We start from the raw sequence: 72,089 nt of genomic DNA on the forward strand, positions 1-72,089 counted from the left end.
ACATATAGATTTCTCCTTAAGAATTGTTGTTGTTGTTATTATTATTATTATTATTATTATTATTATTATTATTATTATTATTATTATTATTATTATTCTTAATCTTATTATTATTAGTATTATTATTTTTATGATACAAAAATAATAATATACATAAAATACTACGACGGGGTTATGCTCGGGTGATTTTCAAAACAAGTTTCAAACCGGTTAAAACTAAGGAAACAAGGGTATTGTTCGTGAATCAAAGGCCAACCTTGCATTTATCATTTCCATTGCATCTGCACATTTTTCCTACAATATTGAACCACAATATTGATATGTGAGTTTATAGATCCCTTTTAAATGCTTTAAATATTTTTGAGCTGAGAATACATGCACTTTATTTTATACGCAATGGACACAAGTACATACTTAATTCTACACTGAGTTTGAACTGAAAATCCCTTAGCTTTGGTAACTAGTAACTGCCGGTTTTTAAGAACTGGTGGGCGCGAGTAGTTGTATATGGATCCATAGGGCTTGACATCCCTGTCCATTCCAGGTATAGAGACCCTAGCCTGAACTATAAAGCGGACGTATACTATTTGAGTTTAGTACATGTTGGTTTGCGTGTATTGTACATGTTGGTTGCATGTATGTTAAAACATGGGTATTTATTATATATACGTTAAGTTTAGTTACCAGGGTGCTCAATTTCGTACAATATTTTGATAAATGGATGAAACAACTGAAATCTTGTGGTCCACCTTTATATACAGATTATGCGCAATATTAAAACTATGAACTCACCAACCTTTGTGTTGACACTTTTAGCATGTTTATTCTCAGGTTCCTAAAAGTGTTCTGCTGTTTGCTTATACGTTATACAAGCTATGTGCATGGAGTCATACATGCTTTATTCGAGAAGACTTTGCATTTACAAAATCATCACTATGTATCTTATTTTGACTGCATTGTCAACGGATGTATTATTGCAAACTATTATTTACGGTGATTGTCTATATGTAGAAATCATCAGATGTCAAAAACCTTGGAATTAGATATTCATTTATGGTGTGCCTTTTCAAAAGAATGCAATGTTTACAAAACGTATCATGTAGAGGTCAAAACCTCACTATGAAATCAATGAATAACGTACCGCGTTAATAACGATTTTGACGGGTTGTTACAGTAAGGTATATGGTTTAGGGTGTATAGGGTTTAGGGTTTACGCCGGGTTTAGGGTATAAGGTTTATAGTTTAGGGTTTAGTGTAGGGTTTATGGTTTAAGGTTTAGGGCTTAGGGTTAGGGTACGGGTTTAAGGGTTTGTATATGGTTTAGGGTTCTGGGTATAGGGTTTATGGTTTAGGGTATAAGGTAATGTTTAGCTAGGTTTTAGGGTATAGGGTATATGGTATATGGTTTAGAGTGTATATATATGGTTTAGGGTTTTGAATTTAAGGCAGGTTTAGGGTATAAGGTTTATGGTTTAGGGTTAGGGTTAGGGTTTATGGTTAATTTAATGTTTAAAGTTTAGGGTTTATATATATATGGTTTAAGGTTTTGGGTATAGGGTTTATGGTTTATAGGGTATAAGGCCATCTTAATGATGATCGAGGATAAGCTTTAATTAGGCATATCACACGAACTTAATGCATGCGTGCATGGTATCATTAGACAAGTTATTCAAGCATTAATTTAGAACTTTGATGTGCGAGCGGAGGTGTACGAAAAATACTATTATTTTTATTACAAAATACGGTACAAATTACACAAGTTATTTATTTATTTATAGAATGGATATACCTAAACCTTGCTACAACACTTATAGGCAGTGTACCTAATCGTAGAGTAGTGTAGTTTTTAGTAAGTCCGGTTCGTTCCACAGGGAGACGGCTTATTTTACACTATATTTTTATATAACTATATTTGTACAATATATATATATATATATATATATATATATATATATATATATATATATATATATATATATATATATATATATATATATATATATATATATATATATATATATATATATATATATATATATATATATATATATATATATATATATATTACAATTATTATTATTATAAAGGGGGGTTTTACCGTTTAATGACCGGTTTGTCGATTTTTAATAAAGCGTAAAGATAAATGATGATAATTAAAATGCGTAAAATAAAATTGCAATTAATTAAATGACAGTATTTAAAAGTACGATGAGAAATACAATAAAAGAATTATGCTTATTTAAACTTCCGTAATCATGATGTTTGACGTTTTGATTTTAATTTATTTCTCTGGGTTAATTGTCCTTTGTCCTGGTTTATTTGATACCTATCTGGTTTTTGTCCATAATAGTCCATCGGTCATAATTATAAAATGCTCGTCAAATTAACCTTATACCCGAAGTCAAGTATTCCAACTAATTAGGGATTTAGACTGTAACAAGGTTTTAATACTTTGTTAACAATTACACCAATTATCGTTGTATGTAATCCACCCCTGTTTTAATGAGATGTAAATATTAATTTACCCACTTGATCAGTTTGAATAATCAATTACCCAACCCGAATACTTAATTAAATGATTGTAAAGGATGTCATATAAACGCCACTAAATAGGACATTCATAATCATTTAATAATTATTAGATTAACTAATTTGAAAATAGGTTCGACAGATTCCAATGAGTTGTCGCTCAATTAGACAATACCCCCCATCTATTAATAGTTCATGGTCCAATGTCCACAAGTGTCGGTCTTTTGTCCAAACCCTAATTATGGTAAAAAAATCCAATAACCCCGTCTTAATATTTAGCAACATCACGATTATTTTAGCTCAAATAAGCATAATAATAACTTAGTTACGAGACATTAATTTAAAAAGTAAGAACATAGCTTACAGTGATTATTAATAGCGTAGCGTTACACGGACAGAGTTTCGACTTTAAAACCCGTAAAACATTTCTTACATTAACCCAATTATTATTAAACTTAAATTAAAATTATAATTATAATTATAAATATAAATATAACTGAAGAGAGAAAGAGTGTGTGAAGGTGTCTAAAACTCGGCTGAATTCGTTCCAATTTATAGCACTTGGCCACCCTTTTCTTCCCATGCGATCGTATGGGATTAACTCTTCCAGGCCATGCGATAGCATGGCCAGCTGGATCAGCAGCCATCAACTTGTTTTCTAGCTTGCCGACACTTTATTTAAATATATATATAATATATATAATTTTATATAATTATATATATAATATATATAATTTTATATAATTATATATATTATATTATATTCTTGTGCATAGTAGACTTGTAATTTTAGGTCCGTTGAGTCACTTGTTGATGCTCAGTTTATGTCCCAATTCCGAATTTTTGAACGTCTTTTCCTACGCTTTAATATCTTGTACTTTATGTTTCGCATTTTGTAATTTGCACAAAAAATTATTTTCCTTAACTCCCAAAATCCGCGCAAGTCTTTAACTCACTTTTAGTGGCACTTTTGAGTGCACTATGGCTTTAGTGGCACTTTTTCTTCAATTATTTAATCTTCGTGCTTCGTTTTCACATTTATTTATTTAAACGATTACAACTTAAAAATAGAATAATTACAACTAAAAACTTTACATATTGGAATAATATTGCGACTAAATATATGTTCATTTGGAGCACTATCAAATATCCCCACACTTGAACATTGCTTATCCTCAAGCAATACAGAATTTGAAATTAAATCACACTTCACTCAAATCACTTTTTTATTCTTACACTTTATACATCAGTGATTTTGATACGGCGGTATGAACAATGATAGTAACGATGTGGTTTACAATCCCACATGACTATGAAAATTTAGATCCTTTAAGGAAATTGGAATTTATGAAAACATTTGATCTTTTGAAAATGCATTCTAGCTTTTACCCTAGATAAGTTTTTCGGAATAACCCTTCACCGGTGTTTGCAAAATGTTTTTGTGGGTTTTGTGGGTTTCAGATTTTCAAATTTTAGCTCAAAACTTACGGTTTTGTGTCACCCACTTGCTAACCTTGTATTAGGAAAGCACACGTCCAGTATACTTGTTCCGTATATTACCTTTCGGTAAACTACCGTCCGGTTGTAAAGGAAAGCGATGAACAAGCAACTGTTAAGGCAATGTCTAATGACATGCAGATAATTGTGGTAAAAAACGTATCGGATGCAATTACTATCCTTTGTATGAGCAATAGTAAAGATCACCCTATAATTTTCTTTTGTCTGGCACAAGGTCCTGTCTTCGACCATGCTATGCAACCACCGTTCTTACGGTTGACACCCGATTTGGTTCAGGTGACCTAATGAATTCCGGTGAATTCTTAGGATTTTACGTTCAATGGTAATGAACGCATTGAAAATAGGTTTTTAGAAAACAAATCGGTTTTAATTTGATCAAAATATTTTCTCGTTCAAGCTCGAGTTTAGATATCATTGAATTCCATGAGTTTGAATTCTCAATCTTTAAGGTCAATCTCAAGGATTGAGTAATATCAGTCTTAAAAGCTGATTTTTGATCTTTAAGGAGATTATCCTTTCTGAGAGTCTGATTCATTAGTCTTATCAAGCTAATTTGTACGGCGCCCTCCCCATTTTACGAGACAGATCCTCTCATGGATAGGATAAGTCTGACCACTTGGCGACCCTGTTTGATGCTGACGTCCGTGGATTTCCAGCTGATTTTTGAGAAAACTTTTCAAGGTTTTTCGTAGACTCTACAACTGGTCTGGATGACAACTTCCTGACCTAAATCAAGAAGCGCATTTCTTTCTAGAAAGACTTTACTTCCTTTTAATGATGGAATTGATTCATCGTGTAGATCCATCTTTTCTTTTAAATATATTACAGTAAATCGGGTAAAACTGATTAGTTTAGTCCAAAGCAAAAGTACCTTCAATTATTTGTACAAAAATATGTGATATGTGATTTAAATAACTTGGTAAATTCTTCCCACACTTAGCTTTTATTTATTTATTTCTTTGCCTTTTTATTCTCCTTTATTCCATTTTAGATGAATTCTAACGTTTTGGATTGTTTCTCAATTTATGTCCTCTCCAAGGTAATAATAATTTCGGTATTATCACCTAGTTTTATCATTCATAAATATGTATAAACATGATTTTGAATTCATTTAATTGAAATTTTTTTTAAAATTTTTACTAGAAGTGGGTAGTCAGTATATAAGACTAGGGCTGTTCTTTATTATCAGAGAGCACTAGATTCTAATACAACTACTGCTTTACTAGTAAAATTTAACGGTGGCTATTAAACAAAGTGTATAAGTCAAATGTTTTAAACCCGAAAGAATTTAATCCCTTCCCCACACTTGAGATCTTGCAATGCCCTCATTTGCAATAAATCAGTAAAAAATTTAAATTCATGAGGGTGATTAGTGTAGAAAAGTGATTAAAAATACCCAGTTTGTAATTACTAAGCTCATCGAATAATAGATGGCGCGTCTCATCGGTCATTCCTTTTGTTGTAATTTCACATATGTTTTTCGTCTTATCGTCAAAATTAGTAGCTTTTGCTGAACTTAATCACAGTCTTTGAAAGTGCTCTGTTTTACCCTGTTTTACATAAGATAAACTACAAACATATATATACATATACTTTTTTTTGGCATACTTTAGATCAATAATATTAAAATAATGATAATAAAATTTTACGCCCCGCCCTCGGGTAAAGTAATTTCGATTCTATGATCTAGTCTTTAACTCATAACGAATTTTAGAAATCATTTTTTAAAATTAATGAAATAAAGCAAATTTTTGTTTTTAAATTCACATAAAACATAAATTTAAAAAGCGTATTAATTTCATACAAAACCTACAAAACAAAAAAAAATTCAGAATGGGGGGAGAAAACTATTTCTTTAGTGTCTGCTAGTGGAAAAGACCAATCGGATTCCATTCTCGGAACTACACGAGAACAGAACAACTAACTCTAGACAGCATTTTTTTTTCTTAGAACATTTGAATCTCCCCACACTTAGGTAGCTGTGGTGTCAAAATTGTGATTAACTTCATCGTCAATTTCTCTTGGACCATAATCAACTTGCATATCTGTGACTTTTGCTTTAAGCCATTGGTCGGATTCCTGTGTAATATCCACAAATTCAACTAGTTTCGCCTTTTCTTTAGGCGATAGATTGGATACTAACCGGTTACATAACTTAAAGTTCCCCTTGGTTCTAGCATCGCGAATTCGTTTAATAAGTATCTTCATTGAACTGTTAATAACTAGATCATTTAATTTTGTATCAACAACGGGGTTCTTTGTTATCAAGTCATCATTGGGTGTTACTTCATCTTCCCCACACTTAGGTGTTTTATTACTGTTAAGCACTACCGTTGGAGTTGGTAAAACAATATGCTTCTCACCGATCATTTTTATTGGTTCAACAGCTTTGGTTGGTAGAGATTTAGACTTTCGAATCATAAAGGTGACCGATTTGTCACTATCACTAAGTGTCATTCTACCATCTCTTACATCAAATAACGCCCCGGTGGACGCTAAGAATGGTCAACCTAAAATTAGAGGAACGTTTGAGTCCTCTTCTATGTCAATGACAATAAATTCGACTAGAAAGGTTAAATTACCCACTTGAACGGGTAGGCTGTCAGCAATTCCAACTGGGTGCTTAATGGTTTGATCAAGGAGTCGAACACTCATTTCTGTTGGACGTAGCTCACCTACTCCTAATCTCTTATATAATGAAAGAGGCATAACACTCACACTTGCACCTAAATCTGCCTGTGCATCATACATGACACAATCACTAAGTAGACAAGGAATAATAAATTCACCCGGATCACCCAACCTGGGTGGAGGTTTTGGTGGAACTGTCTTCACCGGGTTTATCTTTACGGTTTTTGTTTCTTGCACTTTCTTATTCTTCTTCTTCTTTCCAAATGTATCACAAACTTTAGTACCTATTACTTGCTCATATTCAACTCCTTTTCTTGGAAACGGGATGGGTGGTGTGTATGGTGCCACCATTGGCTTTACATACTCTGGTGGTGGTGGTGGTGGTGGTGTAACTTCTTCATCGTTACTCACATCTAAAACCTTCCCATCTTCTGGTGCTGGTTTTTCAGAATTTGTTGATACTATATTAACATTCTCATTCTGAGGATTTACTTCAGTATTACTCGGTAGCTTTCCTTGTTCCCTCTCACTCATCATGCTAGCAAGAGTACCTACGTTTTTTCTAGATTTAAAATGGAAGCTTGTTGAGTTCTTAATGACTGATCAAACCTCTCATTCGTTTGGGTTTGAGATGTAATAAATTGTGTTTGAGATTCCATTAGCTTTGCCATCATTTCTTCCTGATTTGGCTTTTTCTTTTTGATTTGTTGTGGTGGTTTATACAAGCTAGGTCTTTGTTGATTGAAAGTGTTGTTTTGAGTTGGTTGGTTATTCGGGCCTTGTTGGTTATACGAGTTATTGTTGGGTCCATTTGAATTGTAAAGAATGTTTTGATTTCGATTAAAGTTCGGCTTTGGCGGTTAATAATTATTTTGATAATTATTTCCTGGCCTTTGGTTCATGTAGGAAACATTCTCACGTTGTTCCATCGTTTGATCAATGTGACAATCTTTCATTAAGTGTGGTCCACCGCATTGCTTACAACTGATTCGTATTGCGTGAATATCTTTAGTCATCTTTTCCATCCGTCTCTCGAAAGCATCTATTTTTGCGGAAACGGAATCAAAGTCATGGCTAGAATCGGCTCTAGCCGCTTTAGATGAACGAAAGATATCTTTTTCTTGATGCCACTCATGCGAGTGAGAGGCTGTGTTATCAATGATTTTGTGAGCTTCGGTTGCGGTTTTCTTCATAATGGAACCACCAGATGCTGTGTCGATGTCTTTTCGTGTAGCAACATCGACACCTTGGTAGAATATTTGTACTATTTGATAAGTGTCTAAACCGTGCTGAGGACATCCTCTCAACAACTTTCCAAATCTTGTCCACGCCTCATATAATGTTTCATTTAGCTTTTGCGCGAACGTAACAATTTCTCCTTGAAGTCTCACGGCTTTAGATGCTGGAAAGAATCTTTTAAAAAAAATTTCACCTAAAACATCACATGTGTCAATCGTTCCTTCAGGTAACGATTCTAACCAATCTTTGGCTTCTCCCTTTGAAGTCCAGGGAAACAACATGAGATAGATCTGTTCATCCTTAACTTCTCTAATTTTAAATAGAGTACAGATCCTATTAAAGGTTCAAAGATGTTCGTTTGGATCTTCTTTTGGCGTACCACTATATTGGCATTGATTAGTTACCATGTGTAGGATTTGTCCTTTGATTTCATAATCTGGCACATTAATATCTGGTTGAGTAATGGCATGACCTTGGCCAGTGCGTGTGGCTCTCATTCGATCTTCCATACTTAGAGGTTCCTGATTTTCCATGATTGAATGTGTTGAATCTGAATCACTAGAGGATTCTGATTTAATGGTTTCTTCCTCGACAACCTCTGGTTGTATAATTTGTGGTTCAGGAGGAATGATTAGTGGTTCAGGATCTCTGAATTGTCCTTGAATATCCTCCGGGTTCTCAATTGTGAAGTCGGGTTCAAAAAATGGATTATCGAAAATTTGAATTGGAGTACTTGGTCGACTAGATGATGATTCTAAAGAAAAATCAATGGCGATAATATTGGCTAGATGTCTTGATCGAGTTACAGGAGGTGAACGTATGAAAGGTGGTGAACGTTTTGCTCGGTGCATTCACTGAATATCCCATTAGTTATAAATATAAAAATTATATAAGTTATCAAATTAATAGACTTTTCTGATTTTGCCCACGTTTCGAATAGCCAATAGCTGCAGCAGGTAGCCAGGGCCCTTTAAATCGAAAGCTCACAACTCGCCACTAACAAATCCAACTATTACTACGAACCAGAAAATTTGGATGTCTATCAATTTAATCGCTTAAAATAATTTTTCGTCGAGATTTAAAGAAGATAAAAATCTACGTCCTAAAAACTAGAGCGTAGAAATGAAAAAGAAAAAGCAGCGCGTCGAAAAATAAGAAGTCAAAAAACAAACAGTCTAAAAATAAAGAAAATAAAGAAAGTAAATCGTCGAAACTTAAAAATCTAAAAACTAAAAATTAAAGATTGCGTCTAAAGGTATTAAAGCTTAAAAGGAATTCTATATCCAAAACAGCAATAACTTAATTAGGCACTAAAATCTATAAACGGCGTCGTAATATTCTAACGCGCCTAAATCTTAATTCTAAAGAAAAAGCACTTAAGGGATTTTACGGCAAAACCTAAAAACTAGAAATATAAAAATAACTACGGCAAAATACTAAACTTAAAACTAATTACGAACGATAAATATACAAATTAAACGATAAAAATATAAATTATAACTAAAATGATAAAAATACAAATTTTATAAAAATATTATTTTTATATTATATTTTATAAAAGTATTAATTTTATAATTAATAACACTAGTTAAAACTAAATATTACAAATTAAATAAAACTAAAACTAATTATTATTAAATTAAACCCTAACTATAATTAATTAATAATAATAATAATTAAAACCTAACCCTAATCCGTACGGCTAAGGTACCAGACCTGTCACCTCAGCTCATGCGATCGCATGAGTTGAGGGTTTTAAAGCCATGCGGTCGTATGGTATGTGGATCCAGCCCAATTCTTGGGCTGCTACAGTGATAGGCCCGTTTTAGTTTTAATTATTTTTTTTCTGATTTATATTTATATAAAGTATTATATAATAAAACTTATATATAAAAAAATAATACTTATTAGTTTTTAAAACTTTTAACAAAAGAAATAAAAAATATAACCCTTTTAATTTAAACACTTAAAAATATAGAAATATATTTTTATTTTTTTATGTTTTTATATTTTTAATTTTAATATTTAAAACTTATATAAATATATTTTTACAAAAATACCTTAAAAACTAAACAAAAATTTTTTATAGCATTTCGCTTTTGTCCCCGGCAGCGGCGCCAAAAATACTTGATGTGCGAGCGGAGGTGTACGAAAAATACTATTATTTTTATTACAAAATATGGTACAAATTACACAAGTTATTTATTTATTTATAGAATGGATATACCTAAACTTTGCTTCAACACTTATAGGCAGTGTACCTAATCATAGAGTAGTGTAGTTTTTAGTAAGTCCGGTTCGTTCCACAGGGAGACGGCTTATTTTACACTATATTTTTATATAACTATATTTGTACAATATATATATATATATATATATATATATATATATATATATATATATATATATATATATATATATATATATATATATATATATTACAATTATTATTATTATAAAGGGGGGTTTTGCCGTTTAATGACCGGTTTGTCGATTTTTAAAAAAGCGTAAAGATAAATGATGATAATTAAAATGCGTAAAATAAAATTTCAATTAATTAAATGACAGTATTTAAAAGTATGATGAGAAATACAATAAAAGAATTATGCTTATTTAAACTTCCGTAATCATGATGTTTGACATTTTGATTTTAATTTATTTCTCTGGGTTAATTGTCCTTTGTCCTGGTTTATTTGATACCTATCTGGTTTTTGTCCATAATAGTCCATCGGTAAAACATTTCTGAAGAGAGATTTTTAATAGCGTAGCGTAGCGTTACACGGACAGAGTTCCGATTTTAAAACCCTTAAAACATTTCTTACATTAACCCAATTATTATTAAACTTAAATTAAAATTATAATTATAAATATAAATATAACTGAAGAGAGAAAGAGTGTGTGAAGGTGTCTAAAACTCGGCTGAATTTGTTCCAATTTATAGCACTTGGCCACCCTTTTCTTCCCATGCGATCACATGGGATTAACTCTTCCAGGCCATGCGATCGCATGGCCAGCTGGATCAGCAGCCATCAACTTGTTTTCTAGATTGCCGACACTTTATTTAAATATATATTGTAATGACCCAGAATTTTTCGACCAAATTATACTTATGAGATTAATATTTACATAAATTAAACCATACCAATATGATAAGCAATCCAAATTGTTGAGACTTGTGTTTTTGTAAAGAGTTTTACACAACGTTTGACCGTCCAATATGACCGATGATATCACGAACTATATAGCATACGATAATTATACGTTTGTGTATATATAAGTATTTATATATATTTAACATGATCTAAGAATGGTTTAACATCTCATTGTGTACTAATGACAATGAGTTATAAGTATATTTTGAAACTACTAACTTAAGTTTTCAAAACGATAACTATACGTAACATTCTTTGATATATATACTTATAATCTATAATGCTTATACATGTATCATATATATAATGTATTTAATCACTTTTTAAGGACTTAAATATATAAAACAATATAAGTATATTCACAAAAGATAGCTATATTTGAATTCTCGTTCCGTTTCCTCAAGATTTCTATACGTATATCTAGGGTATATGTACCCGTATCATACTCAGCTTCTATATGTATTTACTATTGGTATATACACATCAAATCAACATCCTAATCAACATTATTACTGCCCTAGATATGAGGTAACTAGGATTTGTCAAGTAGTATGAATTATTAGTAAGAAAACAAAATTAGGAATCCTTTTCTTTCTTTATAAACTAAAAACGTTTTTATAAATGAACACCATTTCTTCACTCCATTTTCTCATACCTACACCCTCATTTCTCTCTCAAAATACTCCTAACTTCATACTTGATCATCTCCAAGCATTTTCCCCATCATTTAGCTTCAATTACAAGCCTTAAACACCATAAGAAAACTCTTTCAAGAACATATCAAAATAACCACCCATTTGAAGAAGTTTACTTCCAACCTTTTGATCTAACTCCACCACTCTTTGATTCCAAGATTATTTCTTATCTTTTGCAGTAACTTTGTCCAAGTAACTTGAGGTAGTAACCTTGTTCATAATCTTATTCAATTCATATTCATATAGCTATCTTACTTTGTGGTATAAAATTTTAACAACAAGAACATAGTTTGAATGATTTCAAACTTGTTCGCAAACTAAATAGATCCTTCTAACTTGACTTTTAAAACACTTCAAGACCTTTAATATATCATAATGATATGCTAACCTAACAAGATATAACTTGGTTTTAGAAAGAACATCTTAAAAACTGAATCTACGTCGTCAGAGTGCAACCGGGGCTGTTTTGGGTTGAATAATTAAAAACCATCTTGAACTTTGAATTGGAAGTTCATGTTATGGAAAAATGATATTTCTTATGAATATGTTAACACATAAAAATTTCATGGTTTAACTCAAAGTGAAAGTATTTTTAGAAAAATGATCATTAAATGTTGTTTTTATGATGGAAAATGATCACTTTCATAAGTTTCATCAAAGTTTGACCTATAACCTATGATTTCGAATACAAACTAAGGTATTTTTAGTTCATATTCTTAAAATTTGACTCGAACCAAGGAAGTGGCAAGTTGAACCAACAAAAACGGAGTTGTAATGAAGAAACTACGACTAAAACAAGATTGGGTATCCGAAGCTAGTTTAGCTACGGAAATATTTGGAGAAAAAGTAAATTAATCATATCTTTTCTAATTAATATGATATTTTATATATAATTACTTATGATTTGATTTTATATATTTCAGGACCACCCGTAAACAACACGAGAAGATTAATCATAAGACCTCATGATTGTACGCAACACGTCATTTGACAACACGGTACTTTATGTACGCAACACGTCATTTGACAACATGGTACCATGGGTCGAGATTAATTCTGATCAATACGAATACGATGGGGTCTTTATTTATTTTATTTAAGCAACTAATTGTGGACCACTAACATCGGACTGCTAACCACGGACTAAGAAAATATTAAAAGTATATATATATATATATATATATATATGTAACGATTACTTAAAAAGAAAATATGTTGATATATTATATATATGGTTAGGTTCGTGATATCTATCGGAGACCAAGTCGAATTAAATACCTTCAAGGCAAAAGTGAGTTTCATTTGCTCCCTTTTTAATTGCTTTTGCAATATATATTTTTGGGCTGAGAATACATGCGCTGCTTTTATAAATGTTTACAAAATAGACACAAGTACTTAAAAATATATTGTACGTTGAGTTGTACCACTGGCATATTTCCCTGTAGCTTGGTAACTACTATTTACATGGGTATTGTAAACGCGAATCCTGTTGATAGATCTATCGGGCCTGACAACCCCAACCGGACTGGACGACCAGTATTCAACGGTTGCACAGTACTTCGTTTTGGTGACTACACTTGGTACGGTGTAGTGAGATTTCATAATAAAGGGAATATGCGACGTTGATTAAATGTTAAGTATGGTTACCAAGTGCTCAACCACTTAGAATGCTTTACATACACTTGCGAGTGTATTATGTTTATGATTATGAAATCTTGTGGTCTATTAACATATTGAAATGATTGTTATGATAAACCTATGAACTCACCAACCTTTTGGTTGACACTTTAAAGCATGTTTATTCTCAGGTACGAATTAAGTCTTTCGCTGTGCATTTTCTCAATATAAGGACATTACTTGGAGCCGATCATCGCAATGGGACCAAATGTTGATGACTTCGTTCAGGTGGATTAGGTCGGGTCCTTTCAGTTGGTATCAGAGCGGTGGTCGTAGCGAACCAGGTCTTGCATTAGTGTGTCTAACTAGTAGTTGTTAGGATGCATTAATGAGTCTGGACTTCGACCGTGTCTACATGTCAAAAGTTTTGCTTATCATTTCTAGTCGGAAATTATCTGCTTATCATCCTTAGGAAATTACCTGCTTATTATTCATAAGTCTAGACACGTTTAACTGCATTTACTGCATTGATAGTGTATAGACGAATTCTTATCTTAGCATATCTGTTATTGCGAACTTTGACTGATATCTTTTCAAAGATTCTCCGTAATTTATGGGATTTTGGTATTATATATACATATGTAAATTATGTATTGAAGAGTACCAAATCTAACTCCAATAATCTATTCCATACCAAAAATTCATTTTCCCCATTATACAAGATGTATTCCGCATCTAGTTCGAATTCTTCAGATTCCGACAGTTATGCCGATATGGATTTCAATTCGGGCTCCGAAAGCAGTGTCACCGGAATGGATCAACCAATTTCCCATCATCTATTCTGGATGAATTAGGGATGAGTTCGTAATATACTAAATCACTGGAGACAAGAAGAAGGTGATCCATTCCATCCACCAAATTGCCCTCTTGGCGATGAACCTGAAGCACTTACCGGCGAACCTATTTGAAACACCATTTTCTCTCTCATTTCTAGAGTATCTCGTCACGATTATATACTATCCCATATTACAAATCTTGTTCATTCGCTCGCTCCAACCGCCAATCATCCCGATGTACTAGCAGAAGTTAACGAACTTCGCGCTCGCGTGACAGCTTTGGAGAATATGGTGCGAAGGTTGCAAACACCAGCAGTAGCACCAGCAGCATAATCAGCACCACCATCAATAACATCAATAATACCATCATCACCACTAACAAACAACATCCGCATCACTCGACATCATAATCTGTCCCACAAACATCAACATCATACGCACCATAGATACCAAGGAGTACCAACAATAATGAACGATGAAGTAATCCATAACTTCATTGATATTCTGCGAAGAATATGTGGTTTCAAAAAGTTTTAGAGATTTCTTATTCTAGCTCAAACCGAAAAGCAAATGAGATTAATATCATATCAACTCATTAAATTCATGATTTCATCTGAAGAAAATATATATGTATATATGTTTTCATAAAGATTGTAATTAAAAGTTCTTTTGTACAAAAAATTAATGGTGAAATTTTTTTTTTAACGGGTAGGTAATACCCGAGGAATAATTAGATTTCATCTTAATAAGTTACATTGTACATTCGTCGAAGTTGATTCAACAGTCATTTACTATCCTACTTACAACCACTGATATACGTATCCGTTCACCGCAGAATAACCATTTTCATTCAATTTCATATTTGGATTTTGACTTTCCAGAATCCAACAAGTGGAATATGAAGAAAACATATGACAAAATAAAATCTGTTAGAAACAAACAAATTAACTATGAAAAATTTTGTTAAGAATCCACGCTAACTGTTCCAGCTAACTGTTCCTAGCTAACTGATTACATTTTATTTATCGCAGTTTATTTATCGCAGTTTAATTATCGCACTTTTATTTATCGTCATTTAATTTCTGTAATTATTTTATGCACTTTAAATATCGGGACACGTATACAATGTTTTGACATATCATATCGATGCATCTATATATATTATTTGGAATCACCATAGACACTCTATATGCAGTAATGATTGAGTTCTCTATACAGGGTTGAGGTTGATTCTACAATAATATATATAGTTTGAGTTGTGATCGAGTCTGAGACGTATACGGGTCACGACACGTATTAATTAATTCGTATATTATATATTAAACTATATATGAATTATTGGACTGTTACTGTGGACTATCGACTGTGGACTAATGACATTGGACAATTAAAATGAATTAAAATATTGATTATAACATATGAAACTAAACATTTCTTCAAGATTGCCACTTGATTTCATCTTAAACCTCATTGTATCTCGACGATTACAATTAGCATTCAAATCTATCATGATTCTTAAAAACACCTCAATCGAGAGGATAAACCAACCGCACTTCATCTACAGAAGAAAAGATTGATGCATATAGTTATGCACCTGAAAAACTCTCGGAAACTGAGTAAACGTTTGACACGTATCTGTTCTAGTTCCTTTGACATTGTTATTACCGAAGATCGTTTTGCAATCCCTTTCTGAAGTAGCTAATTTTGTCACAGCTCCAGCAAGTCAACTCCGACTTTTCATCCGAAACAACTTTATTATAACCGCGATATATATGCGTACTCTTTATTGTTACTGGGGAACCTTTTATATTCCACAATATTACCATCAGTGATTAATCATTCTAAAAACACAATTCTCCTAAAACTACCTCGGTTTGATAACCGATGACCCAGATTAGTTAACTTTGAAAATGCTGACGAAGCAGCATGTTGTAGATGATCTTAATGGCCAAAAGTTTGATGATAAAGAAAGGAGTGTTAGGAACGCTCGATAGAAAATTTAGTACCGAAAAGCGGATTATGCGAAACTATGAAGAAAGCCGTGGATAAATTACAAAGAATAAGTTTTCCTTCAAAGAATCCAAATGATTCTGTGCCTACTGAAATCGTTAGCAAACATCTTATTTCTCATTCTAAACCTTCACAGACAAATCTTATTCATCATCCATTGATATTAGAAATTCTAAGATATTCTCTATGTTCTATTATAAATATCCTCCATATTTCTGGCGATATTTTCACAACTATTCTTATCTGAGATCATTTATTTCTCCGTAATATCTGCAACATAAAAGAAACTGTGTTAGTTTCTAAATTCTGAAACCTTCGAGTTTAAAATATGAATATTTTGAAGTAGTGTTGGGAACTGAAGCATGGATTAGTATAATATAATGACACTTGATCAACGTCATTATATTACAGTAAGTCATGCTGAGATTCTAATGAAGCATGATGATTCACAGTACCGTCATCATGTGCCATTTACACGACTCTTACATTCTATCTAATCTCTAAACATATCAAGAGAATATTTTTCTGGATGACTCGGTCTTCTCCAGGGTATTCTAGTAATTTAACAAATCAAAATCGTTCTATTACCATTTTCTTCTTAGAGTATTAGCTATGTTCATTCTGAATTTCATATCTACGAATTCCGAACCATTACTCGTTTGACTTGAAGTCGGGAAGAGAAAACGAAAGCATGAAGCTCCAAAAAATAATGAAGAATATAAACTCCGATAATAACCCCAAAATTACAAACCGTGTATATCGATGCAGATAGCAATATAGAGACACGGGAGAATTAGAAACACTATAAACACAAGAGTATAGTAGAAGTAAATAGATTCTTCTGGTGGTAGATGAAAAAGAAGAATGGCAGATATAAAAGTTAGGAGTATATCAAGAATAAGGACTGGATGGAGCATATTGATGAATGCTTTAAAGTAAGAATCAAGGGAGAAAGAATAGAAGGTGTGAGTCGTGGAAAATAGGGAAACGAAGGGGTGAATTTATAGTGAAATATCCGACAGAGCAATCAAAACAGATTATTGCATATAATCAAAGAAGATCCTGATTTCCTTAATCACCAAAGAACCAAATCTTATTACGTAAGATTCTCTTTAAATCCCTTAAATCCCGGAAATCAATCATAACTACGTCATCGGTTAAGACGAATATATTTTACTCATATCACTCTTTTACGATAGTCTCATTTATATTCTTCGCATAATCGAATCGTTTTATCTACATTACTCAATGATGATAAAACTCCATTATCACCTTATATTTGTCATGAAAACCTTCTTATTGTTATCCATAACAACCTCTATCAAATTTCGGGGACAAAATTTCTTTAACGGGTAGGTACTGTAATGACCCGGAATTTTCCGACCAAATTATACTTATGAGATTAATATTTACATAAATTAAACCATACCAATATGATAAGCAATCCAATTTGTTGAGACTTATGTTTTTGTAAAGAGTTTTACACAACGTTTGACCGTCCAATATGACCGATGATATCACGAACTATATAACATACGATAATTATACGTTTGTGTATATATAAGTATTTATATATATTTAACATGATCTAAGGATGGTTTAACATCTCATTGTGTACTAATGACAATGAGTTATAAGTATATTTTGAAACTACTAACTTAAGTTTTCAAAACGATAACTATACGTAACATTCTTTGATATATATACTTATAATCTATAATGCTTATACATGTATCGTATATATAATGTATTTAATCACTTTTTAAGGACTTAAATATATAAAACAATATAAGTATATTCACAAAAGATAGCTATATTTGAATTCTCGTTCCGTTTCCTCAAGATTTCTATACGTATATCTAGGGTATATGTACCCGTATCATACCCAGCTTCTATATGTATTTACTATTGGTATATACACATCAAATCAACATCCTAATCAACATTATTACTGCCCTAGATATGAGGTAACTAGGATTTTTCAAGTAGTATGAATTATTATTAAGAAAACAAAATTAGGAATCCTTTTCTTTCTTTATAAACTAAAAACGTTTTTATAAATGAACACCATTTCTTCACTCCATTTTCTCATACCTACACCCTCATTTCTCTCTCAAAATACTCCTAACTTCATACTTGATCATCTCCAAGCATTTTCCCCATCATTTAGCTTCAATTACAAGCCTTAAACACCATAAGAAAACTCTTTCAAGAACATATCAAAATAACCACCCATTTGAAGAAGTTTACTTCCAACCTTTTGATCTAACTCCACCACTCTTTGATTCCAAGATTATTTCTTATATTTTGCAGTAACTTTGTCCAAGTAACTTGAGGTAGTAACCTTGTTCATAATCTTATTCAATTCATATTCATATAGCTATCTTACTTTGTGGTATAAAATTTTAACAACAAGAACATAGTTTGAATGATTTCAAACTTGTTCGCAAACTAAATAGATCCTTCTAACTTGACTTTTAAAACACTTCAAGACCTTTAATATATCATATGATATGCTAACCTAACAAGATATAACTTGGTTTTACAAAGAACATCTTAAAAACTGAATCTACGTCGTCGGAGTGCAACCGGGGGCTGTTTTGGGTTGAATAATTAAAAACCATCTTGAACTTTGAATTGGAAGTTCATGTTATGGAAAAATGATATTTCTTATGAATATGTTAACACATAAAAATTTCATGGTTTAACTCAAAGTGAAAGTATTTTTAGAAAAAATGATCATTAAATGTTGTTTTTATGATGGAAAATGATCACTTTCATAAGTTTCATCAAAGTTTGACCTATAACCTATGATTTCGAATACAAACTAAGGTATTTTTAGTTCATATTCTTAAAATTTGACTCGAACCAAGGAAGTGGCAAGTTGAACCAACAAAAACGGAGTTGTAATGAAGAAACTACGACTAAAACAAGATTGGGTATCCGAAGCTAGTTTAGCTACGAAAATATTTGGAGAAAAAGTAAATTAATCATATCTTTTCTAATTAATATGATATTTTATATATAATTACTTATGATTTGATTTTATATATTTCAGGACCACCCGTAAACAACACGAGAAGATTAATCATAAGACCTCATGATTGTACGCAACACGTCATTTGACAACACGGTACTTTATGTACGCAACACGTCATTTGACAACATGGTACCATGGGTCGAGATTAATTCTGATCAATACGAATATGATGGGGTCTTTATTTATTTTATTTAAGCAACTAATTGTGGACCACTAACATCGGACTGCTAACCACGGACTAAGAAAATATTAAAAGTATATATATATATATATATATATATATATATATATATATATATATATATATATATATATATATATATATGTAACGATTACTTAAAAAGAAAATATGTTGATATATTATATATATGGTTAGGTTCGTGATATCTATCGGAGACCAAGTTGAATTAAATACCTTCAAGGCAAAAGTGAGTTTCATTTGCTTCCTTTTTAATTGCTTTTGCAATATATATTTTTGGGCTGGGAATACATGCGCTGCTTTTATAAATGTTTACAAAATAGACACAAGTACTTAAAAATATATTCTACGTTGAGTTGTACCACTGGCATATTTCCCTGTAGCTTGATAACTACTATTTACATGGGTATTGTAAACGCGAATCCTGTTGATAGATCTATCGGGCCTGACAACCCCAACCGGACTGGACGACCAGTATTCAACGGTTGCACAGTACTTCGTTTTAGTGACTACACTTGGTACGGTGTAGTGAGATTTCATAATAAAGGGAATATGCGACGTTGATTAAATGTTAAGTAAGGTTACCAAGTGTTCAACCACTTAGAATGCTTTACATACACTTGCGAGTGTATTATGTTTATGATTATGAAATCTTGTGGTCTATTAACATATTGAAATGATTGTTATGATAAACCTATGAACTCACCAACCTTTTGGTTGACACTTTAAAGCATGATTATTCTCAGGTACGAATTAAGTCTTCCGCTGTGCATTTGCTCAATATAAGGACATTACTTGGAGCCGATCATCGCAATGGGACCAAATGTTGATGACTTCGTTCAGGTGGATTAGGACGGGTCCTTTCATATATATAATTATATATAATTATATATATATTATATTTTATTCTTGTGCATAGTAGACTTGTAATTTTAGGTCCGTTGAGTTGCTCGTTGATGCTCAGTGTATGTCCCGGTTCCGGATTTTTGAACGTCTTTTCGTACACTTTAATATCTTGTACTTTATGTTTCGCATTTTGTAATTTGCACAAAAAATTATTTTCCTTAACTCCCAAAATCCGCGCAAGTCTTTAACTCACTTTTAGTGGCACTTTTGAGTGCACTTTGGCTTTAGTGGTACTTTTTCTTCAATTATTTAATCTTCGTGCTTCATTTTCACATTTATTTATTTAAACGATTACAACTTAAAAATAGAATAATTACAACTAAAAACTTTACATATTGGGATGATATTGCGACTAAATATATGTTCATTTGGAGCACTATCAAACTTGACGGAGACCATAAGTCATATAGACTCAATCAGGCGATCTCAGTTATAATATAATATACCATTGATTGAATGAGCTGAGGTAGCTTGATTATCATGATGAACTTAAAGGATGTTGAACGCTCGGTATAATTAAATGCTTATCGGGCGATCGATGATCTAAAGAATGTTGATTCATATATTGATAATGCACTGTACGTATGGTAAACAAATTAATATAGCATATGATAAACGATGTTAAATTAGGATCAATTATGATATACGCTGTTCAATTAGGTTAAACAACATGAACTTATATATAATGCCGATTTTCGAGACGCAAATTATATAAAGTTTTAAAAAATACATTTTATGACTAATTAAATTAATCATGTGTACATTTATTCTATAAAGTTTATAAATTAATTATTAAGTATTAATAGTATCAAATACATTTGGAATAAGTTATATTATTTATTTAACTTATATTTAACTTATAACTTATACTTATATTTTTTTAGTTAAATATGACTAGTATTTATTTAATATTCCATATATACGTAAATATATATGTAAGAACTTATTCTCAATTAATTTTCACTAAAACTTACCCTCTCAAACAGTACCGCCAATATCACGGATTTCGGAGCCAAATTTTGAAGCTGATCCGAATTTTTTCATTCATAAATTATGGTAAATTCAAAAAATTTGGGTTGATCCTGCCACACTAGTTTTGATCCATCCACACCAAAATAATTTAATTACTTATTTTACCCTCTAAAAATAGTATGTTGACCTAATAGTATTTTAAGGGTAAAATAAGAAGTTTTTATTATTTTGGTGTGGATGGATCAAATGCTAGTGTGGAAAGATCACCTCCCAAATTCAAAGGAGCCAAATCAATTTGGGGTTAGCTAAAAGGTTTCTGAACAACTTTGTAACTCTTTTTTCACCAAAGAACTCAGGTATCTCATTTTTCACCAAAGTACACAGGTATCTCTCTTTTTCACCATATTAGGTTATTCGTATTTGATTTTCTTAACGTTTCTAAATAGATGTTATTCATATAATTACTGAGTATTGTTCTTTACATTCTTTTTAGATTATGACAATGGAAGGAAACAAAAAGACTTTCCTTAGATCCTCTAAATAGGTTGATGCTACTACGATTCAAACAACCAAGACGAAGAAAACCAAACAGTTCATTGCTCCCAAAACCATGAGACATGCGACTTTAAAAAATAAATGAGTTATTGCTAGTCCTAATGTCTCCAAAGCATTAACCTCAAAATTCCAGATGCAAACGATCCAAGCAAATGATACGAGGCCGAGGGTAAAAAAAAAAGTGAAGTTCAAGATGGAACAAGGGGCATATTTGGTGAGTTCATATTAAAATCATCATTAATTCTACAGACAGTTGAATACTTTTGTTGTGTAACTTTTTGCAACTGCAGAGGATCTTGAAGATGAAAATACAGACGACAATTTTGAGTCCAGACTCAAGTGCCCTAGAAATGATGAAGTTATAGTGGGAAGACTTAGAGATGAGGAAATGGATACGGAGCTCGAAGATGAAGCGAACGATGAATACGAGGATAACATATATGACAATGGCTATTATGAAGGTCTTGAAGAGCATCAACAACAACAAATTGAAGAAGGTTTATTTGTTCTATATTGCTTGATGCTTGATTCTTTTTATTATGTTAAATAATGTATTCTAACTTTCATTTTCTTTTATTGTTATATGAAATCCAATTATGCTAGTAAAGAATTAAATGCGAATGATACAAGTTTGAGAGATGAGCAGCAAACCAGACAAGAACAAGATGAATCAGGTTATTTTTTGTTTTTCTAATTTAGTTTGTTTATTTGATTTGTTTTGTTGCTTGCTTACTATATCAGTTGTAATCAAGTGCACATATTTTGTTCGACTTCCTATTGTTGTTAATGAACATGGACAGCCAATTGATCCTAACATTAGTCAACTCACCCATTTTATTGATCACTTATCGCGGAGTTACCATTATTGTCCAGTTCATACACCGTGGAATAAAGTTAAATAAAAAAAACAGAAGCTGCTGAAGGAGTTAAGGGTGCATATTTTTAAAATCTGTGTGATAGTAAGTCTTTTTTTTTTATTCTCATGTGATATGTTTTTTCTTTTTATAATTTGTAGTCAAAGTTTGATATTCCAACTGCTGCTGATCTTGGATACTCCTGTCATTTGGGCGCAAAATGAAAAAATTGGAGGGCGAGATTGAAGGACAATTACTATGACGCGTCTGTATCAATGGAGGTTCAATTAAAGTCACCACCTCTAGAACTCACCAAAAAACATTGGAAACGACTTCTTGAATATTGGAGTAGAGAAAATGTGATGGTATGAAATATTCGTACACATGGTGTATATTTTTTTATATTGTTTTATTTATATATTAGGATATTTAATAGGTTTTCATTTTCAGGAGATGAGTGTAAAAAATAAAGCCAATAGTGCTAACAAGAAGTTGCTGTAAGTGACGGGGAAAAAAGTTTTGCAATAATTCGTGAAGAACTGAAGGTAATATCCTGGGAAATTATTTATATAGTATAGCTTTTGAATATACATTTTTAATAGTTACCCCGTTTTACTCATTGCAGGCGAGTTTGGGAAGAGAACCAACTAGGGTGGATATGTTTAAGAATTGTTTTTCAAATGGAAGTGGTGAAGGTGAAGCTGCTCGTGCAAATGTAAGTAATTTTACAAAGACAATTATGTTGTATATGAAATAATCAAAAGTAGATCACTATAAACCACTTGTGATGTTTTTACTGATTTTGAAGTACACTTTTAGTGACTTTTACCTTTGTGATATGTTCATGCGCTTTAGTTGGGTTATTTTATCTTTAAGTTAATTAGTTGTAGTTGACACTTCTAAGGGTAAGATAAAAAGTGACAGATGTATGGATGTTGATAATCTTCTAACCAATTTATTTGAGGTGAATATTAATAAAGTCTTCAATTGATAGTGACCACTTGTTTAAATATGCTGCATTACATATATTTATATATCTGTTTAAATATTATGGTTTTTATGCAGGAACAAATGAAAGAACTTACTGAGAAACTAGGTGATGGTGCAACTGATGCACCTGGACCAGATGATGTTTATGTCAAGATAATGGGTCAACATAAATATGGTTCTGCGGAAATGTATGGACTGGGTGTTCGTGCCAAAGATTTGTGGGGTGTACCTGGTCAATCAGCTATTCGCAAGGAGAATGCTCAGCTGAAGTCCGAAAAAGTAGAACTTGCTGATGAAAATGTTAGGTTAAAATCCCAGTTGGCAGAAAAGTAGAATGGTTTAGGTGTGCAGAATGATGGTTCGGTTGTTCGTACTTCGGGTGTTCAACGTTTAAAGGTATGTTTCAATTTAATAGCTTACTCTTTTTCTACCGTTTTAGCGTTCATAAATGGTTTTATTAAAACTAAATTTTAGGTGGGAGCCAAGGTTTTTATAAAAGGCATTGTAAACAATGAGAAGGTGGAAAAAGGATGGTTGAGGAGACTGGATCTAAGAGCGGTTATTTTGGGGATAGAAATTGGACCTGATTGGTGTGAGGTCGAGGTTCAAGTGACCATAAATAAAGATGAATCTTTGTTTAGGCCACATGATCATTTGGTGTGCATTCATGATGTCATTGATACGTCTATTGCTTGGCCTACTGCATTAATTGAGGTATGTCCTTGTTAAATTTGTAATAATTAAGATTAAGATTAATTTTATAATGTGCACATTTATGCTTATACATCGATGGTTTAAATGTAGGTGGTACGTAATGCTTGATCAAGATTGATGGTGGCGGGTTGAAGACTTTGTGTGTTTGTTAATGTTGGCCAATTTGATTATGAATGTTTGAACATGAATATTGTTTTATGAGTTTGTGTGTTTGAGACAATCTGTTGATGTATGTGGTTGATGTTAAACATGTTCCTTTGGTGATGTTATAATGATTGAAAAAATATTATTTTAATTGTATTGTGGTGATCAGTATTATGTTTTATATTTGATATTTGATTTGTAATTTAAAATTTTAAAATTATTGTAATTGTAATGAATAATACATTGATGCATCAAAAGAAAACTGGATCAGAACCAGGACAAAAAGACCCAAATAGCTAAAGCGGGCCTGAAAGGCCCAAATGGCTGAATCAGGCCCGTAAGGCCCAAATAGCATTACCGGGCACAAAAGGCCCAGTAAGCTTAAAAGTGGCGACATGCCCAATTATTAAAACCGGACCTAAAAGGCCCAATTGTCTGAACTGGGCTCGAAAGGCCCAATTACCATAACCCGACCCAAAACCCGAAATGGACCTGAATATCCGAACTGGATATTCGAAACTCCTATGACTTGTTAGGACGCTTTTATTTGGTACTAAACAAACATCTACTTATATTAGGACCCTTTTTGTGGTACTTAGGACCCTTTTTGTGGTACTAATTAACATCTAGTTATATTATGACCCTTTTTGTGGTACTAAATTAACTTAGGACCCTTTTTGTGGTACTAAATTAACTTAGGACCCTTTTTTCGTGGTACTAACATACTACATTTTTATAATAGGACTCTTTTGTTGGGTACTTAAATAGTTTGTAATTATTTTAGAACGCTTTTATTGGTACTAACATAGTTTTTCTTTATATTAGAACATTTTTTGGGGGTCCTAATATGCTCTAAAAATACAAATTTAGGCGTCATATAGTGTTTTAAGGACCCTTTTCAGCGTCTCAAATATTATAAAGTGTCATAATATGTTACCTGCTTGGACCCTTTCGATGTAGTTTATAAGAGTCATAAAAGGTCCTATAAGTCGCTCTTGTTAGGACACTTTTTATCTAATACGACTGTTCTTGTTGTGGCGTGCTGTTTGAGGGTCCTATCAGGCCAAATGTACTAAGAATGGGCTTTTTAAAAAACTTATGGGGGTCATATAAAGTCAGTTTTTTTGTAGTGGTAACAGAGTGACTATTAAACAATAACGGACTAAAAGATTTTTTTAAATTATTTTACATTTTATTATATATAACATTGTATTAATGGATCGAGTCTAAATGGGAGATTGAGTATTCGTGACTTGACATATTGAGTTTTCGTAGCAAGACATAGTAATTTGGTGTGGCAGACTGAGTATGTGTGACGGTGCATACTAAGTCTGCATGAGAGAATAGACTAAGGTTGCCTTTGATAAAACATAAAGATTAAACGTTGAATGATTTAATAACTGAATAATTAAATGTTTTGATCGAGTTTGATTATGAATAACAAAAAATTGCTTGAAAATCATTCGGATGAATTGATCGAGAAGTTGAAAGAAATTTGAAAGAATTGTGTAAAGAGTCTAAAGCTGCAGATATTTGGTTGTTGTCTATGATTAATGTTGGTTCTTTAAGTGGTGGTTCTCGTGGTTTGAATGATGAGGAAACTTATCATCCGGGCATCACTTGAAGTCAAGACCGAGTCGAGTACATAACTCATAAATAAACATGTATACGTATCTTTGTAGAGTTTGTATATTTATTTTGAAAACTGAAAATCGTAGCTAAAATTTGAAAAACTTTTAAAATTTCAAATTTTTTTTTGCTTTTTGTGCTTTGTGTTTTTCTTTTATATTCATTATAGGTACTATTTGAGGTGAACAATATGTGATGACAATCAAGAGCCGTGTGTCACTCTGTTTTGTGATTTTCAGCTCTACATCCGGGTACATTCGAATTTATATTTGTTTTATCCGATTTTATGTAATGAGGACATTACATGATCTTAAGTGTGAGGGAGAGATACAAATTCTCATGGATGTATTACACTTGGCTTTATGTCTGATTTATGAGTCATTTTCAAAAAATTTGATTTTTAAAATTTTTGAATCATTCAAAAGCCAAGTTGTAATTTTTTTATTGAGCTTATTTGGATATGTTATCATTATTGTGTGTTGAGTTTCTTGCAGATACCTTGATAATGAATTATGTTGTTTTTAAGTGTTTTTGTATGTGTGTGTTAAAGGATGTATTTGTTCCATCTTAAGAGGAAGTAAAGCCTTCTGAATTACCGTCCAATTGGTGTAGCATCTTCCTAAACTACATCAATTTCTACCAATATCATTTTAAGATATAAAGGTGTTGTAGGAAAGCTTGGCTGGACCAAGAGCGAGAAACCCACATTTTCCTGTATCATTCCCATCTTACTCCTTTTCACCCGGAGTGATTTTATTTGGGGTTTGATACTTGTTCTGTGTCGTAATCCTAAAATCAAGGATTTGTTATGATTTGACACATTTCGTTACCTATAACGGTTATTCCGTGAATTAGAGCCTTTTGGGGGCTAAAGTCGAAAAACAAGAGCTACTTGACAAGGATATGAAGACATATGATTGGTATTTGTGCAAGAAAATGATTACAAGTGAAAAACATTAGAATGAGCATCAAGGTTGCTATTAGTGAAAGAATTCGGCTCAATAGTGATTAAACAAGAGAAAATTCCAAGTTCAGCATCAGATGCGTTGCATCTGTCTGAGATGTGGCGCATCACCCTGTGAAAAGAGACCAGGTTTTAAAAGAAGTCAAAAGATGTGGTGCATCACATTAGATGTGGCGCATGACCCTGTACGCATTAAAGGATGTGGCGCATCACTTAGAGATGCGGCACATCGTTGTCTGGATTTGCCAGCAAGTTGGGAATTTATTATAAATAGGGAATAGTTTTGGCCATTTAACACATCCGATTTTCAGACGACATTAGCGACGGATTTGAGGGGTTTTAAGCTAATTTTTTTTTTTACCACATTAGTACTTTTAGTTTAAGCTAGGGGTTTTAAGATTAACATTAGTACTTTTAGTTTTCATTATTTTAGTGATTTAACTATGAATTCTATCATGTCCAAGTGTTTGATTGTTTCATCTTTAATTATGCTATGCAAAATTTTATTGTGTTCACTTCAATGTAAGACTTATGATTAGGATTATTATATACTTCGATTTATTAAAGTTATTATATTTAATTAAATTGTGCTCTTTCATAGATCCACCATTGTGATTGTTGATATTACTTAAAATTGTGAGAGGATTAGTGCTAGATAGTTCATACATTAACACCTAGTGATTTAGACATTTACTTGTGACAACACAATTGTGTAGACTATTTTGAGTGATTTTAATTGTGATGACCCGGAAATTTCTGACCAAATTTAAACTTAATCTTTATATGAATTCGACGCGATAAGCAAAGTCTATTTAATTGAATCTAAAGATTTTTGACTTATTTATATAGACTTAGTTAATCCTTGATCATGCCGACGATTCACGAACATTTGTGTGTAAACAAAAATGTAAATATTGTTAGTATTAGTAAAAAGATTATTAGTATAATTATTATTGTTATCATTGATCAGATTAATAGTATTAATATTATTATTATTACTACTTATTAATATATGTATTAGTTAACAATTATTATCATTATTATGAGTATGAATATAATTATTATTATTAGTAATTTTTATTATTATTAACATAATTAAATTATAACTATTAATTAATAATATTATTTATAAAAAGAGAAAATCCATATATATAATTTAGAATCAAAAATCGGTTTTACATATCTATCATACTGTGATTAATTTTGTTAGTGTTCCTAAACTTGTTAGGATATGAATCCAATTTCAGAAAGAATCCAATTCTAATGGCTGCTATACTGTACTTAAATGGAAATATGTGGGATTGCTTAATAGATATTTCTTCAATCAATGTTTTCCTGTTTTCAATCACAATTATTTTGCTCTATCTCTGTATATATAATATGTACATTTACCACATGCAGAAGAAATGCATACAACTAACTAACTACCTATCTATTTTTTTTCGCATTATAACTATCTACCTATCTAATCCTCTTCTTTCTTGCTTATTAACATAAGTCAATTTCTTCACCATCACAACTTTAAACAAACAATCAATTAACCATCACCGTGAGAAGTCACGACAACCATAAACCACCAACAAAACAAATATCACAAACCCTCAACCACGAGCTACTATCTTCACGTTTTCTGTTTTTCTATCATAAACAATCCACAAAACAACCATTACCACTAAATCATCTGTTATGTTTCGGTTCACCATCACCATTACAAACACCCATCATAAACCCACGTAAATGACTACAACCTCTACACCACCTTCGGCTAACACTTAAACCACCAAACCCACTTCACTTTTCTGTTTTTGCAAGCCGAGAAAACCACCACCCAATACCCTCACCAACAAACCCTTACTCCTTTACTGTAATTATAAACATAAACCAAGACCACCACCTTCACGATTACCTTCACCCACATGAACACCATCTCAAAACCATGATCACCTTCGAATCACCCATAATCGTCACCTTCATCACCAACTACCAAAAACCTGGCCCTTTCTCTTTACAATTTTCGTTTCAATAACTCAATTATAGGAATCAATAAAGCTATAAAAATACTAGTGCCATCTTTCACTTTCTGCTTTGTGTCGTGAGGGGCCACAATACTTGGAGTTTAGGAAATGTTAAATTAAGTTTAACTTTACAACTCATTTTACTTCTGGACGATTTCTTAATCACGAGCTAAAAGTTGATAACACCTTACAAAATTCTAGTGGAACCGATACCCCACCTCTTTGTTCTTGTCGTCAATTACAAAAGCAAAGGAGGATACAACATATTTTTTTCTTCTTTATTGATTTATGAATTGGGGTGTGGGGCAACGTAAAGGGGATTTTCTTTTGACAAACTTGCAAAAATATAATAACTCATTTCTGTTTTAAAATCCTTCCTGACGTCAATACACCACCCAACTGGATGGGTTACACGATGCATTTGGACATGTTACAAGGATTTGTTTTAGGTTGGGCCGTTTCAGTACCTTCTGTTGGGCCGTATTCGAAGTCTGTTGGGCCGAGGCCTGTTTAGACATTCTGTTGGGCCAAACCAACTCACACGACAATTTGCTGCTTCTGTTATTCTTCTCCTGATTCAATTGTAACCGGCAACCCACCATAGTTTCCTTTTACAATTGACTTTGATTACCACCATCAACACCACAAGGAACAACTTTGATAACTACCTTATTCGACCGCCCTACTGATACTTCTATGTTTACTTAATCGAAAGAAATTCAAAGTGGAAATGATACATGAAATCATGATTTTCAAAATAATGAAGAAAGATGTTCGCGAGGAGATTAATGGATGACGATGAGTAAAATGTCGTAATCGTAATGCTATTCGCTGTTATGAATATGATTTTATGTGAAGATTGTTGATTTGGTCCAATCGTTTGAGAAGAAGAAGAAATTAGAAATCATATAAAACAAGTTAAATATGAATTGAATTCTCATATTATAAGAAAGACAGAAATGGCAGGATGGTTTGAGAGTGTTGGCGTTGAACGAAAGGTCTCGGGTTCGAGCCTTAAATGAGGCATTATTTTTTTAGGGCCTTTACTTTGAGGTAGTCTTCTTTTATAATTATTATCATTTTATTATCATTACTACTACTAATATTATTATATACATAATAAGAAAAATAGTAAAATATGATAAATATACCATGAATGTAATTATAAGTAATCCTTATTAATAAATTAAATTTAAAAGTTATGTAAATATTAATAGATATAAAATAATTTTTATTTTTGATACTAAATCTAACTTATATACGCTTAATTATATATATATATATATATATATATATATATATATATATATATATATATATATATATATATATATATATATATATATATATATATATATAATATATTTAGAGATAAGTGTTTAACATATTTGATTTACTTTTTGTTTATTAAAATATTAAGACAATTATGAAAGTATATATATATATACGTAACAATTAAAATATATATTGTACTAATATAGGTTCTTTATATTATTTGATATATAATACTGATATAGGTTCGTGAATCCAAGGTCAACCCTACACTTGTTAAATGTCGTTCTATGTATTTTTACTACAAAATACATTAGGTGAGTTTCATTTGCTCCCTTTTTACTCATTACATTTTTGGGCTGAGAATACATGCAAATGCTTTATTAACTGTTTTACAATATTTATATGCGTGAGTTTCATTTGCTCCCTTTTACTCATTACATTTTTGGGCTGAGAATACATGCACTGTTTTAATAACTGTTTTACAATATTTATATGCGTGAGTTTCATTATTCCCTTTTATATACATTTTTGGGCTGAGAATACATGCAAATGCTTTATTAACTGTTTTACTATTTTCTTTATATGCGTGAGTTTCATTTGCCTTTTTACCCTTTATATTTTTGGGACTGAGAATACATGCGCTTTTATAAATGATTTACAAAATAGACACAAGTACGTGAAATTACATTCTATGGTTGAATTATCGAAATCGAATATGCCCCTTTTATTAAAGTCTGGTAATCTAAGAATTAGGGAACAGACACCCTAACTGACGCGAATCCTAAAGATAGATCTATCGGGCCCAACAAGCCCCATCCAAAGTACCGGATGCTTTAGTACTTCGAAATTTATATCATGTCCGAAGGAGGATCCCGGAATGATGGGGATATTCTTATATGCATATTGTGAATGTCGGTTACCAGGTGTTCAATACATATGAATGATATTTTTGTCTCTATGCATGGGACGTTTATTTATGAGAATTAGAAATATGAAATCTTGTGGTCTATTAAAGTTATGAAATGATTGCGTATGATAAACTAATGAACTCACCAGCCTTTTGGTTGACACTTGAAAGCATGTTTATTCTCAGGTATGAAAGAAATCTTCCGCTGTGCATTTGCTCATATAACATGGAGTCGTTCATGGCATATAGAGGTCCGTTCATCGCAATGATACCAGATGTTATTGTATTCGTTCAGGAAAATTTGGACGGGGTATGACATGTGGTATCAGAGCGGTGGTCTTAGCGAACCAGGTCTTGCATTAGTGAGTCTAACTGATAGTCGTTAGGATGCATTAGTGAGTCTGAACTTCGACCGTGTCTGCATGTCAAAAGTTTTGCTTATCATTTTTGTCGGAAGTCATCTGCTTATCATCCTTAGGAAATTACCTGCTCATTATTCTTAGTCTAGACACGTTTTACTGCATTAATTGCATGAATAGTGTATAGACAAAATTCATACCTTAGCGTATCTTGCAATTCATATCTTAGCGTATCTGTTACTGTAGACCTTGTCTGATATCTCTCGTAAATTTCTCCGTAATTTAAGGGATCCTGGTACTATATATATCTATGCCTATTATGCATTGAGAATGCATCCAACTATCAATTGTTGTCACTAAACTCTTCATACCAAAAAAAATTTCTGTGATCGCGTAAGATGGCCTCTACGAATCGACCACCTTCCTCTGACTCCGAAGACAGCGTGACAGGAGCACACCAACCAATCAACTACCGTGATTACTGGATAAAATGGGGGTGGGTTCGCGACATACTCACCCTATGGAGAAGGGAAGAAGGTACTCCATATCATGAACCGAATCTACCATCTAACCTTGGAGTACTCGACCCGCTCACCGGCAAACCTGTTCGCAACACCGTTTATACCCTTTTTGCAAGAATTTTTCGTCTTGAGGCTACCATTAACAGAACTAGAGAAGATATCCGACCCCTACCTCACACTGATAACCAACCAGGGTTAATAGAAGAAGTTAAAGAACTTCGCGCTCGAGTAATCAATTTGGAAGACGTGGTGCAAAACGTACCAGCTTCAGCAACATCACCGGTATCAACAGTACCACCAACAACATAGGTTTCAACATCACATGCCCCAATATCTCATTCTGTACCTCGAGTATAATCATCATTCTACGAATCATTCTACATTATTTATCTTCGTTCTACATCATCATCTTCGTTCCTTATGGAAATTATGTAATCTCTAAATGTTTTAGAGATTATGTATTCTAGTTCTAACGGTAAACCAAATGAGTTTAATATCATATTAACTCAATGAATCCAGGATTACATCTGAAGAAAATATATATGCATATATGTTTTCATAAAGATTGTAATTAAAAATTCTTTCGTACAAATTGTTAATTGTGAAAATATTTTAACGGGTAGGTAATACCCGAGAAATATTCAGATTTCACATTAATAAGTTACACTCTACATTCTTCGAAGCTGATTCAACAGTCGTTTACTATCCTACTTACATCCACCGATATACAAATCCATTCACCACAGAATAACCATATTCATCCAATTTCATATTTGGATTTTGAATTATCAGAATCCAACAAGTGGCATAATGAAGAAAACATTTGACAAAATAAAATTTGTTAGAAACAAATAAATTAACTATGAGAAATTTTGTTAAGAATTCACGCTAACTGTTCCTAGCTAATTGTTCCTAGCTAAATGATTACATTTTATTTATTGCAATTTAATTATCACAATTTACATTCTCGTAATTTTATTTATCGTCATTTAATTTCTGTTATTTACTTTACGCACTTTAATTATCGACATTTTTTTTTGTTATTTATTTTACGCACTTTAAATATCGGGACATGTATACAAGGTTTTGACATATCATATCGACGAATATATATATATATATATATATATATATTATTTGGAATAACCATAGGCACTCTATATGCAGTAATGATCGAGTTCTCTATACAGGGTTGAGGTTGATTCTACAATAATATATATAGTTTGAGTTGTGATCGAGTCTGAGATGATTACGGGTCACGATACGTATTAATTAATTCGAATATTATATATTAAACCATATATGAATTATTGAATTGCTAACTGTGGACTTCCATCATTGGACAATTAAAATAAATTAAAATATTGATTATAACATATGAAACTAAACATTTCTTCAAGTTTGCCACTTGATTTCATCTTAAACCTCATTTGTATCTTGACGATTACAATCTGCGTTCAAACCTTTCATGATCCTTGAAAACACCTCAATCAGGAGGATGAACCAACCGAACTTCATCTACGGAAGAAAAGATTAATGCCTATAATTATGCACCTGAAAAACTCTCGGAATCTAAACAAACGTTTGACACGTATCTGTACTAACTCTTTTGGCATTGTTATTACCGAAAATAACTTTACATTTCCTTTTCAAATTAGCCAAATTTGTCACAGCTCCAGCAAGTCAACTTCGACTTTTCAGACGGACTAGCCTTACTATAACCTTGATATATATATGCGTACTCTTTTATTGTTACCGGGGAACTTTTTTATATTCCATTATATTACCAACAGACGTACCAGCAACCTCATTGCTCCTTGGCTTAAATCTCTCCGACAAATCACTATGTTTATCTACTGAAGTCTCATCATGTACTCATCTGCATCTGATAACAAGAATTGCCGTACCAAATACCGAGAATCAGCAATCAGTATTTTGAAATCTCGCAGCATGTCTACATCAACAGTTATATGTAAACATATAACATTTATCTCTTAGAATTATGATCTTCCATTCTGAAATTCTGAAAAGCACCCAGTCTACAAATCAATACCACAAATTCTGAAAAAGCTGAATACAGCAGCAAAAACTGTACACGACCTTAACCGTCGAAAGTTGACGATAAAGAATGGAGTATTGGAAACACTCAATAGAAAATTTAGTACCGAAAAGCGGATTATGCGAAACTATGAAGGAAGCCGTGACAAATCACAAAGAATAAGTTTGACTTCAAAGAATCCAAATAATTCAATGCCTGCTGAAGTCTTTAGCGAATATCTTGCTCCTTACTCTAAACCCTGGTGGACGATATTCTTCACCATCCTTCGATATTATAAATTCCAAGATATCATTGTATCTTTCATTATAAATATCCTCCATATTTCTGAAGATATTTTCATAACTATTCTTATCTAAAATCATTAATCTCTTCGTACTATCAGTGTTACATCATATAGAAACTGTTAGTTTCTATATTCTGTAAACTTTCGAGCTTAAAATATGAATGTTATTGAAGTAATGTTGGGAACTGATGCATGAGTTAGTATAATATAATGACACTTGATCAACGTGATTATATTACAGTAAGTCATGTTGAGTTTCTATTGGGACATGATGATTCACAGATCATAACGTCATCATGTGCCATGTTACATAACTCTTTCATTCTGCTTAACTTCTGAACATATCAAGAAAGTATATCCTTGATAGTTCTATTCTTAGTGATTCTGGTAATTTGACAAATCAAATCGTGCTATAACGTTCTTCCTTGTTTAGAACATTAGGATAATTCGAAACTCCATACCTATGAATTCTGGACCATTGCTTGCGAAGAGAAAAAAAAAAGTATGGAGCTTCGAAATAGAAAGGGGGTATAAATCGCAGCAAATAAGAGAGAGGATTAACTGTGAATGACAATGGTTATAGAAGATGGAAGCAGAGACTACGAAATATAAAGGAGGATATAAAGCTCAATAACAACACAAAGGTTACAAACCGTGAATATTAATACGAATAGCAATATAAAAACACGGTATAATTAAGAATAGTATCACCCAAAGTAATGGTGGAAGTAAACAGATTTTTTCTGGTGGAAAATTTAAAAGAAGGGTGACATAAATGATAATTAGGAAAATATCAAGGATTAGAATTGGATTAAGCATTTTTATAATCTTTTAAATTTGGAGATTGTATAGAAATGGTGAGAATAAGGGAACGGAAGAGCTTAATTTATAATGGAGATATCAGACAGAGTAATTGAGGCGGATCACCGTATTTAATTTTAGAGATCTTAATTTTCCTTACTCGCCGAAGAATCAAATCCTTTAGATTTCGAAGATTTTCTTTAATCCCTTGAATTCCGGAATTCAACCCTGTTTACGTCGAAAGCTAAGGAAAATCTTATTTTCTTCAATTCACTCTTTTGCGATAGCTTCACTTGTATTCTTAGAATAATCGAATTATTTTATCATTATTATTCAATGATGATAAACCTCTATTTATCAGCTCATATTTGTCATGAAAACATTTTTATTGTTAGTCATGACCACCTCACTCAAATTTCGGGACGAAATTTCTTTAACGGGTAGGTACTGTGATGACCCGGAAATTTTCGAACAAATTTAAACTTAATATTTATATGAATTTGACACGATAAGCAAAGTCTATTTAATTGAATCTAAATATTTTTGAACTATTTATATAGACTTAGTTAATCCTTGATCATGCCGACGATTCACGAACATTTGTGTGTAAACAAAAATGTAAATATTGTTAGTATTAGTAAAAAGATTATTAGTATAATTATTATTGTTATCATTGATCAGATTAATAGTATTAATATTATTATTATTACTACTTATTAATATATGTATTAGTTAACAATTATTATCATTATTATGAGTATGACTATAATTATTATTATTAGTAATTTTTATTATTATTAACATAATTAAATTATAACTATTAATTAATAATATTATTTATAAAAAGAGAAAATCCATATATATAATTTAGAATCAAAAATCGGTTTTACATATCTATCATACTGTGATTAATTTTGTTAGTGTTCCTAAACTTGTTAGGATATGAATCCAATTTCAGAAAGAATCCAATTCTAATGGCTGCTATACTGTACTTAAATGGAAATATGTGGGATTGCTTAATAGATATTTCTTCAATCAATGTTTTCCTGTTTTCAATCACAATCATTTTGCTCTATCTCTGTATATATAATATGTACATTTACCACATGCAGAAGAAATGCATACAACTAACTAACTACCTATCTATTTTTTTTTTCGCATTAGAACTATCTACCTATCTAATCCTCTTCTTTCTTGCTTATTAACATAAGTCAATTTCTTCACCATCACAACTTTAAACAAACAATCAATTAACCATCACCGTGAGAAGTCACGACAACCATAAACCACCACCAAAACAAATATCACAAACCCTCAACCACGAGCTACTATCTTCACATTTTCTGTTTTTCTATCACAAACAATCCACAAAACAACCATTACCACTAAATCATCTGTTATGTTTCGGTTCACCATCACCATTACAAACACCCATCATAAACCCACGTAAATGACTACAACCCCTACACCACCTTCGGCTAACAATTAAACCACCAAACCCACTTCACTTTTCTGTTTTTGCAAGCCGAGAAAACCACCACCCAATACCCTTACCAACAAACCCTTACTCCATTACTGTAATTATAAACGTAAACCAAGACCACCACCTTCACGATTACCTTCACCCACATGAACACCACCTTAAAACCATGATCACCTTCGAATCACCCACAATCATCACCTTCATCACCAACTACCAAAAACCGGGCCCTTTCTCTTTACAATTTTCGTTTCAATAACTCAATTATAGGAATCAATAAAGCTATAAAAATACTAGTGCCATCTTTCACTTTCTGCTTTGTGTCGTGAGGGGCCACAATACTTGGAGTTTAGGAAATGTTAAATTAAGTTTAACTTTACAACTCATTTTACTTCTGGACAATTTCTTAATCACGAGCTAAAAGTTGATAACACCTTACAAAATTCTAGTGGAACCGATACCCCACCTCTTTGTTCTCGTCGTCAATTACAAAAGCAAAGGAGGATACAACATATTTTTTTTCTTCTTTATTGATTTATAAATTGGGGTGTGGGGCAACGTAAAGGGGATTTTCTTTTGACAAACTTGCAAAAATATAATAACTCGTTTCTGTTTTAAAATCCTTCCTGACGTCAATACACCACCCAACTGGATGGGTTACACGATGCATTTGGACATGTTACAAGGATTTGTTTTAGGTTGGGCCGTTTCAGTACCTTCTGTTGGGCCGTATCCGAAGTCTGTTGGGCCGAGGCCTGTTTAGACATTCTGTTGGGCCAAACCAACTCGCACGACAATTTGTTGCTTCTGTTATTCTTCTCCTGATTCAACGGTAACCGGCAACCCACCATAGTTTCCTTTTACAATTGACTTTGATTACCACCATCAACACCACAAGGAACAACTTTGATAACTACCTTATTCGACCACCCTACTGATACTTCTATGTTTACTTAATCGAAAGAAATTGAAAGTGGAAATGATACATGAAATCATGATTTTCAATATAATGAAGAAAGATGTTCGCGAGGAGATTAATGGATGACGATGGGTAAAATGTCGTAATCGTAATGCTATTCGCTGTTATGAATATGATTTTATGTGAAGATTGTTGATTTGGTCCAATCGTTTGAGAAGAAGAAGAAATTAGAAATCATATAAAACAAGTTAAATATGAATTGAATTCGCATATTATAAGAAAGACAGAAATGGCAGGATGGTTTGAGAGTGTTGGCGTTGAACGAAAGGTCTCGGGTTCGAGCCTTAGATGAGGCATTATTTTTTTAGGGCCTTTACTTTGAGGTAGTCTTCTTTTATAATTATTATCATTTTATTATCATTACTACTACTAATATTATTATATACATAATAAGAAAAATAGTAAAATATGATAAATATACCATGAATGTAATTATAAGTAATCCTTATTAATAAATTAAATTTAAAAGTTATGTAAATATTAATAGATATAAAATCATTTATATTTTTGATATTAAATCTAACTTATATACGCTTAATTATATATATATATATATATATATATATATATATATATATATATATATATATATATATATATATATATATATATATATATATATATATATATATATATATATATATATTTAGAGATAAGTGTTTAACATATTTGATTTACTTTTTGTTTATTAAAATATTAAGACAATTATGAAAGTATATATATACGTAACAATTAAAATATATATTGTACTAATATAGGTTCTTTATATTATTTGATATATAATACTGATATAGGTTCGTGAATCCAAGATCAACCCTACACTTGTTAAATGTCGTTCTATGTATTTTTACTACAAAATACATTAGGTGAGTTTCATTTGCTCACTTTTTACTCATTACATTTTTGGGCTGAGAATACATGCAAATGCTTTATTAACTGTTTTACAATATTTATATGCGTGAGTTTCATTTGCTCCCTTTTACTCATTACATTTTTGGGCTGAGAATACATGCACTGTTTTAATAACTGTTTTACAATATTTATATGCGTGAGTTTCATTATTCCCTTTTATATACATTTTTGGGCTGAGAATACATGCAAATGCTTTATTAACTGTTTTACTATTTTCTTTATATGCATGAGTTTCATTTGCCTTTTTACCCTTTATATTTTTGGGACTGAGAATACATGCGCTTTTATAAATGATTTACAAAATAGACACAAGTACGTGAAATTACATTCTATGGTTGAATTATCGAAATCGAATATGCCCCTTTTATTAAAGTCTGGTAATCTAAGAATTAGGGAACAGACACCCTAATTGACGCGAATCCTAAAGATAGATCTATCGGGCCCAACAAGCCCCATCCAAAGTACCGGATGCTTTAGTACTTCGAAATTTATATCATGTCCGAAGGAGGATCCCGGAATGATGGGGATATTCTTATATGCATATTGTGAATGTCGGTTACCAGGTGTTCAATCCATATGAATGATATTTTTGTCTCTATGCATGGGACGTTTATTTATGAGAATTGGAAATATGAAATCTTGTGGTCTATTAAAGTTATGAAATGATTGCGTATGATAAACTAATGAACTCACCGGCCTTTTGGTTGACACTTGAAAGCATGTTTATTCTCAGGTATGAAAGAAATCTTCCGCTGTGCATTTGCTCATATAACATGGAGTCGTTCATGGCATATAGAGGTCCGTTCATCGCAATGATACCAGATGTTATTGTATTCGTTCAGGAAAATTTAGACGGGGTATGACATTAATAGGCTAGGTTCTATGTGAGTTTGATCAAGGAAGAGTCTCATTAATTGAACATGGTAAAATCTATAAATGATGTTAATGTGAATTGATTGAATTCATTAGATCTTAGTTATTGATATTGTGAGATTGATATAACTATTTACTTAAAACTTTAAATAGCGACTTAAATTAAAAAAGAACAATCCTTGTCATTTGTTAAGCATTAAAGTAAACACTGTTCCTCTCATCTGGTTATTCGTTTAGTTTAGTTTAATTTCTTTTATTTTAGTTTAATTTAAAATTCAAACTCCACGATTACTTAGGATAATTATTAGTTTTTAGAGTCATAATTAAATTAACTGCTCTCTGTGAAACGAACTGTTATATTTACTTATTAATTACTATAAGATCCCCATTCAGTTGTCTCCAACCTCACTACTACACCTACTTCTCTACAACCTGATCAACTTAGTCACAACCTTCCCACAATCCTTAAATCTCCACATCACCAAATAATAATAATAACAACAACAACAACAACAACAACAACAACAACAACAACAACAACAACAACAACAAATCTCAATCTCACAAAAGTAGAGTATGGGGGAGGTAAGATGTAGACAAATTTTCCCCTATTCCTAGAATAAAGAGAAGTCATTTCTCCACCCAGAGTGAAACACCTCAAGAGTAGAGAAAATCATCTCTCTCAATTTTCTATGGATAGAGAGATTGCTTCCGAATGGACCTCCGCCCAATAAGTAGGTTAAAAAAAAAGTTTGAGACACCATGAAAATGGTAGAATCAAATTTCTATGAATTTTAAACATGCCTCAAGTTCAATTTAGGCTCTAAACAACAGTCAAAACGCTAATAAATCGAAGCTAGTTGCTGACTCAATTGATAGAGCCATTCTCCGCATCACCTCTTGAAGTGATTTAATGAACCGTGAGAACCTTTCTAAACCATCAGCCACAACTTTTGCTCGTGGGCATCTTGTACTACATTTTTTTATTGACTACCTTTTTTTTGGTAAAAATATTAATATGTATATATATAGCAGACCCGAAGATCCGATGGTACAACAGTGGGTAGATCGTGACGATCTGAACATAACTAGTCACAAACGACCAAAACACATTGACTCTCGCTCTGATCGTTCTAAACAATATGAACGACTAAAAACAACAGAGCGAATTCAATAAATTACAATTACAATACAATGAGATTACATAAAATCAAAACCACCAAGCCAAAGCCTACACATATACACATAAACCCGACCCGTAATCAATCCCGAATCAATACGCCGCAGAAACTGCAAATTCAACCCAATCACCGGGCAACCCAAGAACACCTAACTCTAGGCCTATTTACCGAAGTCAACTAAGTCAACAACACCGACAGCAACATCAAGCCCATAAGAAACTCAACGACGGGAAAAATGGAATGAACGAACCAAACTCGCGACAACCGATCAGATTCAAATGCGAAATCAACTCGTAAAGGAGCCAGTCATCTTCACCAATTTTCTAAGAACATTAACAAACCCCCAGACTCAAGTGGTCCAACAGCAGCCTCCGGCAGTCGTCAGCAACAACCGGCGACCACCCGCGACAACCAACCGCCACCAACTCCATTTAGAGTTACCAACGGCCACTAGGGACGACAATAACTAAACAGTCATCGTCAGCCACTACCGGTCGCTAGAAAACCACCAACGGCAGTTAGCGGTGGCCGCCGACCACATTCGACCACCTCCTTCAACCGCCGAGAACCAGTAGCAGCTGCTCTCAACCACTCTCGCAGATAGAAGTGCCGGAGAAGAAAGATGGTTGAAAAAACTAGATCTGAACAAAATTCTAGGTAGGGAGTGATTTGTTTTGAGAGAGATATTTTTAGACTTTTTATTGACTATCTAGGGCACTAGTGGCTTTGTCTATTAATTGAGTTGTTCAAATATTACACGAATCATAGCATTGCGATGTTTTGGTTTGCCCATTACGATTGCAGTCTTAAACGGGCCTTTACTTTTCGGCTGAACCTCGCTACCTTACGAAGTATTTGGGCTTTGGTTTGGACCCTTGCATATACTAATACCTTTGTCTTAGACAAGTTAGCATCCTGAATACTGATATAGGTTATTTTATCCATTGTAAAAATTGTACCCAAGTTGCATCACTCAATTAACTTTCAAAGGTTACGAAAATACCCTTAATTTAAGTGTCTTGGTAATTCTTAATAATTATAGGTTGCACCTTTTGAATAATCAAATACAAATTTAAAAAAAACAAAAAAAACAAAAAAAAAAGCTTATCATCAACATGTAAAAAAGACTTGTACATGTCAATAATCATGGTTAAAAATTAATATGAACCGCTACAAGTAACATATTAATTAATACACATTAATAATTAGAGTTGTCTAAAATCCAGTTGAAAAAGGAAATCCAATTAGAGATAAGCTGCTCATGAGGATCATGTTAAAAAAATCTATAAAATAATAAGATACTCCTACTACATTGTGAGGTGACCACTTTGACTAATAATATATGGTGGCGAATCTTTTGATGCAAAATCAAAGGTGTTCTGAATTTTTTTCGAAACAAATTATATTTAAATGGTACTTTAGTATTTTCTACATCTAAAAAGACATAATAAATCTTAAAAGTATATGAGGTCTTAAATTTAATGGTGTCTTACACAATTTGAAGTATACATGGTAATCAAAAATTTTAAATTAAGAGTATCATGAGACCGTTCTTATTTTAAATAACCAGATGAACGGTTTAACAAAAATTTTAAACTAGTATACTTCAAATAAACAGCAGTTAAACAAGACCTTCCAAATATATACCATGCTTAGATGTCACAATACACATCAAAATTTATGTTACATCAAGACGTGCAATCTTCCAAGTTAAAAAAGATCAATTCTCCACCAAATTTAGTGGATATATAGTATATAGTATATAGTATATATAGTATAGTTAGTTAATCATTAGACTTTTGAAGGCTAACCAACGAATAGTAAGCTCCACTTGGTCCTTTAGCTAACAATGAACCATGATTCCCTTTCTCAATCACCTTTCCCTTCTCCAACACCGCAATCGTGTCACAATTTTGTATCGTACTTAACCGGTGGGCCACCACAACGCTCGTTCGCCCCACCATCATTCGCTCTAGTGCATCTTGCACTAATTTCTCAGATTGACTATCTAATGCACTAGTGGCTTCATCTAGTAACAAAACTGCAGGGTTCTTCAATATAGCACGTGCTATCGCAATGCGTTGTTTTTGTCCTCCTGACAGCTGTACACCTCGATCACCACACCACGTATCGTACCCTTCTTGCAAGCAAGCTATAAAATCATGCGCGTTTGCTGCTTTCGCAGCTTCTAAGATCTCTGACTCCGTAACTTTTTCAGAAGCCCCGTATACAATGTTTTCACGTATCGTACCTGCGAATAACGCTGGCTCTTGGCTCACAAGTGCTATATATTTTCTAAGTGTCCTTAAATGGTATGACCTTATATCTCTTCCATCAACTTTCACCACACCTTTCAAAGGATCATAAAAACGCTCAATTAACCCGATTATGGTTGATTTCCCAGACCCACTTTGTCCCACCAACGCGGTTGATTTACCCGCTATAATATCAATCGAGAATCCTTTAAAGATCATGACGTCAGGACGAGCAGGATACGCAAAGTCAACATCGCGTAACTCTACATGACCGGTTATGATTTCAGGCTTTTTACCATCTTGGTCCTCTGGCTCTATCAACGTGTAACGGTCCAGTACAGCAAACACAGACTGCACTGAATCAGCCCCTTTGGCTAGATCGTTTGTCATGGTCCCAGCATCCGCTATGACCCTACCCGTGCTTACTAAGATCATAAATGTTTGGAAAAGCGATTTCGACGCCAGCTCACCTTTACTAATCAATTCCCCACCATACCAAAAGTCTAGGGCCCAAGTACAAGCCATAAGGGCTTGAGAAAACGCGAGCCCTAATCCAGCATACCAAGCTTGTTTGATGCTTTCACGCATTGGTTCTTTTTGGGCCTCTTCTAACATTTTGAGAATTCGTGATTGAGATGAAAAGGCGGTGACAGTGCGCAGATTTGTGACTGCTTCGGCTGCAAGCTTGCTGCTTTCATCTTGCGATTTCATGGCTTTTTGTGACATGTTCTTTAATAAAACTCGTTTGCAATAGAAGCATACAATGATAACCGGCTGGACCGCAATCATAACTAGTGCTAATCTCCATGCAATAACTAATCCCATGGTGCAAGCAATTGTCACCGCGGAAAATGTTTGTATTAGAAGAGCACTTCGATCACCCACTAACGATCGCACCTGCATAAACATTGCTGACATTGTTTCATCACTTGCACCTAAACAGCAACAATGCGTTTAAAATGTGTTCAATGTAAAAAAAGTATATAATTGTTTTATAGGTGTTTGGATATAATCTAAGGAGGATATTATAGAAAATTGACATGTGCTGAATGGTTAAGAGAGTATTTCAATTCTTATTAGCTTAGCACAAATTGTTGAATAGTTCAACACTATTTGTCATTCAAATGTCTCTAACAATGGCTCTGACTGATGAATGGCTAGATATCCAGCGCGCTGAATCATTCAATTACATTTAAAGACACCCTTAGAAAAACTATGTAAAACTTAAAGTTGAACATGTTTTCTATTTTTACATTTTTTCCTAAAAAGATGGCAAACACATTAAGCAACTCAACAGATATAGAAATACATACCACATTGGCGTCTTTAGCAAGTCTCGAACAAATGGCTCCGCTTGAATTTTCGTCCTGATCGAACCACCCAATCTCAAAAGTGAGTATCTTTGACAACATCCTCTCTCGGACTCTTTTCGTTAATTGTTCACCCATGGCTCCAAAGTTATAATGCTGAATGACATTGATTACCATGGAGAAAACAGCCAAACCAACAAAAATCAGAGAATAAATCCTCGTTTTACGCTTGATCTCATCATGATCCGTCAAGAAATACACCGAAATCACTGACCCTAATGCATAAGCATAAAGTGGCTGAATCGCACCAAACAGAACAGCCGATGTGCTCGCTAACAAAGCTTCCCTCCATTCAGGACTATTCATAGCCAAAAGTCTTTTAAAAGACGGTACCAGAAATTCTTGGTTAGTCTTCAAGTCAACATTTTCGAGTCCTCCATGGTTGACCGAGTTCGCGGAGCTTGACCGGCTGACTAATGATTGTCGACGGCTGCTCGTGTTATAAACATCGAACGTTGAGGTAACGGATGATGGTCCAGGTGTGTAGGGATTAATAGGTTCATCGTTTTTCTTGGTTTCTTGAAGCCGGACGAGTGATGTGTAAAATCCGTTGTCTAGCTGGATGAGGTCATCGTGGGACCCGGACTCGACCACCTGACCATCCTGGACTACTACGATTACATCTGCATTTCTGATGGTGGAAAGGCGGTGAGCTATGACGATGGTGGTTCGACCGATGGCTGCGTGATCAAGTGCTTCTTGAACGACTCGTTCTGATTCTGTGTCGAGTGCGCTTGTTGCCTCGTCTAAAAGAAGGATACGAGGCGATTTGATTATTGCACGAGCAATCGCGATTCTTTGCTTTTGTCCACCTGACATTTGAACTCCCCTTTCGCCAACCTGTTATTTACAACAAATTTTAAGCTAATTGAATTAGTTCATAATACAAACTTAGCTTATAATATGATTAATACATGCTTAAAGAGTAATGGTTCTCTATGTAACAAGCATGTGAGTAGGAGTCTGTTTATATAGAATCAGACACCCCTTTCCAAACAGAGGCAAATATGAAAACAGAGGTAAATTTAATAAAAAATAAACAGCCCATAAACGCTAGTACGAAAGTAACCCATCTAGCAATAGTTTACTGTTTAAATCTTATATATTTGACACTTTTATTTGTATATACAGAGGATGAGGATCTATATAAAAACAAAGTGTTAATTCTCTTTTAAATTCTGAATATGTGTTAAAGCTAACACAGGCTGAGAAAAAACTTGCAGAGACAGAATAAAACTAACACATGCTCAGTGTCTTTTTTTTTTTTTTTTTTTTTTTAAAAAAAACAATAAATAATTATCTATCTATATATCTAACAGATAAAACCATGTAGCACTATTCATCAATAGTAACCAGAGATATTTTCGTCATTTCACAACTTTTTTTTTTGTCTCCAACGATAAAAGAAGCAACTCTCTCATAAAAGAACCAACCCTTCAATGTTACCAAAAGATGTCGAAAAAAATTCTTTTTTACCAAAAAAATCAACTAACTTTTTTTTTTCCTTTTCTTACTCAACGATAAAGGAGGCAACTTTCATAAAAGGAACAACCCTTCAATACTACCAAAAGATGTCGAAAAACATTCTTTTTTACAAAATAGATCAACTAACTTTTAAAAAAAAAACAAACGCTAAAAGAAACAACTTTCACAAAAGGAACAACCCTTCAATTTTAGATGTCGAATTTTTTTTTTTTTTACAAAATAGATTAAAGACTTTTTTTTTTTTTAACTCGCATTCAAAACGGCGACGTGAGGGCTCCACAACTAGTGAGTTCTAATTAGATATATCACGTATATAGTATTAGTGAGATGTGCAGAATATATATTTTGGGAAGGGAGCTTCATGTGGGGAAATTTAACTAAATCTTAATTAGATTAGTATTTTGAAGGCAATTAATTAGTATAGTATTAGCATTAGCATTGTATTTATGATATGCGATTATACACATTAAAATAGTGTTCCTAGCTAGTTATATTCTATCATGTGGGGGAGGTTAAACCCAGTATCGTACCTTAGAGTTGACTATGTGAAAATCAAGAAGAATATATACATCATAGTATCTCAAACTATATTACTATATCTATTTGAAACTCGTGATTCAAAGTATGTGTCCCACCTTCCATGTTTATTTTATTAATTGTTAATTTTTACTTTATTTACAAAGGATCTTTCAACTAAAGGAACACAAATATACATAGTAGAAGTTACTATTGTACTTGTTATGCTTATCTACTTGTTATGCTTATCTTCTTTCAAACTTAATTCAATTGGTCACAAGAAACCAAGAAAATTAAGTGTTTCTTTACCCAATCACTTTTATATTATTTTAAAGAGTCAAGACACATGTCACTAGATCTTGTAACCATATCATCAACAGACTTTATATCACTTTATTATCATGTTAATAGTCTAAACGTATCAGATGTAACCTTGAAAAAGGATATTGTCTCATACAAACTATGGTAATATATTTCTTTTTAAATCTTTACAAACAAAACAGGACAATAAGTGTAGCTTTATTCAACAAACATGTTTATTGCAACATGTTAATCAGTCATTTTAACTTATTCTACTAACCCTTTTTCATCATAGGTGTCTCCAACGCATATGAAAAGTGTACATCGAACATGACATATTTTCTAGAAGACCGAAATTTAGAAAGGCCTATACAAATTTCAATTTATTTATATACAATGACATAATATCTTTTAGACAAAAAAAATTGAATTGGGGCTAAACGACCCATTTTGACACCTACAGATTTACAACGCGATAGAAAGATCGAAAACAGACCTGGGTGTCATAGCCTTGTGGTAACTGTGAGATGAAGCAATCAGCATTTGACGCCTTTGCGGCTTCAATCACTTGTTCGATCGTTGCATCTTCCTTGCCGAAAAGTATGTTTTCTTTTATAGTCGTCGCGAATAGAGCAGGCTCTTGACTCACCAACCCCATTTGTGACCTTAACCATTTAAGTTGAAGTTTATCAATACTTACACCATCTACACAAATATCACCTCCTTGAGGGTCGTAAAATCTTTGCAACAACGCAATAACTGTCGATTTACCGGACCCACTCCCACCCACCAACGCCACAGTCTTCCCGGCCGGAACTTTTAAGTTAAAATCTTTGAATATTATGGACTCTCGCCTTGACGGGTAAGCGAAAGTTACATTTTTAAATTCGACGTCGCCTGATACTTCTTGTAATATCTCCCCATCCATGTTGTCCGAGTCAATTTCTGGGACCCGCTTGATCACTTCCCGTATGCGTTGGCTAGCAGCCATTGCATCAGAAAAGTACTTGACGTTTGACAATCCAGAACCAAGTGATCTATCATTGTCATTATTTTATCATTATAAAATTGAAGTAATAAGAAAATAAGCAATTCAATGAGCTATCATCACCTTCACCTTTCACTTATATAACTAAGTCAAATACACCATTATTATTATTATTATTATGTCTTTCCTTTTACATTCATAATAAAAAATATAAAATTGCAACTTGATGTTGTCACCTTATGTCAAAATGCTTTTTCAAAGTAACCCAATTGATTTAGAGTGCTGGGAGTGGACGAGGTCACTTACCCCAGAGGGGGATTTAGAGTGTAAGGGAAGGGAAGAGGGGGGGTTTCGAAATTTTAGTGTAAAAATTTTGTACTTTGCCCCCGGTGAATTTTTATTTTTGCCCCAAAACCTATATATTTTGCCCCAACACCTTCAAATTTTGTCCAAAATTCTTCAAATTTTGCCCCCAAACCTTCAAATTTTACCCACAAATCTTCAAAATTTGCCTAAAAACTTCAATTTTTTGACCAAAAAACTCCATATTTTACTAAAAAATTGCTATGGTTTTAAAAAAAAAAAGTTCGCCCCCGGTGGAAAAAAATCCTGAATCCGCCACTGCTTACCCTGTCGGGTTACTCGTCGCAAGTCTCCCACTCCCCCACCCCGTCACTTCTTTGCGTCCCACCTAGGTCAGTCGTGTAGGCGACGGGTTTGCATTTGTTGAAATTTTTTTTTTTTTTTTTTTACTTTCTATATATACCCAACACATACACATACACAAACCACAAATCTCATTCACAAACACAAACACAAGCTTCGAAGTGAAAATTGAATCGTTTCGTATTGGTTTTTAATAAATAGGAATTGTAATGTTTTTTTTAGGAATTGTAATCTTTTTTTTAGGAATCGTAATGTTTTTTTTAGGAATTGTAATGTTTTATTTTTATTTTAATGGAAGTTATTTATATTTATGTTAATTTTTATAATTATATTCATTTATGTTATATTCATTTATAATTATATTCATTTATGTTATTTATATTTTTTTTAGGTCACCACTCCCCATTTTTTCTGGCCTGACATGCCAAGTGACCTCAGTCACCACTCCTAGTCAGTCACAACTCCTAGTGCTCTTAACAGATTTACTTTTCGTGTTCGGTCTATCCAGAAAAGAGAGTATTTTTAATTAGATTTAGGTTATCTTGTTATCATTTCTAACCCTTTTCCTTAGCTACCTCATCATATGCTGCTATTAACGTTTGAACTAGAAAATTAGACCCTCAATAACTAGACTATCTAGAGATAGTTAATGTGGTTAAATAAAATAAATAAAAATCTTACAATCCGCCAATGGCAATGGCAGCCCCAACAGCAAAAACGGTTCCTCCGCTAGCTCCATGGTACATTACCATCCGACTACCGTACCAAGACATGAAAGACCAAACAGCAAAAACGATACCGTTACTACCAATCGCCACTCCTTTAGCCAAACCCTGCTTTAAACCCAACTTCACAGTGTCTTCTAAAGCAGCAGAGTACTCTTCTAATGTCTTTTGTTCACCCACAAACGAATAAACCGTCCTTATCGATGAAATCGCCTGTTCTGCCACGTTACCAGCCTTATTGTATTCATCCCTAATCTTTCTTGCTAAGCTCATTAAAACCTTTCCATATATCAATCCAGGTATAACTAATAGTAAAATAAATGGAACTGCAACAATTGCTAGCCTCCATAATAATATAAATGCAACTATATATGCTCCCCCAAATATAGAAACATTCATCAAAAACATAGGCATCTGCATTTTTTGTTAACAATTTTATCAAAAGTTACAACGCGTTAATTATACTAAAAAAAAACAAAAATAAATTTTGAATCACAACTTTACCTTTTCACTGATGAATTCTTGAATCACAAGGCTATCGCTAGACACACTCGTTATAATCTCAGCTGTACTTGTTACATTCATATCGAAATACGCAACTTCTTGCCTTAAAACTGCTTTTAAATAAGTTGACCTTAATCTTGATGCCTGCCTCTCTGCTGTTCTTGCCCAACAATACCCCTCTGCAACATATTTTTTTAGTAACATATGCATTTTAGTACATCACTCTACAGCAAAAGTATAATAATGGCAATAATTGTAATTATTATTATTACTTTTCTTAAAGAGACCCAAAAAATCATGTGTATACTTTGAAAAGTTTGAAGCATATTCCTCAAAATGACAAAGTTTGAATAAGTTTTTTTTTTCTTCATTCTACCAGGATACTAAGATATCCGCAGTTTAACTGGGTTATCTTGTGGCGGTTTCCGACCCTGTTCCCTACACAAACCCAAGAATAAATTATAAAAGAATTTAAATTAAAGAGTAACTTACCAAGAAAACATGCCACCCATATTCCAATAGCCATGTAACAAAGATTAACAGCATTCTGAAAAAACAAAAGATTAAAATCATATGATTTTCACATACTTTAAAAAAGTTGGTAACTGAAAAAAAAAAAAAAGTAAATAAAAAAGTACCTGGTTCATTTTATCAATGAAAGAATCCACTGAAGAAGAAGAAGAGTTACCAATACTATTCATGATTTTACTGGTGATAAGTAACATCGTTGGCATCGAAATTCCGTCACCGATCGAACCCAAAATTCCAAGACCCATTAGTAACTTATCCACCCAATCAGCATGCATAAAAACCGATCTAAATGATCCATTACTGCTGCTGCTACTTCTGCCCATATCAAGTATCAACACAACACTTTTTATGAGGTTAGATCAATTAAAGAATTTGTTAAGGAGGCCCAGAAGAAACAGGGCAGGCAATAAATTCTTGTTATTATTTTAAGGTAAGGAGAGGAACGGGACTGGGTGTACGTATTTATATATGTACTGAATGAATGAATTATGAATATGAATGATTATGAATATGAATATGAATGAATGTACCTATTAGATAACTGAAAACTATGTTACCATGTGACGAGTTGTATGATAACTATGGTGTGGTTTCTTCACCCGAAAATAAGTGTTGACTATTTAGTTTTTGTAAGTAAAGTAGTGAATATAAAATTTGTTCGTCACTAATGACGATTCTCGTTAAAGCATCTCCAACTAATTATAGCAGTAATATAGTATGATTTTATTAATGTGTTGGATTCTGCAAAATTCCTAGTCTATTTGAAACATGTTTTTTTTTTTTTTTTTTTTTTTTTTTTTTTTTTTTGTAAGTAAGCAAGGAAATCCTAACGAGCACATTGACTCCTCCATAGAAGGTAAAACCTCGGGTAATCAAGCCCCCCGAGCGCAAGGAAACATGTATGTTGTGTATATGCAAATATATAATAACAGTATTTTTTTTTTTTGTTATATTGTTGAAAATGTATATATTATAGAGAAAGTTTGTTGATTAAGTAACTAGTATAGTACAGTACACTTGGTGGTTTTATTGTCATATAACTTAAAAAAAAAAAAACATTTGATAGGTAGCACAAAATGTACGTAGTTGCGTGAACGAAATTTGCTTCATAAAGTTGGTAACGAAGAGTGGGTGACTTTATCGTGATGGCCAATGTTAGATCCGTTTTGGAATACGATAAATATATTAACTAGATGGTTTTATTTACACAATTATAAATCAGACGTTGGAGTGACGCAGCTCCAACTTGCAACTTCCCCCTTAATATTACACTGCTCTGACCGATTTTCTATAGCTATTTACTCTATTTGTCTCATAAGAGCACGCGGTGTACCACATTTGTTTCGCCGTCGACTTAAACCGGCGCCGGAATTAACCGTCGGTTTAACACAGGGACAGCGTCGATCCCAATCTCGGTGTCACAAGGTCGACACCCCGACGCTGCAAATTTGACCGTTTCATTTTTTTTAATTTTTTGAAAACTAGCCGTTTATAATAAATTATATATCTTTTTCTTTTATAAATGCTCTTACAACTATTTTCTCACCATTTTCATTCAATATTCTCTCATTTTATTCACTGATCTATTCAATATCTAAACTATCCTTTTACTTATTTTTATGATTCATGAAACAATGTTGTCTTCTTCAAGTTCTTCCCACGACGATTTTACCAACTATACGTTCGACCTATTAGATGATGTTAATCTTTTTACCAATGATGATGAAAATGCAGGTCTTTACATACGCCGTGATCATTATGTTGCACATGATCATTTGATGGAAGATTATTTGACGAGGGTTACAAATATTATGATGAAAATTTTAAACCGCGAATTCAGATGCGGCGACGAATTTTTCTAAGAAATACAGATGATATTCTAAGGTACTCTCCAAATTCATTTTTAGATTGTTTCATCGAAGACAAGATTCACGTGGCAGATGGAGTATTAGTACACATTTCAAATTTGACAGGCGCACTACGTCAGCTTGCATACGATTATACACCGGATGCTTTGGATGAGTATTTGCAAATGTCAGGCCGGGAATCTCTGCAATGCATCATTGATTTGTATGAAAATGACTATCTGAGAGAGCTAACGTTGCATTACATTCAACGATTCTATGAGGCTCGTGAAGAGATCCATGGTTTTTCGAGAATAATGATAGATTGTATGCACTGGGCATGGGAAAAATGTACAGTTGCGTGGAGAGACCAATATATCCGAGGCGATCACACTTACCCAACTATTATGCTTGAAGTCGTTTGCCTCGTGTGATAATTGGATTTGGCATGCTTTTTTTTGGTGTGGCTGGCACAAACAATGGTAAATGTCTTATATACTAGTCCATTGTTCAACTCAATGCTTAATGAAGTCATGTCGGACATTCCTTATCATGCAAACGGTATAGAGTACAAAAGAAGTTACTGTTTAGAAAACGGGATCTATCCAACATGAGCATCATTTGTTAAGTCATTTTCAAGTGGCGTTGATGAAAAGCATTCTTATTTTCAAGGAAACAAGCTGATGCTCGCAAATATGTTGAAAGAACTTTTGAGATTCTACAGGGTCGTTGACATATTCTATAACAACCCGCAAGAGTTTACGAGATGAATCAAATGAGATGTCTTATGTATACGTGCATCATATTACACAACATCATTGGTTACAACGTTGTTGAAAAAGATCGGGTTTATGAGCCGGTTTAACATATACAATGTAAGTGAATCGAAAGTTGCAATGCTCGTTGTGACACCGCCATTTTTTTATACGTTGCAGAAGCATTATATTAATTGAAATATTCTCATTAAGACAAACTTGATAAATATACAAACCCAATGTGTAACACCGGTCATTTTTTTTTTTAAACACACAGCGGAAGACTTTATTTACAACCACAATATAAGTCACGTCATTACATTAATCCGTGTAATTACGTTTAAGTTTACACAACGGTGTTACGTTATTACAAAACATTATTTACACAAAAGTCCACATCAGAGTTGGGTCGTCAAACATGTCTTCTGCATCAATACCCATCCCATCTAGCAGTACCTAAACCTGCAAAGGGGGAAAACATGTGGGGGATTAGCGCACCGCTAAGTGAATGGAATCTATCTAACAGATATAGCTTAAGCCACACACAAGCTATATACTAACAACAACACTTGCTAACTACCAACTAGCATACAATAAGACAATACGAGGATCGGCGGCTTGTACGAGCACACGACTCCCAGCTGATCGGGCCTGAGTCTACCGATAGTCCCTGCTACTCAATTCACAGTATAGTTATCCAGATGCAGGGGGTGCATCGTTCACACTATACTCCACAATTAGTAGCCTATGGACCCAACCTCCCCTAGGCACGGTTGACCTCATACGGACTCTAACCTCTCCTAGGCACGGTCTCGAGTCCCCAGTCTCCCTAGGCCCGACTGGTGCCATTTACACAGTGTACACATAATTCACATACAACATCAGGCAAACGATATTATTCTATCATGGCAATTCCTACACTATGCATGGTAAAAGAGTCGACCACAGTAGCATGATATGCTACTTAAACTCTATCCGTAGATAGACCCACTCACCAATTACCAGCAACTACTCAGTTATTATTTCTGAGCTTCTTCCTTGTCCTTATCTCCCGAGAACAGCAAAAACCAAGTTAGAATAGTGTTCCCATCAAGATTAGACACACTGACAGCGAATTATAGCAAATTCATAAAAAAATGCGTCCGCTAAAATTTTCATGCTTAACACTTATGCACTTTCAAAATTCACTTTCAAAATTTACATCCTGAACACCAAAATATAAACGGGCAGCATAACAGCTAGAAAAAGGCACTTTGGTAAAACATTCTGCCTTGGACACACAGTCGGTCGACTGACACTGACAGTCGGTTGACTGTCTACACAACCGGTCGACTGACTTTATCAGTCGGTCGATTCACTTGGTATTACATCAATCGGCCGAAGGTAAATCTCAGTCGGTCGGTTCACTCAACAATCGGTCGGTTCAACCCTCAGTCGGTCGACTGTTGACTGACAGTCGGCCGACTGTGTTCATCTTCCTCAGAAACTGAACAAAGGCTACGGACTTCACGATGAAATCCTCAAATCTCGATCTAGAGCTCGTTTTAAACACCAAAATCGACCACAACTTGTTCACTACTTGTTATAGACTCAAAACCCACAACAATTTGACCATAACAACACTTAAATCACTTGTTTTGACACAAATTCAAGCTTTTTACAAAACTCACACAAAACCAAGAATTTAACAACGAATTGAACACAAAAACACATGTTACTTACCTTGATAGACTCAGTAATCTGTAAGAAACAAGATTGTATGAACAATTTGAGCTCTAGAACACAATTTAGGAATTAGGGTTTGAAGAGGTGGAAGTTAGGTACGGGAGTGAAGAATGAATTTTCTGGAAACATCACAAAATAAGCACGTCAAAGCTTATATATTTGTGTTAAACACAATACCCCATCGCACACGGGTATTTACCAGTTATCTGATATCTTTCGCACAGGATTAGGTAACCCAAACGAGGTCCAAATAAAATAAACAAACCTGTTCTGGGACCCTTGTCACAAACTGGACACAACACAAATATAATAAAACACTTATTAAATAATTAAAATAAAAAGCACTTAAGACTTAGCATAAACCCTAAGGGCAAAATAGTCCACTTACAACTAGCCCGGGTTTCAGTCTGTTACAAATCCACCCCCCTTAAGGAGATTCCGTCCTCGGAATCTGGTCTTGGTCAAACAAATGAGGGTAGCGGTTTCTCATAAACTCTTTCGTTTCCCACGTAAGATTAGAACCCAAACTGTGTTTCCACTCGATCAACACCATCGGTATCTCTTTATTTCTCAACTTAGTCACCTTTCGGTCAACTACACGGATCGGCTCTTCCACCAATTTCTTATTCAAATCGACCCTTAAATCTTCTAAAGGAAGGAGTTGCGTTTCATCATCGACTTTACACTTACTAAGATAACACACGTTAAATGTATTATGAATACCAGCTAACTCTGACGGAAGATCTAACACCACAGTCTGATCATTCAACACTTCACTGATCGAAAACGGACCAATAAATCTCGGTGCTAACTTACCACGTTTACCGAATCTGATAACCCCTTTCCACGGCGAAACTTTTAGATACACTCGTTCACCCACATTAAAGGTTACCGGACGTCTACGCGGATCAGCATACATTTTCTGTCTATCTCTAGCGGCTTTCAACTTTTCTCGCGCAATAGCAACTTTTTCGGCTGTCAATTGAACAATTTCGGGACCTGCAAACTGTTTCTCCTCGGCTTCTAACCAACAAGTCGGAGTTCTGCAACGACGACCGTACAACATTTCATAGGGCAGCATCCCTATACTTGAATGATATGAATTATTATACGCGAATTCGACCAACGGTAAATGTGTATCCCACGAACCACCGTATTCTAACACACAAGCCCTTAACATATCCTCCAAAGTCTGTATCGTTCTTTCACTCTGACCGTCTGTCTGAGGATGATAAGCTGTACTTAAATTCACACGTGTACCCAAATTCTGTTGAAGACTATTCCAAAAGTTTGACACAAATCTGGAATCTCTGTCTGAAACGATCGATAACGGCACACCATGTCGACTAACTATTTCTTTCACATACAAATCGGCTAACTCACTTAACGAAGCTGTCTCACGAGTAGCAAGAAAATGAGCACTTTTAGTTAGACGATCCACTATTACCCAAATCATATCGTGTCGTTTCTGAGTTCTTGGTAGTTTGGTCACAAAATCCATCGTTATATGTTCCCATTTCCACTCTGGAATCTGTAACTGACGTAACGAACCATAAGGTTTCTGGTGTTCTGCCTTCACTTGAGCACAAATATGACACTTTTCGACATATCGAGCGATATCTGTTTTCATTATCGGCCACCAATACACTGTTTTCAAATCATGATACGTCTTACTACTACCTGGATGTACTGTTAATCTGGATTTGTGAGCTTCTGTCATAATTAAATCCCTCAAATCTCCAAGCTTAGGCACCCAAATACGATTGTTTAAAGTCTTTAGTCCACGTGAGTCATCAATTAAGTCCAATTTTCGTTTAATCATTTGTTCAGATTTAATATGTTCGTCCTCCAAAGCACAGGCCTGAACGGTTCTTAAGCTGTTAATCAAATCTGAAGTTATATTCAAACGAAGGAATTTCACATTTTCACTTGACTTTTTACGACTTAGCGCATCTGCAACCACATTTGCCTTACCCGGATGATATTTAATTTCACAATCATAATCTTTGATCAACTCTTGCCACCATCTCTGACGCATATTCAATTCTTTCTGTGAGAAGATATATTGCAAACTCTTATGATCTGTACAAATAACACAATGAGTTCCATACAAATAATGTCTCCACAGTTTCAAAGCAAACACTACTGCAGCCATTTCAAGATCATGCACTGGATAATTCTTCTCATGAACTTTCAACTGTCGCGAGGCGTAGGCGATTACTTTATCTCTTTGCATTAATACACAACCCAACCCCGCAAATGACGCATCACAGTATACCACGAAGTCATCTGAACCTTCTGGTAAAGTTAACACTGGTGCCTAACACAGTAACTGTTTCAAAATCTGAAAAGCCTTCTCCTGTTCATCAGTCCATCGAAAGGCTACATCTTTACGAGTCAACTTAGTCAACGGACCTGCTATTTTAGAAAAATCCTTGATAAACCTGCGATAATAACCAGCCAATCCCAGAAAACTCTTAATCTCAGTCGGAGTCTTCGGAGAATTCCAATTCATTACCGCTTCTATCTTTGTCGGATCAACTTTTATACCTTCGGCACAAATCACATGACCCAAAAACTGCACTTCACGTAACCAAAATTCACACTTTGAAAATTTTGCAAATAGTTGCTCACGTTTCAACAAGTTCAAAACTAATCTCAGATGTTCAGCATGTTCACTCTCTGTTTTCGAATACACCAATATGTCATCAATAAACACAATCACAAACTTATCTAAAAATGGACGACACACTGTATTCATTAGATCCATGAAGACTGCTGGCGCATTCGTCAACCCAAACGGCATGACAAGAAATTCATAATGACCATACCTTGTTGTGAACGCTGTTTTCGGTATATCTGATTCAGCAACACGAACTTGATGGTATCCGGATCGTAAGTCTATCTTAGAAAAGAATGAAGCACCCTGTAACTGATCGAACAAATCGTCTATTCGAGGTAACGGATACTTATTCTTCACAGTTCTTTTGTTCAATTCACGATAATCAATACACATACGCATTGACCCATCTTTCTTTTTAACAAACAATACCGGAGCACCCCACGGTGAAGAACTCGGTCGGATAAACCCACGATCTAATATCTCTTGAATCTGTGACATCATTTCACGGATTTCAGACGGCGCTAATCGGTATGGAGCTTTTGCAACTGGAGTTGTTCCAGGAACCAACTCAATCTTATATTCGACTTCCCTTACCGGCGACAGACCTGGTAACTCATCTGGGAACACTTTGGGAAATTCTGATACTACCGGAATATCAGCCACAATTTTCTTTTCTTTATTCGCATCAATTACATATGCAAGAAATGATTCACAGCCCTTTGCCATCGACTTTTTCGCTTTCATCATGGTTATCAACGGAAAATTATACCCACCCCGCTCCCCTCGGGCCACAACACGGGTTCCATCGGTCGAACGAAAGGTAATCATTTTCCTATCGCAATTAATATTAGCCCTAAGCGAGCTCAACCAATCCATTCCTAATACTACATCAAAGCTAGGAATAGGTAACACTAAACAAGTCACCGAGAAAGACTTCCCTTCAATCTCTATACAAACCCCAGACACATATGTTGTGACGGGTGTGATCTTACCATCAGCTACTTCTACACTAACCGGCTTGGGTAACACAGTAACTGGTAATTTCAACTTAGCACAGAAACCGGTGATCACTTCGTCGGTTGCCACAGCATTCTCAACTGACATCTGAAAAGCTCTAGCCTCTGCTGTTGGAGGGTTCTTCCTCTTCTGCCCACTCGAGGCAGTTGACCCTCCGGCTGATGTTGAACGCGCCCCTGACCCTGCCCCAGAACTACCACTCTTCGATGGACAACTAACTGCACGATGCCCTGGTTTATGACAACTCCAACACACACTATTCGGATACGGACATGCTGAAGACTCATGCCCAACCACACCACACTTTAAGCATCTTCTTGTAGCCTCAGAACACTGACCACTGTGAGAAGATCGACACGTGTGACACCAATTCCCTTTACCTGATCCAGATTCAGAACTACTCTGACCACTTTTACCCTTCGATTTAAACCCACTAGACTTCTTGGATTTAGATCCTGATTGACCAGATACTTGCCCACCTTGTTGTAGCACATTACCAAACATTCTGTTTCTAGCGGCCTGAACATCAGTTTCCACCATCTTAGCCATCACAACAGCTTGAGACAACGATGTAGCTGTTCTAACAAAAGTTCGGTACTCTGGCAAAATGATATTAACAAAATGCTGTATACGAGACGCTTCGTCTGGCACCCACTGTTGTACAAACCTCAGTTTATCAATATACTTCTCTACTACCTCGTCGATCGTCATTTAAGGTGTCATCTTCATTTCAAGAAACTCAGTCTTGATTCAATTCATATCAAACAGATTACAGTACTGTTCACACACCTTCCCATGAAACTGCTCCCAAGTGATCATACTCACTTGTTCTTTCGGTATACTGGAAATCAAGGAATCCCACCAAATCATAGCCCTACCTTTCAACATTCGACTAGCATATGTTACTTTCAGCTCAGGTTCACACTGACACGCTTCAAATACCCTTTCAATTTCTCGCAACCAATTGAGAGTTACAGTCGGATCAGTACTTCCAGAAAACTCAAAGGGTTTGCAATCACGGAAGTTCTTATAAGTACACTTTTTGGGTGGTTGCATGTAAGGTTGTTGGAACATTTGCATTTGGTATGGGTTCATCATCATGGGATTTTGGTAAGTAAAGGTGTTTGGTGGTGGCATATAGTATTGGTTAGGTATTTGATAAGGCTAAAAAGGAACATATATTTCATAGCAATATCCCTCCTAAATAATAGGTTTTCATATGTAATTGTATTATATTTTCATTGTAATTGTTTAAATAAATAAGTGCGAAGACAAAAGGCGAAAACGAAGATTTGAAGACGCAAACGTCCAAAAAGCTCAAATGTACAAGATACAATCCAAGTGGTTCAAATTATTGATGAGAAACGTCTAAAAATGACAAGAGTACAAGTTACAAAACGCAAAGTACAAGATATTAAATTGTACGCAAGGACGTTCGAAAATTCGGAACCGAGACATGAACCAACTTTCAACGCTCGACGCAACGGAGCTAAAATTACAAGTTAACTATGATCAAGAATATAATATAATATTTAAATAATTTATAATAAGAATAATAATAAATAATAAAAAGTTGTTAATTGAGCATAGTTAAGGGGTCATAAGTGAAAATTTCAAATCACCAATTGTCTATAAAATGGAATTCACGGTGTAATGAAAAAAAACAACTTTTCTTATTTCTTTCTCTTTACATGTAATATATATATAATTATAATTATAATTTTAGTTTAAGTTTAATAATAATTGGGTTATTGTAAGGAATGTTTTACGGGTTTTAAAGTCGAAACTCTGTCCGTGTAACGCTACACGATTAATAATCACTGTAAGTTATGTTCTTCCTTTTTAAATTAATGTCTCGTAACTAAGTTATTATTATGCTTATTTAAGCCGAAGTAATCGTGATGTTTGACTAAATATTAAGACGGGGTTATTGGATTTTGTACCATAATTAAGGTTTGGGCAAAAGACCGACACTTGTGGAAATTGGACTATTGACTATTAATAGATGGGGGGTATTGTCCAATTGAGTGACAACTCATTGGAGTCTGTCGAACCTATCTTCAAATTAATTATCCTAATAATTAATAATGATTATGGTTGTCCTATTTAGTGACGTTCATATGGAATCTATTATAATCATTTAATTAATTATTCGGGTTGGGTAATTGATTATTCAAACTGATCAAGTGGGTAAATTAATATTCATATCTAATCAAAACAGGGGTGGATTACATACAGTGATAACTGGTGTAATTGTTGACAGAAGTGATAACTGCGTCACAGTTTAAATCCTTAATTAGTTGGAATATTTGACTTCGGGTATAAGGGTAATTTGACGAGGACACTCGCACTTTATATTTATGACCGATGGACTATTATGGATAAAAACCAGATAGGTATCAAATAAACCATGACAAAGGACAATTAACCCGAGTAACAATTAATTAAAATCAAAACGTTAAACATCATGATTACAGAAGTTTAAATAAGCATAATCCTTTTATTTCATATTCTATCGCAATTTTATTTATTGTTATTTTATTTATCGTCATTTATATATTTTACGCACTTTAATTATTGTCATTTATCTTTACGCTTAAAAATATAAAATCGACAAACCGGTCATTAAACGGTAAAAAACCCACTTTTATAATAATATTACTACTTATATATATATATATATATATATATATATATATATATATATATATATATATATATATATATATATATATATATATATATATATATATATATATATATATATATATTTATATAAATATAGTTTTATAAAAATATAGTACGTAATCACTAGCTCCCTGTGGAACGAACCGGACTTACTAAAAACTACACTACTCTACGATTAGGTACACTGCCTATAATGTTGTAGCAAGGTTTAGGTATATCCCATCCGTAAATTAATAAAACTTGTGTCATATTTTGTAGTATTTTGTATTAAAAATAATACTATTTCGTACCCTCACGCTACATCATCAAGTTTTTGGCGCCGCTGCCGTGGAGCGCTAAAACGCTATATTTTTAATTTATATCTGTAAAAATATAGTTATAAAAAAAAGTAATTTCGGGGACACTTTTTGTGTTTTCACGGGGTATTTAAGTTTTTTTTTTTAGTTTTTTATTGATTAAAGATATATTAATTTAAATATAATAATTTAATAAATATAATAATATAATAATATTGAAATAAAATATAATAATATAATAATATTTTAGAATCAAATTTGATACATAAAAGTTTTAAAAGTTTTAAAAAGTCGTATTTATTAAATATTTCAGGAGTATATTATGTAACTTATAATTAATAATTTCTATAATGTCGCTTTCATATGAATAGTAAATTAATTAATTTCTTTCATTTACTATTTTGAATCGTAAAAGTTTTAAAAATTTTAAAAAGTCGTATTTATTAAATATTTCAGGGGTATATTATGTAACTTGCAATTAATAATTTCTATCATGTCGCTTTCATGTGAATAGTAAATTAATTAATTTCTTTTCATTTACTATTCATGAATAGTAAATGAGTTAAAAAAAAGTTTTGAAAAAAAAATAGTAATAATAAAAAAATTATTAATTCATTTGAAAAAAAAAATTGTGTAAAAAAAATCATTTTTTTAAAGAAAAAAAATTCGTTTTAAAAAAAAATTGTAAAAAAATCGTTTTTTTAAAGAAAAATTTTTTTAAAAAAAATAAAAGTTTTAAAAAAAATTATATAAAAAAAAAAATTTAAAAAAAAAATTTTAAAATCCTTAAAAAAGGAAATATAAAAAAAATTAAAAAAAAAGTTTTTTTTTATTACCTTTAGATTTTTAGACTCTAGTTACAATTTTTAGTATTAAGTTTAGTTTTGCCATAGTTATTTTTATTTCTAGAATTTTTAGGTTTGCCGTAAAATTCCTTAAGTGCTTATTCCTTAGACTAAGATTTATGTGCTTTAGAATTTTGCGACGCCGTTTTTCGCGCTACTTTCTTATTTTTATTTTTCGACGCCTATTTTTCGACCTTTTATTTTTCGACCTTTTTCGACGCGTTTTTTTTTTCTTTCTTATTTCTCGCTATTCTAGTTTTAGGATAAGATTTTTATTCTATTTCTTATCTAAATTTCTTAAAATTACGAAAATTTATTTTAAGTGGTTAAATTGATAGACATCAAAATTTTCTGGTTCGTAGTAATAGTTGGATTTGTACGTGGACCGGGTTATTGGAGCCAAACAGTACTCAATTATATTGAGACCAAACGAATCCTGCCCCTCTGCTGCATCTTTTGGCTATTCGAAACGTGGGCAAAATCAGAAAAGTCTATTAATTGGATAACTTATATAATTTTTCTTTCCTTTTAAAAACTAATAGGATATTCAGTGAATGCACCGAGTAAAACGTTCACAACCTTTCATACGTTCACCACCTATAACTCGATCAAGACATCTAGCCAATATTGTCACCGTTGATTTTTCTTTAGAATCATCATCTAGTCGACCAAGAACTCCAACTCAAATTTCCGATAATCCATCTTTTGAACCCGACCTCACAATTGAGAATCCGGAGAATATTCAGGGACAATTCCAAGATCCAGAACCACTAATCATTCCTCCTGAACCACAAACCATTAAATCAGAATCTTCTAGTGATTCGTATTCAACAAATTCAATTATGGAAAATCTGGAACCTCTAAGTATGGAAGACCGAATGAGAGTCACACGCACGGGCCAAGGTCACGCCATTATTAAGCCAGACATTAATGCGCCAGATTATGAAATCAAAGGACAAATCCTACACATGGTAACTAATCAGTGCCAATATAGTGGTGCGCCGAAGGAAGATCCAAACGAACATCTTCGTACGTTTAATAGGATCTGTACACTATTCAAAATCCGAGAAGTTGAGGATGAACAGATCTATCTCATGTTGTTTCCCTGGACTTTAAAGGGAGAAGCCAAAGATTGGTTAGAATCGTTACCTGAAGGGGCGATTGACACATGGGATGTTTTAGTTGAGAAATTTCTTAAAAGATTCTTTCCGGCATCTAAAGCCGTGAGACTTCAAGGAGAAATTGTTACGTTCACACAAAAGTCAAATGAAACTCTATATGAGGCGTGGACAAGATTTGGAAAGTTGTTGAGAGGATGTCCTCAACACGGTTTAGACACTTATCAAATAGTACAATTATTCTACCAAGGTGTCAACGTTGCTACACGAAAAGACATCGACATAACAGCTGGTGGTTCCATTATGAAGAAAACCGCAACTGAAGCTTACAAAATTATTGATAACACAGCCTCCCACTCTCATGAGTGGCACCAAGAGAAAGATATATGTCGTTCATCTAAAGCGGCTAGAGCCGATTCTAGCCATAACTTTGATTCCGTTTCCGCAAAAATAGATGCTTTCGAGAGACGAATGGAAAAGATGAATAAAGATATTCACGCAATACGAATCAGTTGTGAGCAATGCGGTAGACCACACTTAATGAAAGACTGTCACATTGAACAAACGATGGAACAACGTGAGAATGTTGTCTACATGAACCAAAGGCTGGAAAATAGTTATCAGAATAATTATCAACCGCCAAGGCCAAACTTCAATCGAAATCAAAACATTCTTTACAATCCAAATGGAACCAACAATAACTCGTACAACCAACAAGGTACGAATAACCAACCAACTCAAAACAACACTTTCAATTAACAAAGACCTGGCTTGTATAAACCATCACAACAAACCGAAGAGAAAAAGTCAAATCTGGAAGAAGTGGTATTTAAGCTAGTTGAATCTCAAACACAATTTATTGAAACTCAAACTCAAACGAATGAGAGGTTTGATCAGTCATTTAGAACTCAACAAGCTTCTATTTTGAATCTAGAAAAACAAGTAGGTACTCTTGTTAGATTGATGAGTGAAAGGAAACAAGGAAAGCTACCGAGTAATACTGAAGTAAATCCTCGGAATGAAAATGTTAATATGGTTTCAACAAATTCTGAAAAACCAGCATCAGAAGATGGGGAGGTTTTAGATGTAAGTAACAATGAAGAAGTTACACCACCACCACCACCCGAGTATGTAAAGCCAGTGGTGGCACTATACAAAACACCCATCCCGTTTTCAAGAAAAGGAGTTGAGTATGAGCAAGTGATAGGTAATAAAGTTTGTGATACCTCTGGAAAGAAGAAGAAGAAGAATAAAAAAGTGCAAGAAACAAAAACAGTAGAAGTAAACCCGGTGAAGACAGTTCCACCAAATCCTCCACCTAGGGTAGGTGATCCGGGTGAATTTATTGTTCCTTGTCTACTTAGTGACTGTGTCATGTATGATGCACTAGTAGATTTAGGTTCAAGTGTGAGTGTTATGCCTCTTTCATTATATAAGAGATTAGGTGTAGGTGAGTTAACTCCAACGGATATGAGTGTTCGACTCCTTGATCAAACCATTAAGCACCCAGTTGGAATTGCTGACAACCTACCCGTTCAAGTAGGTAATTTAACCTTTATAGTCGAATTCATTGTCATTGACATAGAAGAGGACTCAAACGTTCCTCTAATTTTAGGTCGACCATACTTAGCGTCCACCGGTGCGTTATTTGATGTAAGAAAGGGTAGAATGACACTTAGTAATGATGAGAAATCGATCACCTTTATGATTCGAAAGTCTAAATATCCACAAACCAAAACCGTTGAACCGACAAAAACGATTGGTAAGAACCATGTTGTTTTACCAACTCCAACGGTAATGCTTAACAATAATAGAACGCCTAAGTGTGGGGAAAATGAAGTAACACCTAATGATGACTTGATAATAAAGAACCCCATAGTTGATACGAAATTAAATGACCCCGTTATTAACAGTTCAATGAAGAAACTTTTTAAACGGGTTATTGATGCTAAAAGTAAGGGGAACTTTAAGTTATATAACCGGTTAGTATCCAATCTGTCGCCTAAAGAAAAGGCGAAGCTAGTTGAATTTGTGGATATTACGAAAAAAGCTGGTCACTGGCTTAAAGCAAAAGTCACAGATATGCAAGTTGATTATGGTCCAAGAGAAATTGACGATGAAGTTAATCACAATTTTGACACCACATCTACCTAAGTGTGAGGAGATTCAAATATTCTAAAAAGAAAATGCTGTTTGGAGTTAGTTGTTCTGTTCTCGTGTAGTTCCGAGAATAGAATCCGATTGGTCTTTTCCACTAGCAGACACTAAAGAACTTGTTTTCTCCCCCCATTCTGAATTTTTTTTGTTTTTTTAGGTTTTATATGAAATTAATATGTTTTCTTTTTAAGTTTTGTGTGAATTTAAAAACAAAAATTTACTTTATTTCATTAAGTTGAAAAAAATGATTTCTAAAATTCGTCGTGAGTTGAAGACTAGGTCGTTGAGCCGAAATTACTTTACCCGAGGGCGGGGTGAAAAATTTTGTCATCATTATTTTTAATTTTATTGATTTAAAGTATGCAAAAAAAAAAATATTAGATTTTATAAATTTTTGAACGTGGAGTAATATACCCAACTTCAAAATTATGTATGTTTGTATTTTATGTTATATACAAAACAGGGTAAAACAACGCACTTTCAAAGACTGTCATTAAGTTCAGAAAAAGGTACTAATTTTGACGACAAGAAACAAAATATCAAATGTGAAATAACAACAATATGTTTGCAAACTCGGTATTTTTAATCATTTTTCTACACTAATCACCCTCATGAATTTAAATTTTTACTGATTTGTTGCAAATGAGGGCATTGCAAGATCTCAAGTGTGGGGAATGGTTATAAATTCTTTCGGGTTTACACTTGTTTTAATTGCCAAATTTTGTGAAAATTTAAAAAAATTTTAACTAAATGAATTCAAAATCATGTTTATACATATTTATGAACGATAAAACTAGGTGTTAATGCCGAAATTATTGTTACCTCGAGGACATAAATTGAGAAACAACTAAAACGCTTGAATTTATTTATTAAGATATAAAAAGACGCATGAAAAAAGCTAAGTGTGGGGAGAATGTACCAAGTTATTCAATTAAAAACTATCTATCACATTTTTGTATAAGAATTATTGCAGGTACTTTTGCTTTGGACGATACTAATTAGTTTTACCCGGTTTACTGTAATATATTTTAAAGAAAGATGGATCTACACGATGAATCAATTCCATCATTAAAAGGAAGTAAAGTCTTCCGAAAAAGATATGCGCTTCTTGATTTAGGTCAAGAAGTTGTCGTCCAGACCAGCTGTAGGTTGACAAAAAATCTAGAAAAGTCATCTCTAAAATCAGCAGGAAATCCACGGACCTCAGCATCAAACAGGGTCGCCAAGTGGTCAGATTTATCCTAACCACGAGAAGGATTTATCTCGTACAATGGGGGGCACCGTGCAAATTAGCTTGATAAGACTAATGAATCAAATCCCCAGAAAGGATAATCTCCTTAAAGATCAAAAATCAACTTTTAAGACTGATATTACTCAATCCTAGAGATTGACCTTAAAGATTGAGAATTACAAACTCGTGGAATTCAATGATATCTAAACTCGAGCTTGAACGAGAAAATATTTTGATCAAAAATAAAACCGATTTGTTTTCTGAAAACCTATTTTCAATGCGTTCATTACCATTGAACGTAAAATCCTGAGAATTCATTGGAATTCATTAGGTCACCTGAACCAAATCGGGTGTCAACCGTAAGAACGGTGGTTGCATAGCATGGTCGGAGACAGGACCTTGTGCCAAACCGACAAATTATAAGGGTGAGCTTTACTATTGCTCCTACAAAGGATAGTAAAAGCATCCGACACGTTTTTGGACCATAATTAAAAGCAGGTCACGGGACATTGCCTTAACAGTTTCTTGTTCATCGCTTTCCTTTACAACCGAACGGTAGTTTGCCGAAAGGTAATATACGGGAAAAGTAAACTGGACGTGTTGCTTTTCTAATACAAGGTTAGCAAGTGGGTAACACAAAACCACAAGTGTTGAGCTAAAATTTTCAAATCTGAAACCCACACAACCCACAAAAATATTTTGCAAACACCGGTGAAGGGTTATTCCGGAAAACTTGTCTAGGGTAAAAGCTAGATTGAATTTTCAAAAGATCAAATGTTTTCATAAAGATCCAATTTCCTAACGGATCTAAATTTTCATAGTCATGTGGAACTGTAAACCGCCTTTCAAATGTGCACTTTGCTTTGGAAACCGAAAGTAAATCGGCTATTTGATTGCAAGTGTCGTTGACCTAAACTCGAGGCAACTGTGGATGACACACCCACCTTTAACCATGGTTCTATCGTTACTATCATTGTTTATACCACCATATCAAAATCACTGATGTACAAAGTGTGATGAATAAAAAAGTGATTCATGTATGTTTTTATTTCAAGTTCTGTATTGCTTGAGGACAAGCAACGCTCAAGTGTGGGGATATTTGATAAGGCTAAAAAGGAACATATATTTCATAGCAATATCCCTCCTAAATAATAGGTTTTCATATGTAATTGTATTATATTTTCATTGTAATTGTTTAAATAAATAAGTGCGAAGACAAAAGGCGAAAACGAAGATTTGAAGACGCAAACGTCCAAAAAGCTCAAATGTACAAGATACAATCCAAGTGGTTCAAATTATTGATGAGAAACGTCTAAAAATGACAAGAGTACAAGTTACAAAACGCAAAGTACAAGATATTAAATTGTACGCAAGGACGTTCGAAAATTCGAAACCGAGACATGAACCAACTTTCAACGCTCGACGCAACGGAGCTAAAATTACAAGTTAACTATGATCAAGAATATAATATAATATTTAAATAATTCATAATAAGAATAATAATAAATAATAAAAAGTTGTTAATTGAGCATAGTTAAGGGGTCATAAGTGAAAATTTCAAATCACCAATTGTCTATAAAATGGAATTCACGGTGTAATGAAAAAAACACCTTTTCTTCTTTCTTTCTCTTTACATGTAATATATATATAATTATAATTTTAATTTTAGTTTAAGTTTAATAATAATTGGGTTATTGTAAGGAATGTTTTACGGGTTTTAAAGTCGAAACTCTGTCCGTGTAACGCTACACGATTAATAATCACTGTAAGTTATGTTCTTCCTTTTTAAATTAATGTCTCGTAACTAAGTTATTATTATGCTTATTTAAGCCGAAGTAATCGTGATGTTTGACTAAATATTAAGACGGGGTTATTGGATTTTGTACCATAATTAAGGTTTGGGCAAAAGACCGACACTTGTGGAAATTGGACTATTGACTATTAATAGATGGGGGTATTGTCCAATTGACTGAAAACTCATTGGAGTCTGTCGAACCTATCTTCAAATTAATTATCCTAATAATTAATAATGATTATGGTTGTCCTATTTAGTGACGTTCATATGGAATCTATTATAATCATTTAATTAATTATTCGGGTTGGGTAATTGATTATTCAAACTGATCAAGTGGGTAAATTAATATTCATATCTAATCAAAACAGGGGTGGATTACATACAGTGATAACTGGTGTAATTGTTGACAGAAGTGATAACTGCGTCACAGTTTAAATCCTTAATTAGTTGGAATATTTGACTTCGGGTATAAGGGTAATTTGACGAGGACACTCGCACTTTATATTTATGATCGATGGACTATTATGGATAAAAACCAGATAGGTATCAAATAAACCATGACAAATGACAATTAACCCGAGTAACAATTAATTAAAATCAAAACGTTAAACATCATGATTACGGAAGTTTAAATAAGCATAATCCTTTTATTTCATATTCTATCGCAATTTTATTTATTGTTATTTTATTTATCGTCATTTATATATTTTACGCACTTTAATTATTATCATTTATCTTTACGCTTAAAAATATAAAATCGACAAACCGGTCATTAAACGGTAAAAAACCCCCTTTTATAATAATATTACTACTTATATATATATATATATATATATATATATATATATATATATATATATATATATATATATATATATATTTATATAAATATAGTTTTATAAAAATATAGTACGTAATCACTAGCTCCCTATGAAACGAACCGGACTTTCTAAAAACTACATTACTCTACGATTAGGTACACCGCCTATAATGTTGTAGCAAGGTTTAGGTATATCCCATCCGTAAATTAATAAAACTTGTGTCATATTTTGTAGTATTTTGTATTAAAAATAATACTATTTCGTACCCTCACGCTACATCATCAGTATTTGATTCTGAAACTGGTTCTGGTGCACATTAGGTATCGTTTGGGATTGCGCTGTTGGGAATCCAGGTGGCGTATCATCATTTCCAGAATGCCTCGCCAATTCAAGCTCATTAATTTTGTCTTCAGCCTCTTTTAGCTTACTTTCTAACTGAAGGATGTAACGACTCTGATCATCATCAGACTCAACACCCTCTTCTGGTGCTCTGAATGTTCCGGGGTTGGATGGGCCAGTTGCGTTTCTATCAGCCATACCTGTGCTACAAAACAACTCACACAAAAGCTTAGTGGATAACAGTTAGTTCAATCACAACTAACACACGTATATCCTATTTTCACTTAGCCCCTACTTCCACAGACATGTTTGACTTGCCTCAGGGTTTGGGAACAAAATACGCGCACGTACTTGCTGCCAAACCATGCTCTGATACCAACTTGTAACACCGGCCATTTTTTTTTAAACACACAGCGGAAGACTTTATTTACAACCACAATATAAGTCACGTCATTACATTAATCAGTGTAATTACGTTTAGGTTTACACAACGGTGTTACGTTATTACAAAACATTATTTATACAAAAGTCCACATCAGAGTTGGGTCTTCAAACATGTCTTCTGCATCAATACCCATCCCATCTAGCAGTACTTAAACCTGCAAAGGGAGAAAACATGTGGGGGATTAGCGCACCGCTAAGTGAATGGAATCTATCTAACAGATATAGCTTAAGCCACACACAAGCTATATACTAACAACAACACTTGCTAACTACCAACTAGCATACAATAAGACAATACGAAGATCGGCGGCTTGTACGAGCACACGACTCCCAGCTGATCGGGCCTGAGTCTACCGATAGTCCCTGCTACTCAATTCACAGTATAGTTATCCAGATGCAGGGGGTGCATCGTTCACACTATACTCCACAATTAGTAGCCTATGGACCCAACCTCCCCTAGGCACGGTTGACCTCATACAGACTCTAACCACTCCTAGGCACGGTCTCGAGTCCCCAGTCTCCCTAGGCCCGACTGGTGCCATTCACACAGTGTACACATAATTCACATACAACATCAGGCAAACGATATTATTCTATCATGGCAATTCCTACACTATGCATGGTAAAAGAGTCGACCACAGTAGCATGATATGCTACTTAAACTATATCCGTAGATAGACCCACTCACCAATTACCAGCAACTGATCAGTTATTATTTCTGAGCTTCTTCCATGTCCTTATCTCCTGAGAACAGCAAAAACCAAGTTACAATAGTGTTCCCATCAAGATTAGACACACTGACAGCGAATTATAGCAAATTCATAAAAAAATGCGTCCGCTAAAATTTTCATGCTTAACACTTATGCACTTTCAAAATTTACATCCTGAACACCAAAATATAAACGGGCAGCATAACAGCTAGAAAAAGGCACTTTGGTAAAACATTATGCCTTGGACACACAGTCGGTCGACTGACACTGACAGTCGGTCGACTGTCTACACAACCGGTCGACTGACTTTATCAGTCGGTCGATTCACTTGGTATTACATCAATCGGCCGAAGGTAAATCTCAGTCAGTCGGTTCACTCAACAATCGGTCGGTTCAACCCTCAGTCGGTCGATTGTCGACCGACAGTCGGCCGACTGTGTTCATCTTCCTCAGAAACTGAACAAAGGCTACGGACTTCACGATGAAATCCTCAAATCTCGATCTAGAGCTCGTTTTAAACACCAAAATCGACCACAACTTGTTCACTACTTGTTATAGACTCAAAACCCACAACAATTTGACTATAACAACACTTAAATCACTTGTTTTGACACAAATTCAAGCTTTTTACAAAACTCACACAAAACCAAGAATTTAACAACGAATTGAACACAAAAACACATGTTACTTACCTTGATAGACTCAGTAATCTGTAAGAAACAAGATTGTATGAACAATTTGAGCTCTAGAACACAATTTAGGAATTAGGGTTTGAAGAGGTGGAAGTTAGGTACGGGAGTGAAGAATGAATTTTCTGGAAACATCACAAAATAAGCAGGTCAAAGCTTATATATTTGTGTTAAACTCAATACCCCATCGCACACGGGTATTTACCAGTTATCTGATATCTTTCGCACAGGATTAGGTAACCCAAACGAGGTCCAAATAAAATAAAAAAACCTGTTCTGGGAACCTTGTCACAAACTGGACACAACACAAATATAATAAAACACTAATTAAATAATTAAAATAAAAAGCACTTAAGACTTAGCATAAACCCTAAGGGCAAAATAGTCCACTTATAACTAGCCCGGATTTCAGTCTGTTACACAATGTAACTTGCAACTAATGTTAAATTACTACAAATAGGTGTCACGTCACAAAACATAGTTTTAGCTAAGAAAAGACACACCAGAGTTCTTCGTAGTCAAACATAACATTACCACGCTCGTCTTCTCCCAATAGCACTATCTACAGAAGTTTACAACCTGCAGGGAGGAGATGGATGGGAATTAGCATGAAGCTAAGTGAGTGCAACTAACTACAGGAAATAGTACATAAGAGCAGTTACAATAATCATGTCATCACATCTAACACAAACATCACCCAGAGTGCAGTCTACAGAGGCATCGATGGTCCGGCCGAACCCTCAACCACCAGTTGATCAGACTGGGGCTTACTGAAAGTTCCTCGCACATTTATGAATGTATAAATCATCCACA

At 33.6% G+C, this 72,089-nt stretch overlaps 3 protein-coding genes across 3 annotated transcripts; 2 read left to right on the forward strand and 1 right to left on the reverse strand.

The window, feature by feature from the left end:
* The first annotated feature begins 23,028 nt into the window (after positions 1-23,028).
* LOC139863619 (uncharacterized) lies at positions 23,029-24,565 on the forward strand. The gene is made up of 5 exons (XM_071852232.1): positions 23,029-23,118; positions 23,379-23,468; positions 23,819-24,043; positions 24,218-24,457; positions 24,548-24,565. The coding sequence occupies exons 1-5, from the start codon at positions 23,029-23,031 to the stop codon at positions 24,563-24,565; spliced, it is 663 nt and encodes a 220-aa protein (XP_071708333.1).
* Positions 24,566-42,439: 17,874 nt separating this feature from the next.
* Positions 42,440-50,597, reverse strand: LOC139862333 (ABC transporter B family member 15-like). The gene is made up of 7 exons (XM_071850927.1): positions 50,287-50,597; positions 50,141-50,195; positions 49,649-49,827; positions 49,101-49,558; positions 47,262-47,802; positions 44,408-45,304; positions 42,440-43,991 (listed from the first exon to the last, which is right to left on the reverse strand). The coding sequence occupies exons 1-7, from the start codon at positions 50,500-50,502 to the stop codon at positions 42,624-42,626; spliced, it is 3,714 nt and encodes a 1,237-aa protein (XP_071707028.1). The 5' UTR covers positions 50,503-50,597; the 3' UTR covers positions 42,440-42,623.
* Positions 50,598-51,813: 1,216 nt separating this feature from the next.
* Positions 51,814-52,457, forward strand: LOC139863620 (uncharacterized). The gene is made up of 2 exons (XM_071852233.1): positions 51,814-51,913; positions 52,087-52,457. Exons 1-2 carry the CDS (start codon positions 51,814-51,816, stop codon positions 52,455-52,457), a joined length of 471 nt encoding a protein of 156 aa, XP_071708334.1.
* The last annotated feature ends 19,632 nt before the right edge of the window (positions 52,458-72,089 follow it).

Source organism: Rutidosis leptorrhynchoides, chromosome 8, assembly GCF_046630445.1.
Source record: "Rutidosis leptorrhynchoides isolate AG116_Rl617_1_P2 chromosome 8, CSIRO_AGI_Rlap_v1, whole genome shotgun sequence".
In the NCBI taxonomy this organism is placed as follows: Eukaryota; Viridiplantae; Streptophyta; class Magnoliopsida; order Asterales; family Asteraceae; genus Rutidosis; species Rutidosis leptorrhynchoides.

What these genes read in the sequence shown, in the direction of transcription:
- LOC139863619 (XM_071852232.1), top strand. Translation starts at nt 23,029, where the DNA reads ATGGAGGTTCAATTAAAGTCACCACCTCTAGAACTCACCAAAAAACAT. An exon ending in GGAGTAGAGAAAATGTGATG is followed by an intron (nt 23,119 to 23,378) that starts GTATGAAATATT and finishes TACTCATTGCAG; the next exon opens with GCGAGTTTGGGAAGAGAACC. An exon ending in TAGAACTTGCTGATGAAAAT is followed by an intron (nt 24,044 to 24,217) that starts GTTAGGTTAAAA and finishes ACTAAATTTTAG; the next exon opens with GTGGGAGCCAAGGTTTTTAT.
- LOC139863620 (XM_071852233.1), top strand. Translation starts at nt 51,814, where the DNA reads ATGTTGTCTTCTTCAAGTTCTTCCCACGACGATTTTACCAACTATACG. An exon ending in CAATGATGATGAAAATGCAG is followed by an intron (nt 51,914 to 52,086) that starts GTCTTTACATAC and finishes ATTCATTTTTAG; the next exon opens with ATTGTTTCATCGAAGACAAG.
- LOC139862333 (XM_071850927.1), bottom strand. Translation starts at nt 50,502, where the DNA reads ATGGGCAGAAGTAGCAGCAGCAGTAATGGATCATTTAGATCGGTTTTT. An exon ending in ATGGGTGGCATGTTTTCTTG is followed by an intron (nt 49,828 to 50,140) that starts GTAAGTTACTCT and finishes AATATGTTGCAG; the next exon opens with AGGGGTATTGTTGGGCAAGA. An exon ending in GCCATTGCCATTGGCGGATT is followed by an intron (nt 47,803 to 49,100) that starts GTAAGATTTTTA and finishes TGACAATGATAG; the next exon opens with ATCACTTGGTTCTGGATTGT.